The sequence below is a fragment of the Delphinus delphis genome, chromosome 6 (genome assembly GCF_949987515.2).
Source record: "Delphinus delphis chromosome 6, mDelDel1.2, whole genome shotgun sequence".
Classification (NCBI taxonomy): domain Eukaryota; kingdom Metazoa; phylum Chordata; class Mammalia; order Artiodactyla; family Delphinidae; genus Delphinus; species Delphinus delphis.
Genome location: NC_082688.1, coordinates 96,756,902 through 96,828,990, shown reverse-complemented (window position 1 = coordinate 96,828,990; position 72,089 = coordinate 96,756,902). Strand labels below are relative to the sequence as shown.

General features: G+C 39.5%; 1 protein-coding gene and 1 pseudogene across 2 annotated transcripts; one reads left to right on the top strand and one right to left on the bottom strand.

The window, feature by feature from the left end:
* Positions 1–7,020: 7,020 nt before the first annotated feature.
* Positions 7,021–10,036, bottom strand: LOC132427715 (nonsense-mediated mRNA decay factor SMG5 pseudogene; annotated as a pseudogene).
* Positions 10,037–18,329: 8,293 nt separating this feature from the next.
* LOC132427524 (zinc finger protein 25-like) lies at positions 18,330–56,998 on the top strand. Of its 2 annotated transcripts, none has more exons than XR_011246523.1 (5): positions 18,330–18,471; positions 19,687–19,745; positions 21,715–21,841; positions 40,064–40,156; positions 56,696–56,998. XR_011246523.1 is itself a non-coding variant. In XM_060015109.1 (5 exons), the coding sequence occupies exons 3-5, from the start codon at positions 21,694–21,696 to the stop codon at positions 46,092–46,094; spliced, it is 1,329 nt and encodes a 442-aa protein (XP_059871092.1). In that variant the 5' UTR covers positions 18,330–18,471; positions 19,687–19,745; positions 21,690–21,693; the 3' UTR covers positions 46,095–47,583. The 2 variants fall into 2 exon arrangements, 1 of the variants encoding a protein (XP_059871092.1); XM_060015109.1 differs by lacking the exon at positions 56,696–56,998 and adding an exon at positions 45,007–47,583 and having other exon boundaries at positions 21,690–21,841.
* Positions 56,999–72,089: the final 15,091 nt, after the last annotated feature.

Genomic DNA, 72,089 nt, shown 5'->3' with positions numbered 1-72,089 from the left:
ATGCTGTTCTAAAATTTGCACACTAGTAATGTTACATGAAATTTTTTCACACGTGTCTTTAATAGTGATTTAAATGCAGACAATTGGATGGACAATCATTCACTGAAATATTTTTTCAAATTCACATGAAAGTAGTACTGTGAAACATTTATATATATGTGTATTTAAACAGCAATTTATATATGGAGTGAGCTGATGAACACATTTATTCTTTAAAATAATACAGTCCTCATAGGAGCTCATATGAGCTTTGTTAGAAATATTTGTTTAAATATATCTACGGGGCTTCCCTGGTGGTGCAGTGGTTAAGAATCTGTCTGCCAATGCAGGGGACACAGATTCGATCCCTGGTCCAGGAAGATCCCACATACAGTGGAGCAACTAAGCCTGTGCACCACAATTACTGATCCTGAGCTCTAGAGCCCGCGTGCCACAACGACTGAGCCCGCATGCCACAACTACTGAAGCCTGCGTGCCTAGAGCCCGTGCTGCACAATGAGAAGCCCGTGCACAGCAACGAAGACCCAGCGAAGCCAAAGATAAAATAAATAAATAAAATTCTAAAAAAAAGCTATGTCATGTTAAAAGAAATATATATGTATGTATGTATGTATATATATATATATATATATATATATATATATATATATATATATATATACACATAAATCTTCTTTCCAACCCAGGTGTGGCTTCTTCAACGGACCAAGCTGCAACACAGTATTGATTTACAGAGCCTCTGCTTCAATGATGTCTGTCTCACAGTGGCTCCAATAATCTCTATACAGCAAAATAGAGCCAAACTCTGGAAACAAACAAACAAAAAAAACCCCTTCTTTCCATATAGAACAATGTGGTGAACAATTCCTTCACTGAGAAAACATTGTTCACTATTTTTTGCAGATTATTGAGATTTAATTGCCAAATAACATTGTGTACTTTAAGGTGTACAATGTGGAGATTTGATACATGTATATATTGTGAAATGATTACCACAATAAGTTTAGTTAACATATCTATCACCTCATATAGTTATCTCTGTATAGTTATCTCTGTTTTCCATGATGATAACTTGTAACATCTACCCTCTTAGTATATTTCAAGTATATAGTATTGTTAACTATAGTCACATTGCTGTATATTACACCCTAGAACTTATTCATCTAAAAATTGGAAGTTTGTTCCCTTTGACCATCTTAGCCTCTCCCACCCATATTCCTTACCTTTCCCTGCCAAATACCACCTACTCTCTGTTTCTATGACTTAAGGTTTCTTAGATTTCATCATAAGTTAAGTGCTACAATATGCATCTTTCTCTGTCTGACTTATTTCACTTAGCATAATGCCCTCAAGGTACATCAATGTTGTTGCAAATGGCAGACATTTATATGGTTGAAATATATTCCATTATATATATATACATATATATATATATATATACACACACATAATTTTCTTTATTCATTTATTGATCAGTGGACACTTAGGTTATTTTCATAATTTGACTACTGTAAATAATGCTTAAAGAACATGGAGGAGCAGACAGCTCTTTGAGAGAGTGACTTCATTTGTTAAGAATGGACACCCAGAGAGGAACTGCTAGATCATATGGTAATTCTATTTTTAATTTTTAGGGGAAACTTCATACTGTTTTCCAGTGGGTGCACCAATTTACTTTCCGACCAGCAGTGTACAAAAGTTCCCTTTTCTCCACATCGTTGCCAACACTTGTTATCTCCTGTCATTTTTATAATAGCCATTCTAACCAGGTGTGAGGTGATATTTCTTTGAGGTTTTGATTTTCATTTCAGTGATGATTACTGACATTGAGCAACTTTTCATGTATCTGTTGGCCATTTGTATGTCTTCTTTGTGAAAAAAATGTCTATCCAGGTCTTTTATCCATTTTTTAACCAGATTATTTATTTATTATCATTATCACTGTTATTATTTGATATTGAGCTGTATAAGTTTCTTACATATATTAGAATTAACTCCTTATTAGATGTGGCTTGCAAATATTTGCACCCATTCTGTCAGTTGCCTTTCATTTTCTTATTTCCTTTATTGTGTGTAGAAGCTGTGCAGAAGTTTGATGTAGTACCACTTGTTTATTTTGGCTATTGTCTTTGTGCTTTGGTGTTGTACACATAAAATCATGGCCAAGACCAATGTCAAGAAGCTTTTCCCTGTATTTTCTCTGAGGAGTTTTATGGTTTCAGGTCTTACATTTAAGTCTTAATCCATTTGAAGTTAATTTTTGAGTGATTTAAGAAAAGGATCCAGTGTCATTATTTTGCATGCAAATAGCCACTTTTTCAAATACTATGTACTGAAGAGACTATCTTTTCCCCATTATATATTCACAGTTCCCTTCTCAAATATTAGTAAGCCATATACACATGAGATTTTTTCCTGTGCTCTCAATTCTGTTTCATTATCTACATGTGCATTTTTATGCCAGTACCATTCTGTTTTGATTAGTGTTGCATTTTAATAGAGTTTGAAATCAGAAAGTATGAAGCCTCCAGCTTTTTAAAAACTATTTCTCTGGACTACTTTGTCTATTGGGGGTCTGTTGTGGTTCCAGATTAATTTTAGCAATTTTATATTTCTGTGAAAAATGTAATTGACCCTTTGATAGGGGTTGCACTGAATCTATAGATGCCTTTGTATTGTAGGGACAGTATAACAATAACAATTCTTAGGAATGGATAAAGAAGATGGGGCACATATATACAATGGAATATTACTCAGCCATAAAAAGAAATGAAATTGAGTTATTTGTAGTGAGGTGGATGGACCTAGAGTCTGACATACACAGTGAAGTAAGTCAGAAAGAGAAAAACAAATACCGTATGCTAACACATATATATGGAATCTTAAAAAAAAAAAAAAAAGGTTCTGAAGAACCTAGGGGCAATATAGGAATAAAGACGCAGACGTAGAGCATGGACTTGAGGACATTGGGAGGGGGAAGGGTAAGTTGGGACAAAGTGAGAGAGTGACATGGACTTATAAATGCTACCAAATGTAAAATAGATAGCTAGTGGGAAGCAGATGCATAGCGCAGGGAGATCAGCTCAGTGCTTTGTGACCATCTAGAGAGGTGGGATAGGGAGGGTGGGGGGGAGACGCAAGAGGGAGGAGATATGGGGATATATGTATATGTATAGCTGATTCACTTTGTTATAAAGCAGAAACTAACACACCATTGTAAAGCAATTATACTCCAATAAAGATGTTAAAAAACCAATTCTTGCAATACATGAATGTATCTTTCTGTTTATTTATGACTTCTTCAGTTTCTTTCATCAAAGTCTTATAGTTCTCAGTGTACAGATTTTTGCCACCTTGGTTAAGTTTACTCCTAAGTATATTATTATTTTTGATGCTACTGTAATGGGATTATTTTCTTTATTTCTTTTTCAGATAGTTTTTTCCTAGTGTAATGAAATGCAGCTACATTGTTTTCTATATTCTGTATCTTGTTACTTCATTAAATTTGTTTATTAGTTCTAAATGTTTTTTGCATAGGAGTATTTAGGATATTCTACATATATAATAATATGTCATCTGCAAAAGCCAATAATATGTCATCTGCAAAAGCCAATTTTACTTCTTCCCTTCCAGTTTGGATGCCTGTTCCTTCTTTTTCTCTTCTAATTGCTCTGGCCAGAACTACCAATACATTGTTGAGAGGACAGGTGAAAGTGGCATCCTTCTCTTTTCCAGGGGAAAAGATTTCAAACTTTTTCTGTGGAGTAAGATGTTAGCAGTGGGTTTGTCATATATGACCTTTATTATTTTGTGGGATATTCCTTCTATGTCCACTTGTTGAGAGTTTTTACCATGAAATAATTTTTAATTTTGTCCAATTCTTTTTCTGAATTTATTGAGATGATAATATGATTTTTAACTTTCCATTAAAGTGGTGTATCACATTTATTAATTTGTATATTTTGTACCTTCCTTGCATCCAGGGATAAATCCCACTTTATCAGGGTGTGTGTTCCTTTTATTGTGTGACTGATTTGGATTACTAGTATTTTGTTGATGATTTGCATCTATATTCATCAGGAATATTGGTTTGTGATTTTTGTTCTAGCCATGTCCTTATCAGGTTTTGGAAGCAGGGTAATTCTGACCTCAAAAAAAATGAGTTTGGGAATGTTCTCTCCTCTACAATATTTTGGAAGAATTTGGAAAGACTGGCACTACTTCTTCTTTAAATGCTTTGTAGAATGCACCTGGAAAGCCATCTGCTCCTGGGCTTTTCTTGTTGGGAGTTTGTTTTTTTTTTTTTTTTTGCGGTACGTGGGCCTCTCACTGCCGTGGCCTCTCCCGTTGCGGAGCACAGGCTCCGGACGCGCAGGCCCACCGGCCATGGCTCACGGGCCCAGCCGCTCCGCGGCATGTGGGATCTTCCCGGACCGGGGTACGAAACCGTGTCCCCGGCATTGGCAGGCGGACTCCCAACCACCGCGCCACCAGGGAAGCCCGGGAGGTTTTTGAATAGTGAGTCATTCTCATTACTCATTATAGGTCTGGTCAAATTTTCTCTTTCATCCTAATTCAGTCTTGGTAGCTTGTATGTTTCTTGGAATTTATCCATTTCTTCTAGGTAATCCTATTTATTAGCATATAAATGCCTATAGTAGTCTCCTATAATCCTTTGTATTTCTGTGGTGTCAGTTACAAAGTCTGCTCTCATTCCTGGTGTTAGTTTAGCTGAAGTTTTGTTGATTTTCCTTATTGTTTTTAAACTAGCTCTTCATTTGTTGATTTGTCTATTGTTTATCTGATTTTCACTTATTTTTGCTCTGATCTTCGTAATTTTCTTCTGCTAAACTTAGGTTTGAGTGTTTTCTTTTTTCTAATTCCTTGAGGTAAAAAGTTACATTGTTTACTTGAGATCTCTTTTTATCCTTAACGTAGGCATTTTTCACTATAAACTTCTCTGTTAGGAGCACTTTTGCTGAATTTCATTAGTTTTGCCATGTTGTATTTCTATTTTTATGTATGTCAGAGTGTTTTTTACGTCTTTTTATTATTTTTTGATCCATTGGTTATTCAGGAGTATGTGTTTTAAAAATTTATACATATGTGCACATTTCCAGGTTTCCTCCTATTATTGATCTCTAGTTTCATATCATTGTGGTAAAAAAAAAATAGTACTTAACATGATTTAAATATTTTAATTTTGCTAAGACTTGCTTTGTAACCTATTATATGCTTTTTCCTGGAGAACATTTCATGTATCCTTGAGAAAATGTCTATTCTGTCGGTGCTGGAAAGAATGCTCTGTGTATACCTGTTAGGTCCATTTAGTCTAAGTAGAGCATAAGTGTGCTCTTTCTTTATTGATTTTCTGTATGGATCATATATCTGTTGTCGAAAATGTGGTAATGAAATTCATACTATTATTGTATTGCTGTCCAATTTCTCCCTTCAGATCTGTTAGTATTGACTTAATATATTTAGGTGTGCCAATGTCAGTTGTATAAAATTTACAAGTGTTAAATCCCTTGCTGAATTGACCCTTCAATATTATATAATGACTTTCTGTGTCTCATGTTAAATTTTAGGCATAAAGTCTATTTTTTCTGTTATAAGTAGAGCTACCCTTGCTCATTTTTGTTTTTATGGTTTTGTTTTTGTTTTAGGTTTCAGGTGGGGGTGGGTCTTTATTCAGTGATGCTTTAGTCTCAGTCTCTGCCAGGGACTGGAAATGGGGGTGATCACACTGCCCCCAGGTTGTCCCAGACTTACCGTCTCAGAGGAAAGAGGCAGGATGCCTGCTGTCCTCTGAGAACAGCCTGGGAAGCTAGGCTAGCACTGGGGCTGGGGGGAACAGCAGAGCTGAGATCCCCACCTTCAACCCCCAGTCGGAGCTATATGTGCAGCCTGAGGGGGAGGGGCTGAGGCAATCCTGGCCAAAGCCTCCCACACACAGCCCTGCTCTTGCTGTTCCACTCGTGATCTCTGCTCCCACATTCACCTCGACGCTCCAAAAGCTAGACCTGTGCTCAGCTCCTCCAGGCCTTTAGTCCTGGGGAAGGACAAAAGCAGGGAAGCCTATCAGGGCAGAGGGCCCCTGGCCGGGCAGCTTCAAGGGATGTCTCCTTTCTGCTGCCCATCGGAACATAGGCCCCTCCCTAGAGAGTAAGGGAGGTGATGGCCTCAAACATCGCCCCCCCTCCTCTTACTGGCATCCCACTCTGTCCCAGCACAGCAGCCCAGAGCACAAAGCGCAGTGACCATGGGGCTGGTGGGCACAGGAGCCCTCACTGGCATACAGGCCTGACTGCCTGAAGCCATCATGGGCCTGCTCCCTGCACTGGAAGCCAGATGAAGGGAGACAGAAACGAGAAGTGGGGTAGTGGATGTGCAGCCCCTGCAACAAGATGGATCTAAGCTCTGCCCTGCTATTGGTGCAGGCAGCTCCAGGCCCCTCTTTCTTAAGAGTCCCCAAGGCTCCGGAGCTGCCCAGCTTTTGCAAATGGAGATGACAGGGGGATGGGTGGGCCTCGAGGAGAGGAAGGGTCTGCAGAGAACCACCCAGACATCTGGTGTTACCCAACTCTACCCACAAGGCCAGAGGGCCCAAAGTCCTGGCACCAACCACCCTATGCCTTGGGTGAGAAAGAAGGGCCCCTTCTGCTGTCCCTTCCTCCCAGCAGTCCAGGAACTACTCCAATGAAACGAAGATATCCGTGCCTACCACCTGCCCCTGGGGAAAGCAGGGGGGCTGAGGCAGGAAGGCTGGCTAGGGGCCCACAGGCCTCTCCTGCTCCAAGCACTTTCCTTGCTTTCCTGACGTTATCTTGGAAACAGGGGGACCCCCACCCTCCCAGCTGGCTCCTGGGCCCTTCCTGCAGCCTGTGTGCAGCTGGGCTTCCTTCCTGTGTACAATGCGTGAGTCTGCGTGTGGTGGGGTGACTGCAGGTGGTGGTCCTGGCTGCCAGGGAGGGCGGGAGAGATGTGGAGTCAGCCCGCTGCAGGGCCTGGGGGTTGCTCTCAGCCAATCTCCTTCCACTGCTTGTAGAAGTCCAGAACATTCTTAATATCCACACTGGCATGTGCAGTGGCCTGCAAGGCTGCCTGCATAGGGCCTGAGAGCGTGCTAAGGTTGTCCAGTGGAAGGCCTGTGATGATGGTCACCAGGCCACTCGGGTCCTCCTCACCTGCCCTCTGGGCCAGAGTCAGCTGTTTGCAGCTGTCCAGGATCTTATAGAGCACCCAGGCATCTGCATCCTGCCTCTTCAGCTTATGCCACTTGAGCTCTTCCCCACCTCTTTCTGGCAGCCAATGTTCCTGTTCCCTTTTTTAAACTCTGCCTCCAGGTATTGGATTCCATCCTGGGCCCCTGGGTGTTCCTTCTTCAGCAAATCTAGGCCATCGATCACTGTCACTGGGATGATGACAATGAAGAGGCCACTGGTGGCCAGCTGGCGGATGATAGGGTGGTGGTGGCAGAGGGCTTGGGTGTTGGGGATGAGGAAGGGAGACATTGCTGACTGGGCCTTGGGCTGCTGCAGGCTCCCTTCCAGCTGAGAGACCTCAAGCTGAAGTCATAGCTGGGCCATGTCTCTCATTAGCCCATTCCGCTGAGCTTCCTCCTGTGCCATGCAGAACTGGGCCCGGGCCTGCTGCAGCAGGCTCTCTTGCTCAGACTGGGAGATGCTGACAAAGATGCTGACCTCTGGGTTGAACCGTAGGATGCTGCCGTGCAGGCGGGCAATGAAGTGGCCAAAGCTGTGGATGCAGCAGATGTGCACGACTGTCTCCTCTAAGCTGCTGAGCAAGAGCTGATCCGTGTCAAAGTTAAAGCATCTGTGGGCAGCCTGGAGGGGAGGCAGATTGTGAAGTGCCATGTCCTCTGGGAGCAGCAGGCTAGACGGGAGGTCAGGCAGTTCACAACCTTCAAGAAGATCCTGGACCTTGGGACACAGGACCAGGCCAGACTCTTGGAGTTCTCCAGCAGCTGGCAACAGATTCAGCAACACAGACAGGCAGTTCCACAGACTTAGAGAGCTCTGCGCACATACAGTGATGAGGCGGCGGTTGGTCTGCAGCCAGTCCAGGAAGACTTTCACAGCAGGAAGCTGGCCTTTGGCCATGAGGACTTGCAGCTTCTCCTGGATGCTGCGCTCATTCCAACAGGCGCGCCCACTGTTGGACTCACTTCCCTCCGACTCACAGCCCTCTTCAGAGGCTGGCTCTGAGGGCTTGTCCACATGCCCTCTGACACAGGGCCTGGGGCTGGCCAATGTGGGAGCTTCGGTGGTGGGCTGGAGGAGCAGGTTGCTGAAGGTGGGGGCCAGTTGGAAGCAGCGTTTAGTCTGCAACATCTGGGTGGACATCGCTTGTAGATTGCTGGCAATGCTGGCCTTGCTGGGGTCCAGTGGGCCACTGAAGGATTCAGGAGCCTCTGACCTGGCCCAAGGTGGCTCCAGGGCTGGGGACCATGTCCCTTCCTCATCCTCCTTATCTTCCAGGTCTGATCTGGACTCTTGGCTCTTCATTTCTGAATCTGTCTTGGCATCAAAGGCCGTTCCCCCACCTTCAAGACTCCTGTCAGAGCCACTGTCCGAGCCCTTGCTGGCCTGGACTGAGTCATGGCTCAAGTCCTAGTCAAAGCCTTCACTCATGTCACTGTCATCACCAGCTGTGGGTGGGCGGTAGAGGCAGGAGAGGTGGGAGAACTTCTGGTTCTTTCTGGCTTCGCCCTCTTGAGGTGCTGCAGGAAGAGGCTCAAGACCCTCCTTCTCCAAGGGTCCCTTGGACTCTGGTTCATATGTGCCATCGCTCTGGAATGCCGGGACAGGAGTCTCGCCCTCTTCCAGCTCAGCTTGCCGCCCTATGTGGACATGACTGACGAGGTAGGAGAAGAGGGCCAGGGTGAAGGCAATAGCTGCACTCTACTGCTTGGATCTGCTCTCTTCAAGCTGTGCACACACATGAGGCAGATGACGACCATTTGAAAGATGAGAAGGTCTGGGAGGAAATCATATCCACTCTCATCCTCACTGGCCAGGCTGAGGTTGGGTGGGGAGGGCAGGTAGAAGAGACAGAGGCTGAAGTCCTTCAGGACTGACTGGCAAAGTGACATCAGCTTTGAGTCCAGGGAGCTACTTTTGGGCTGCAGGAGGCTTTGCAGACACATAAAGTTCACCAGCAACCTCTTATATCTTTACATCGCTTCTTGTTGGGAGAGCGTTTCCTAGTCTCGCACTTCTTCAGCTGTGGTACATTTTGGCTGCCTTGTCACACAGCCGCTTGAGATTCCCATAGGCCCCCTCAAAGGACACTTCCGACTAGATGCAGCACAGGTAGCAATACATGGCTTCCACATTATAGTACTTGCTGCCTGCAAGGGTGCCCAGCTGGTTGAAGGCATTCCAATCTGGGGAGCCACTGACAGGGCTTGGTAGTAAAATTTCTCAGCTAGCAGCTCAGAGTTTATGCCAGCTAATTCATTCTGATATCATGACAAATCCCCCAGGTACACTAGCCATTGGTGGCATGCCGTCTGTGCTCAATACATCTACTTCTCTGAGGCAGACACTGGCTTCCTGCATCCTATGAGGGGGTTGGTGACATGGGTCCAGTCGACGCAGCATTGCAGTTCTAGCTGGTAGTGGGACTGGATATAGAGAAGGAGATGCTGGTAGAAGCCAATCCCAGCGACCAGGTGTGTCCTGTAGGCACATTCTAAGGTGCTCCGGCTGTGGATATGCTTTTGGTTAGACTTGATGAGCTGGATAACTTCGTAGCATACCTTTCTCCACAGCAGCTCCTTAGCCTTCCTCCCATAGTCCACCGGGTGCTTGACGCAGAGGTCACGCAGCTTGCTCCTCGGGCTAATGTTCTCTGGTTTGAACACTTCTTGATAAGCGGTTTTGTTGCAAAGGATGAGGTCAAGTCGATGCACAGCCTTTACCACAGCCCGGATAAAGCTGCTTAGTGTTGGGGACCTTTGCTTCGCGGGCTCGCTGCTCTCCCGTTTGGCGGGGGGTGAGCCTTGGCTCATGGTGCCTGGGCCCGAGGATGGCTCCCGGCCACAGGCCCCCGCTACACCTACCACTATCTCCACCACTGCCGTCTTTCTGGCCGCGGCAGCAGCCGGCCCTGCTCCGCCGCCATCGAAGGGAGATGGCTGCCCGCGACTGCCTACCCTTGCTCATTTTTGGTTTTCATTTTTATGGAATATATTTTTTTCCATCTCCTCATTTTTATTTGTCATGAAAGCTGAAAAAAAAAATCTCTTTAGGTGGAATACAGTTAGTCTTTTTAAAAATTCGTTCAATCACTCTGTCCTTTAATTGGAAATGTTAATCTATTTACATTTAGGGTATTTATTTATATGTAAGAACTTACTAATGACATCTTGTTAATTTTTTCTGGCTGTTTTGTAGTCTTCCTGTTCCTTTTCTTGTCTCTTGATGTCTTTCTTTGTGAACTGATGATTTCCTGTAGAGGAATGTTTGGTTTTCTTTCCTTTTTCTCTTGTGTATCTACTGTAGGTCTTTGCTTTGTGGCGACTGTGAAGCTGATAAGCCATGAACATCTTATACATGTAACAGTCTATTTTAGGCTGCAACAACCTAACTATTCACATACAAAATTCTACCCTTTTACTCCCTTCCCCCAACAGTTTATGATTTGAGGTCACAGTTTATGTATTTTTATATTGTTTATCTATAGCAAATTAGTGTGTAAGTGTAGTTATTTTTAATGCTTCTGTCCTTTAACATTTGTATGATTAATTAACACACCATCATATTTATGCATTGTTGTAATCCTATTTCACTATATACTTGCCTTACCAATGTGTTTTGTATTTTTTGTTTTAATGTTCTTAGTGTTTTTTCATTTAACCCTGAGGAACTCCCTTTGGCAGTGTAAGCAGTGTAGGTCTGCCAGTTGTGAACTCCATCAGATTTTTCTTGTCTGAGAGTCTTTATCACTCCATTTCTGAAAGACAACTTTTCAGGTAAACTATTTTTGGTTGATCTTTTTTTCTTTCAGCATGTTGAATTTATCATCCCACTCTCTCATACCCTGCAAAGTTTATTTTGAGGTATCTGCTGATAGTTTTATGGGGGGGGGGTGGTTTCCACTGCATGTGATGCTTTTTTTTCCCTTGTTGCTTTTAAAACTTTCTCTTTACCTTTGATTTTAGGCAGTTTTATCACAATGCTTGTTGGAAAAGATCCCTCTGGGTTGGATCTGTTTGGGGACTTACAAGCTTTGTAAACCTGGATGTCCAAATCTCTCTGCAGAGATGGAAAGTTCTCAGCCATTATTTCCTTAAATATACTTTCTACCCCTTTCTTTGTCTCATCCTCTGGGACCACAGTTATGCATAGATTATTACTTGTAATGGTTTCCTATAGTTCACAAAGGCTTTCTTCGCTTTTTGGGGGGGGGTTCTTTTTGTAAGCTAACATATGATGTATCATACAAAATGTTCAATATGCACTTGAAGAAAAGTGTGTGTTCTGGGCTTTCTGGGTGGAGTGTTCTCTATATATCTTTTAGGTCTAATTGTTTTATATTGTTGTTCAAATTTTCTATTTCCTTATTGATCCTTGGGCTGGTTGTTCTACTATTGAATATGGGATATTGAAATCTTGCTCTCTAACTGTGGACGTGTCTATATCTCCCTTCAATTTTGTCGACACTTGCCTTGTATACTTTGGAGCTCTGAGGTTTGTTGTGTACATACCTATAGTTATTATATATTCTCAGTGAAATATTTCTTTTACCGATACATAATGTTCTTATTTTTCTCTTTTACCAGTTTTAGATTTAACATCTATTTTGTCTGATATTAATATATAGCCATGCAGCTCTTTTGGTTACTATTTGCATAGGATATCTTTTCCATCCTTTCACTTTTAACTTATGTGTGTCCTTAGATCTAAAGTGAGTCTGCTGTATATAGTATATCCTTTTTGTAACCATCAGCTGTGCAAAACTATGCCTTGTGCTTCAGAATTTTAATCCACTTATATTTAATTACTGTTAAGAAATAATTCTTTTGTTATTTTTCCATAAATAAAGTAATTATTTGTTTTCTGTAATTCTTATGGCTTTTTGTGGTAACTCATTTTGTCCATGACTACCTTCCCTTGTGTTTAGTTAATTATTTGTAGTCACATGTGTCAGCTGCCTTCTAACTCCTTTTACAGATATTTTCTTTGTGGCTACCATAAGGGTTACATATAACACCCTAAAGTTATAGTTCTCTATTTTGAATTGAAACAATATAAATGTAACTGCACACAAAGCTACCCCTTTATAATTCCATCTCCCTGCACTTTATGTTACTGATGTCATAAGTTACATCTTTATATTTTCTGTACTCATTAGCACAGTTTTATAATGACATTCATGCATTTTTTTTTAAATCCTGTAGAAAATAAAAAGTAAAGTTATAAACAAAATTATAATTTTTAAAAATTTTCTCATGGGTATACCTTTACTGGAGATTGTTATATGTTCATATGGTTTCAAATTACTCCCTAGTGTCCTTTCATTATAATCTGGAGGAGTCCCATCAGCATTTTTTAGGGTAGTGTAGTGATCATGAGTTCCCTCAGCTTTTGTTTAACAGGGAATATGTTAATATCTTACACATTTATAAAGACATTTTTTTCTGGATATAAAACTCTCAATTAGATATAAAATTATCAGTTGATAAGATTTTTTTCCCCTTTCAATACTTTCTATATAGCATCCAATGCCTTCTGGCCTCCAGGATTTCTGCTGAGAAATTGGTTGATAATCTTAATGAGGATGGATACCTTGTTCGTGACAAGTCACTTTTTTCCTACTACTTTCAAGATTCTCTCTTTTTCTTTGTCTTTCAACAGTTTAATTTTAATGTATCTCAGTGTGGGCCTCTTTGGGTTTATCCTCTTGGTAGATGATTGAGTTTCTTGAATTTGTACATACCTCCTTTTCTCTAATTTGGGAGATTTTTGGCCCTCATCCTTCAAGTAATCTCTCTGCTCTTTTCTCTCTTCTTCATCTGGGACTCACATAATGCATACATAGGTACACTTGATGTTTTAAATAACTTGTTTTAAATAACTAATTTTGTAATGAGTCTCACTCTAGCTTCTCCTTGGAGCTATGTAATTTATTATATGGGTCCACCAATAATCTAGTTCTCCAGAGAATGCAAATCTAAGATCTGCAGGTCTTAAAAAATTAACCTTAGTAAAGCAGTTTGGTCACTGAATTCAGCTCTCTTCAGAAAGGATTAATTTCCTCCACGCACCTCCTGCATAATGATCAGGATGAAAAGAATATGGGGTTATATGGACCTATTTTGAAATTTAGGTTCTGCCCTGATAATTCTAGTTTAGGTTACCCCCTTCTTTTCCTTGAAAGCTCCCTGAGGGTGCAACACTCTTATAGTCTTGAGTGGTTGTACAGATATATGGAGGTGACTAAATCCTATGTCAGGTTCTTTCCCTGAAGTTTGTCAGAATACTCAGATAAAATGATTATTTTAATTGTTATTTTTTACAGAGGGATGTCTAATCTGTGATTTGGTTTCACCCTACTTTCTAACTAATAATTTTCAGGAAAAAGGGCCCCTGAGAGTAGCTGTGATTAAATTCAAAAAGCAAATACAAATGAAACACAAATTCTTTAAAAAATAAAATCAAGAGGTATTTTTTTTTAATTTTATTTATTTATTTATGGCTGTGTTGGGTCTTCGTTTCTGTGTGAGGGCTTTCTCTAGTTGTGGCAAGCGGGGGCCACTCTTCATCGCGGTGCGCAGGCCTCTCACTATCACAGCCTCTCTTGTTGAGGAGCACAGGCTCCAGACGCGCAGGCTCAGTAGTTGTGGCTCACGGACCTAGTTGCTCTGCAGCATGTGGGATCCTCCCAGACCAGTGCTCGAACCTGTGTCCCCTGCATTGGCAGGCAGATTCTCAACCACTGCGCCACCAGGGAAGCCCCAAGAGGTATTTTTAAAAAACTTTATTTTTTCATCATTTTGAAAGATTTTGCTGTTCTCCCCAACTGCCAAGTTGACAGGTTTTTTTTTAGTCCCTTCCTTTCTTTCTTTTTTCTTCTTGCTTTGTTTCTGACAAGAAATTTGTCATCTTTATCTTAGCTTCCTTGTACAGATTATTTTTTTCTCCAGCTGCTTTTATTTTTTAAAGCTTTTTTTAAAAATTAATTTATTTTATTTTATTTATTTTTGGCTGCGTTGGGTCTTTGTGGCTGTGCACGGCCTTTCTCTAGCTGTGGCAAGGAGGGGCTACTCTTCATTGCGGTGCACAGGCTTCTCGCTGTGGTGGCTTCTTTTGCTGCAGAGCACAGGCCCTAGGCGCATGGGCTTCAGTAGCTGCAGCACTGTGGGCTCAGTAGTTGTGGCTCACGGGCTCTACAGCGCAGGCTCAGTAGTTGTGGCACACAGGCTTAGTTGCTCCGCGGCATGTGGGATCTTCCTGGACTGGGGATCAAGCCCATGTCCCCTGCATTGGCAGGTGGATTCTTAACCGCTGTGCCACCAGGGGAGCCTCCAGCTGCTTTTAATATTTTATATTTATCACTGGTTTTGAGCAATTTGATTATGATATACTTTGGTGTAGCTTTATGTTTCTTATGCTTGACAGAAACTTCATGGATGTATGGATTTACAGTTTGAAAAGTTTTCAAGCATTATTTCTCTAAATTTTCTCTCCCATATCCCTCACACTCCTACAGGAACTCCAAGTGCATATTTACCTGGTCACTTGAAGTTTTTCTACCATTTGCTGTTTATTGTTAATTTTTTTCTCTTTTTTTTTCTTATGTCTTTTCCCTAGAAATTCATAATGTGCTGTTGATCCCATCAACTGTATTTTTATATCAAGCATTGTAGTTTTCATCTACATCTAGAAGTTCAGTTTGAATCTTTTATCTCCCATGCCTCTACTTAACTTTTTGAATGTACAGAATACAGTGACAATAACTGTTTTAAAACCCTTCTCCTAATTCTAACACCCGTATATGATTAGCAACAATTTTAATTGGTTTATTTTGCTCAGCATGGATCCCATTTTCTTGAATCTTTACAAATCTGATCATTTTTAATTGGATTAGAGACTCGTTGGGTGGTGGATATTTTGTAGTCAAAAAAATATTCTTGAGCTTGGTTCTGAGATGTATTTATGTTATTTGTAAACGGTTTGATCTTTTTGTGTTTTGCCATTAAGGTTTGTTAAGTGAGATGAGAGCAAGGCTCTTCTTTGGACTATCTTGTCCTGAACAAAGGGCCAGCCATGACCAAGCACCTCAACCTAAGGGAGCAGCACCAATTTGGTCAGGACTTTCTCCCAGGTTAGTGCCATACTCTCTTGCTCGCTTGCTGTGACTCCAACTAATAGACTAATCCTGAACAGAAAACCAAGAGCAGAGTAAAGGGATTTTTATTTCTTTTTCCCTACTGTCAACACAGCATCTAGAATAATAGGTGTCACACAGCAGGTTTTATGAATACACAGAAAAGATATTTCATATATAATATATATAATATATATAATATATGAGATGAGATGTATATGTACTTTATCTCCGTTAGTAATCTTTACTTAAATTCAATTATGACTTATTTAATAAAGCTCCACCAGCCTTTTTGTACTTATTACTTTTAATTCATTAGAGAGGTGTATTAGTTTGCTAGGTCTGCCATAACAAAATGGTGCAGACTAAGGACTCAAGCAACAGAAATATATTTTCTTACAGTTAGAGAGTCTAGAAGTTCATAATCAAGGTGTCCTTAATTTTGGTGTCTTCTGTGGAATCTCTCCTTGGCTTGCAGGTGGTTGTCTCCTTTTTTAAATTGAAATATATTTGACATATAACATTATGTAAATTTAAGTTGTAAAACATGTTGATTTGATAGGTTTATGTATTGTAGTATGTTTGCTGTTGTAGGGACAATCAGCACCTTGATCATGTTACATGATTATCTTTTTTTTTTTTTTTTGGTGATTGGAATAATTAAGATCTAGTCTCTTAGCAAGTTTGACGATTACAATACAATATTGTTGTTTGTATTCACTATATTGTGCTTTAGATCTCTGGGACTTTTTTAGTGTTGCCCTCTTATTGTGTCTTCATATGGTCTTTCTTCTGTAGGTATGCATTCCTTGTGTATCCAAAGCTTCTTATAAGAACACCAGTTGGATTGGATTAGAGCTTACCTTAACAGCCTCATTTTAACTTAATTACTTCTCTGAAGGCCCTAACTCTGAATATAGTTACATAGTAGGGTACTCAGGCTTAGGGCTTCAACATATTAATTTGGAAGATGGGTACAATTCAGCCCATAATAGAGGACAAATTATGATAAAATTGAAAATGAGTAACTTGTCATTTTGTGCATGAAAATCCAAGACTATTAATATTAAAATTAGTTAAAAAATAAATTAGAGGATGAAGGAGAAAATATTGTTAATATATCAAAACAAGCATCTCTCCTATGTGCAAATAAATACTAGTTATACCATATGTGAGAGTGTTTTATTTACTGTAATAGGATTCAAATTGAAAGAACTTAATAAATGTTTACCTATATGTAAGTCTATATGAAGAAAAGTATTAACCTGCATAAGAGAGTTAAAGAAGAGAGAGGATATATAGTGGGCAGGATTATATTAGTGGCAGACAGGATAATGTCACTATTTCACTTTTGTAAAGATATCTTTTCTTGCAGGCATGCAGGGTGCAGCCCAGCAATGTAGTTCTAAATAGTTTGACCTGATGATATGATTACATTTTAATTAAGGGTCAAAATAAGCTGTAAATAAGTAGAAAAAAGGAAAGCTTGTATCTGAAAAATGTATTTGTGTGGTGTACTGCACTGAATAAAGTTGAGGCTAATTAACATTGGTTATATTTGGGAAGGAGATGGAGAGTGGGAACTTCCTCCAATTATCCCATCAAGCACTACTCTTTTGATGAAACTGATCTTGTGTTTTTGTATAATTTAAAACAAAATGTTGAAATATATTTATATACATTAAAGAACACAGGAAATACTCCATAAAATGTTGAAAGAATAATGATTTTTCAACAGCCTTTCTCAGGTCAGAATTGGTGGTGTATGAAAAAAATACTTGCAAAGTATATTGAGTATTTTGCTAGGCCTATGTCATGAGGAGGGCCATCTAATTTGCATAAAACAAACATGGTTGGGCTATCAGTGCATTATACTGTCATATTTAGATTTAGTGTTAGAAGGTCAGGCATTTTTACCTAGAAAATCATTGCCAAATGCAAGTTCATGTACCTGATGCACAGTAAGGCCAAACAGACCAAAACATTGATGTTTGGAGCAGGTAAAGATTTACTGCAGTGGTCAAGCAAGGAGAATGAACAGGTGGCTCATGCTCAAAAGACCTGAACTCCTAGATGATTTTGAGGAAAGAGTTTTATAGGCATATTTGGGGTCGGAGCCTGCATGGTATCTACTTTGGTTGGTGATGAGGTGACTGGGTGCTCTTCAGGAATATTGTGCTCAACCTGAAGTTACCATCCTCCTGCAGAGAGGGGGCTTTAGATCCTGCAGCAAAACTCAAAGATATTTTATGTATAATCCCTTGAAGAGGAACCAGGTCCCTGTTTTATAGCTGCAGTATTGTTTCTTGACTGCTTCTCTTTGCTTCTGCACTCCCTCCGTTCCCTGGTTAGTAACTGTTTGAATCTGTCCTTTGGAACTCAGCGATGGTCTAGGAGCTGAAACCTTTTTCCTACAAAGATGCAAGGGACAGGGAAGGGCTTTTGTATCCAGAAGAGCCCTGTAGCGTCCTACTTGGTTTCAAAATTGCAGTAAATGAAAAAGAAGTCTGTCCCATTATGACTAAACCAGTGAACTCACTTTTGAGAAAATACGCTATTTGTCTTTCACAAAGGACGCCCCCTTGATGCCAAGTAGGTTAATTAATGCAGAGACGGAAAATTCTATTCCATTAGGAGGATATTTTCTCGGGACTATCAGGATCTACCAATCTGGAGAATCTGGTATCAGTCATGACCTTTACCTGCTTGCCTTGGTACACCCACATAGGCCAGGTATGGAGATAGTTCAAGAACCACAGTGCGGAGAAACACCCAATCCGGGGTCTCGGAGAACCCAGGACCACGGAACAAGCATTTCCCCCGTATTTCTACTCTGCTGCAATAAATGGATTGCTCTGTTCAAGACACCCCAGGGCGCGGGGAGCGACGGGAAATGTAGTCTTTCTCCCTCCACAGCCCTCCTGGTTTCTGGGGCTTCCTCTGCGCCTGTGCAACATAGGCCCCGCCTCATCTCTTCCGCCCTCGCAGGCCTCGTGGTGTGAAGAGCCTGGAGTTTCGGCCCTCGCAGGTGCGGGATCTGCACGGTGGAGACGGGAACTTCGCGTGGCCCGGAGCTTTGCTGAGAGCGGCGTTCTCGTGGCGGGGGCGGAAGTGGTACGTCTCGGGCCTTCTGGTCCAGGCGGGACTGCAGTGCCCGGGTCTGGCCTGGACGTCGGCCCTGGGAAGGTGGGTGGGGCGATCCCGGTTCGGGCCTTGTGGTCTCGGGGACAGGTGGCGCTGAGACCCGTTAGGAGCGGGGACGGTGCGTGTGGGGATGGAAAGCCCGGCCCCGCCTGCATCTGACGGGGGGACGCCGGGGCGGACAGTGGGAGGGAAGGCGCGGTGGTCACGCTGGCCGTGAGCGGGCCAGAAAGCGCGGGCGGAGAGTGTGCTGGGCAGCCCTGCTCTGGAGCGGGAGAGACCCGGTCAGTTACAGCCGTGTCACCGGTACTGTGGGCGGGAGAAGTAACCTGGGGACGAGTCAGGTCTGCAAAGGAGGCTATGAATAATGCCTGCTTCCTGGCGTTGTTCTTAGAATTCGATGTGGTGTCATTTGGAAAAAGAGGCAAGTGCCAGGTACTAACCGCCGAAAAAGTGACAGTAGATGTTGTTCAGAAGACACTTTGTTCTTTTCCTTGGGTGGTTTACAGAAGCCTCCCAATTATCTCGTGATAGCGGTATGAGCATCTGCATTAAACACACGTTAAGCAAAAAGCAGATCTGAGTCTCAGGGTTGTGAGGTGGTCCTGAGTTTGAGAGCGCCTGTGACTTCTCCAGGCCCACCCGGCATGTGACAGAGCCAGGAGTCGAACAGTCGTTCATACCGTTCAGTCATCAGAAGAAACTTATCAAGAGTCCCTTTTGAGAAAATGCAGCCCACTTCAATAATGTTTTTAAAAATTGTCTTAAAGCTTGCCATCCTTTTTACTGGGCTTCCTGTGGATTTTCTAACTCCAGGGGTAAACAATATTGCTAGGAAAACAAAGTAAGGATGCAGGCAGTGTCTTTTCTTCTACTGTTAATTTTAATGAAACGTGTCGTTCTTTGGTGTATTTTAGTATGTTAGTTTTTTGTTTGTATTGTTTAAATTAGTAAAAAAAATTATTTTTACCAACTGAGAAGTGGTAGGTTTAAGTCCCATGATCATTTCAAACTGGAAGATGGACAAGTGGTGCTTCCACAGGGTACTTCCCTTGCCTTTTCAAGGGCCAAAGTGAGTCCTTAGGGAGGCTGCTTGTCAGCTGGGCTGCTGAGGTGATTGGGAGGTGAATGTAGGAACTATAAGGCAGGCCAGGTGTTCTGACCTTTTCCTCTTTCTGTCCCCCCAAGCTGAATCTTCACCGTCCTCTACACTCTCCCAAGACCTACTGAAAATGAACATATCTGAGGTGAGCCCTTTATTCATCCCCCTGTTAGTGGTATGATAGATTCAACTCTTGATTTCAGATTGCTCTCAGATTCTGTTACACATCTTTTATCAGTGTAAGTTATTTCCCTTTTATAATCAGTTTTACTTGGGTCATGAATGTACCCTGAATTATATCGAATACCTTTTTGTATCTATTGGAGTAAAGCTACAGCTTATTTTTTTTAATCTCCAAATATTAGAGGTAGCAAGTAGCTTAAATGGATTTTAGAATGTTAACTTACTCTTGAATTCTTGTATAGACCCTACTTGATAGTGGGTGTGAGCCTTTTTTGTTTTAAATTTGTAACTGACATCTTTTTGCTATTATCATATTTGAACTTTTATTCTGTATTCACACACTACATTACCCTATAATTTTGTTTTCTTATGTCCCTGACTAACTGTGGTATCTTGGTTATATTAGTCTTTGGGGCTCTTTCTGCTTTTTTCTCCTCTCCTCTCCTTTCCCTTCCCCCTTCCTTCTTTTATCCTTTCTCTCTCTCTCTCTCTCTCTCTCTCTCTCTCTCTCTCTCTCTGTGTCTATTTCATATGAGAAAATCGTCTGTTATAGACTTCCTGAAACTCACCTCTAAAACTGGACTTTGTGAGTACATCTGCTTTTTGTGTGTTGATGTAGATTACTGAGTCACTTTATTTAAACAGTCATGGATCTAGTCTGGTTTTCTATTTTTTTTATTATTTTCAGAGAAAATTGTACATTTTTGTCTGTTTTTGCAATGTATTTTCATGACCTTGTTGATAGTTTTCTCTTATATTTGTTGTTACATCAATAATTTCTGTTTTCATATATTTAAACTTTCTACTTAACACAGGGAATGCTGATCAGAAAACAACCAAACATGTTAACGGGTCGGCCCTGTCATAAATCTAGAATTTCAGAGCCTGCTGTTGGGCTTGGAAATTTGTACTGTTAGTATATTCTAAATACTGAGTTGAGGGAGCATGCACTCAACCGTTTTGCTGGTTCCAACTTCAGTACACCAGCTGTCAATTTCTTTTTTAGATAGGTGATATATTCACATGACTCTAAAATCTAAACAGAAAGCATATTCATTGAGGTCTTGATCAGTTTGAATTAATTATTTTTTGTGGTGCAAAGTATGAATCAAGGTTATTGTTATTATTTTTCTAATGGAGTTTTTTAGTCTAACATGATTTGTGTCAGAATATACTTTCTCCATTGAATTGCCCAGACACCTAAATTAAATAATTGTGTGTGTGCATTATGTTTGTATATATCATTTTTATACTTTTTCTTTTGCTCTCTGTGTTTCATTTTCATTAATATCACATACTTTCTTTGTCTTAAGCTCTATGGTATGTCTTGAAATCAAGTAATACCAGTCCTCTGACTTTGTTCTTTTTCAAAACTGTTTTCATATTCTAGATTGTTTGCTTTCTATGTAAATATTAGAATTAACTTGTGATTCTAAAAATCCTGGTAAGCTTTTGATTATGATTTCATTGAATCTATAGATTTCTTTGTGGAGAACTGACAATCTCCATCATACTGAATCTCCTAATCTATGAATTCAATATTCATCTCTGTTTACTAGGTTGGTTAGAGAATTTTGAGCTGAGAAAAGACATGACCTGACTTATAATTTAATAATAACTCTGAGAGTGGGCCCTAGTGAGATAGTGGTGGAAATAAATGATATAGCAGGACTTTCAGTAATCCTTTCAAGAAATGGTGATGTTAGCAGTTGTACTTTGAAGTGATCAAATTTTGGATGGAATTTAAAGGCAGAGCCAAAACTCTGAAAATGCCTGCTTCCCTAGGACATCACAGATAATGTGTGTACTGTCAGATATTTTTGATTTTTCATAATGTGAAAAAATTTCAGTTTTCATCTTACATTCCAAAGGTATTATCCATGTCACCTAATTTTGAATTCTTCAGATTGATGAGAAATGTGCTTTCACAGACATCAGTGTCATTCAAGGACGTGACTGTGGAGTTTACCCTGGAGGAGTGGCAGTGTATGAGCTCTGCTGAGAGGACCCTGTACAGAGATGTGATGCTGGAGAACTACAGCCACCTTGTCTCATTGGGTGAGCCTACTTTATCATGCGACTGCCTACAGTGTATTTGATTTTCTGTTTCTTCTCCTGTTTTTTTAAAAAATCATCTATATTGAGGTATAATTAACAGAAAATAAAATTCAACAAGCTTCTATGTATAATTCAGTGACTTTTGAAAAATGTGTACGGCTATACCACCAAAATCATACAGGTATTTCTATCATGTGAAAATTTTCCTTATGGCCTTTCTCAGTCAGTCCTCTCTTCCCACCCATTTTATGATAATCACTGATCCTCTTTCTATTTCAATACTTTTGCCTTTTTTGAAAGTTCATATAAATGGAATCACACTTTATATACTGTCTGTATGGCTTCTTTCCCTTAGCATAATTCTTTGGAGATTCATGGATATTATTGTGTGTTGTCTGTATTTATTCTTTATAGTGATGAGTAATGTTTCATTCTTTGGCGTGTATTTTCAGTTGTTGATAAGACATGAGGTCCTCTTTGCTTTGGTGCTATCATAAGCAAAGGTGCTATGAATATTTAAGTCCAAGTCTGTGTGTGGCTATGTTTTCATACCTTTGTGTAAAGACCCTAGTTGTTGTTTCCTGGGTCTTATGTATACCTACAGGAAAACCTGGTTTTATCGTGCTTTACTTTATTAGGCTTCTCAGCTGTTACTTTTTGTTACAAATGGAAAGTTTGTGGCAGCCCCTTGGGTCCAGCCACGTCTATTGCTGCCAGTTTTCAAACAGCGTTTGCTCACTTTGTGTCTCTGTGTCATGTTTTGGTAATTCTCACAACATTTCAAACTCTTTCATTATTATACTTGTTATGGTGATCTGTTGTAATTGTTTTGGGGCACCATGAATTGCACCCGTATGAGATGGCAAACTTGATTGATAAATATGTGTGTGTCTTGACTGCTCCGCTGACTGGCCATTCCCCCATCTCTCTCTTTCTCTTCAGGCCTCCTATTTCCTGAGACATAATAATATTGAAATTAGGCCAATTAATAACCCTGCAATGGCTTGTAAGTGTTCAAATGAAAGGAAGAGTTACATGCCACTTACTTTAAATTAAAAAATAGAAATTATTAGTAAGGAAGGCATGTTGAAAGCCGAGATATTCTGAAAGCTAGGCTGATCGCACCAGTTAGCCAAGTTGTGAATGCAAAAGAAAAGTTCTTGAAGGAAAATTAAAGTGATAACTCGAGTGAACACATGAATGATAAGAAAGTGAAACAGCCTGATTACTGATATGGAAAATATTTTAGTGTCTTGGATAAAAGGTCAAACAACATTCCCTTAAGCCAAAGTGTAATCCAGGGCAAGGTCCTAACTCTCTTCAATTCTGTAAAGGCTGAGAGAGGCAAGCAACCTGCAGAAGAGTTTGAATCTATTATAGGTTGGTTCATGAGGGTTAAGGAAAGAAGCCATCTCTATCAGATGAACGTGCAAGGGGGGAGCAGCAAGTGCTGATGGAAAAGCTGCAGCAAGTTATCCAGAAGATCTAGTTAAGATGATTAATGAAGGTGGCTACATGACACAACAGAGTTTTAATGTAGATGAAATACTCTTCTATTGGAAAAAATGCCATCTAGGACTTTCATACGTAGAGAGGAGAAGTCAATGCCTGGCTTCAAAGCTTCAAGGACTCTCTTGTTGCGAGCTAATGCAGCTGGTGACTTTAATTTAAATCCAGGGCTCATTTACCATTCCAGAAATTCTAGGGGCCTTAGGAATTATGCTGAATTTACTTTGCCTGTGCTCTGGAAATGGAACAACGAAGCCTGGATGACAGCACATATGTTGACAACATGATTCACTGAGTATTTTAAGCCTATTGTTAGACCTACTGCTCAGAAAAAAGATTTCTTTCAAAACATGCTCATTGGTTATGCACCTGGTCATTCAAGAGCTCTGATGGAGATGTACAATGTGATTAGTATATTTATGCTTGCTAACACAACATCCATTCTGCAGCCCATGTGTTGAGTTGTTTTGACTTTCAAGTCTTATTATTTAAAAAATATATTTTGTAAAGCTATGGCTGCCATAGGTAATGATTCCTCTGTGGGTCTGGGCAGAGTCAATTGAGAACCTTCTGGAAAGGATTGACCATTCTAGATGACATTAAGAACATTTGTGATTCATGGGAGGAGTTTACAATATCAGCCTGAACAGGAGTTTGGAAGAAGTTGATTTCAGTCATTATGGATGACTTTGAGGGGTTCCAAACTTGAGTGTAGGAAGTGACTGCAGATGGGTGGAAGAAGCAGAAGAATCAGAATTAGAAGCAGATCCTGAAGATGTGACTGAGCTACTGCAATCCCATGATAAAAATTTAATGGATGAGGAGTTGCTTCTTGAAGGGGCAAAGAAAGTGGTTTCTTGAGATGGAATCTACTGGTGAAGACACTCTGAAGATCCTTCAAAGGACAACAAAGGATTTAGAATATTACACATTTAGTTAATAAAGTAGTAGCAGGGTTTGAGAGGATTGACTAGTTTTGAAAGAAGTTTTACTGTCTGTAAAATGCTGTCAATTCGCTTTGCATATTACGGAGAAATAATTCATGAAAGGAAGAGTCAATTGATGTGACAAACTTCATTGTTGTCTTGTTTTAAGAAACTGCCACAGCCACCCCAGCCTTCAGTAACCACCACCATTAATAGTCAGCAGCATCAACACTGAGGCAAACCCTCCACCAGCAAGATTACCATGCACTGAAGGCTCAGTGATGGTTAGCATTTTTTAGCAATAAAGTGTTATTTTAAATTAAGATATGTACATTGTTTTTTAAGACATAATGCTGTTGCAAACTTACTAGTCTACTCTGTGTGTAAACACAGATTTTCTATGTATTGGGAAACCAAACAATTTGTGCGACTCACTTTATTGTGATATTCACTGTATTGCTGTGATCTGCAACCACACCTGCAGTGTCTCTGACATATGCCTGTATATGAAGAAGAAAACAATAACTGCCAAATGTTTTTAAAGTGCATGTGTCATTTACGTGGGCATTAGTAACTTATAGTAATTCTAGTTGCTCCAAATATTCACCATCATTTTGTGGTGTAAACCCGATGAGTTTTTATCCTTTTAGTGGGGGTCTGTTGTATCTACTTGGGTTTCATTTATCATTTCTCTTTGACTAATGACGATGAACAACTTTTGTATGCTATTTGTTCATTCACATAGCTTTTAAAAAAGTAAGTTCAGATCCTTAGCCCATTTGTTTTGTTGAGTTTTTCAGCTTATAATTCAGTTGAAAGAGTTCTTTATACAATCTTGATAGAAGACTTTTATAAGATACACATGTTGAAAATTTTTTCTCCTAATCTGTGGTTGATCTTTTTAGTTGTGAAACAGTTGGGCAAAAGGTTTTCATGTTGATGAAGTCCAATCTATCATTTCCTTTACTTTCCTATTCTATTCCCCCCACCCCCTGTTTCATAATTTGCCTAACAAAGGTCATTCAGATTTTCTCCTCTGTTTTTTTCTAGAAATATCCTTGGTTTAGATTTTACATTTAAGTCTTTGACTTTTTCCGGTTAATCTGTGTAAATGGTGTGAAATATAGATTGTGATTCATTTTTGCAGCTAAAGGTCTGCTTGGCTCACTGGTTATCCTTTTCCTATTCAGTTGCCTTGGCACCTTTTGAAATAAATTGTACATATATGCATAGGCTTCTCTCAATATCATTCTGGTTTATTGATCTAAATACCTATCTTAATAGGTATGCACTATTTGACTAGTGCACTAGTCATGCACTATTTTGATTAATCTGTCTATGCAGTAAGTTTTTACATCAGAAGGAATAAGTCCTCTTAACTTTTTCTTTTGGCTATTACAGTTTGTTTTTCTTTCCCTATAAATTTTAAAAAATTTTATTTTTTCTGGAAACCCTAGTGGTGTTTTATAAGGATTGTGTTGAATGTTTAGAAGATTTGGGGGAAAATTTACATCTAATAATATTGAATTTTCTGATGTGTGAACAATGTCCTTACTTTTCCTTAGCATTTAATGTTCCTTTGCAGTGTGTTACAGTTTTCACTTATGTGTCTTCAGCCTTTTTTGTGAGATGTATCCTTAAATCTTTTGATGCTATCTGTAATGATACTTTTAAAAACTTCAATTTCCAATTTTTTTTTGGATTTAAGTAGAAATATAATTCATGTTCATTGATGTTGTTTATCTCTGTTTTGCTAACTTCACTTGTTACTTCTACTAGATGTCTTGAAGATTTCTTAGACTATTATATATATTAAATAATATGATTTGTAAATAAAGATATTTTTCTAATCTCTATGCATTTTAATTTCTTTTTTGAACAGGCCAGGATTTAATGTGAAGAATTTATTTATTATTTACAACTAAGTATGATGTTAGTCATCGGCCTTAAATAGTTACTCATTGTCACCTATTTCTTTTCTTTCTATTCCTAGTGCTGTAAAATTAATATCATTTCTTCCTTAAAAGTTCATACTAGAATTCATTACAGAAGCAATCTGGACCTGGAATTTTCTTTGTTGGAATTTTTTCTTTAATAACAACTTGATTGAGGTAGAATTCGTGTACCAAAAGTTCACCCTTTTAATTTACACAATTCAGTATATATATATATATATATATATCTATCGTGTGTGTGTGTGTGTGTGTGTGTGTGTGTGTGTGTGTGTGGGGTACGCAGGCCTCTCACTGTTGTGGCCTCTCCCGTTGCAGAGCACAGGCTCCAGATGCACAGGCTCAGCGGCCATGGCTCACAGGCCTAGCCGCTCCATGGCATGTGGGATCTTCCCAGACTGAGGCAGGAACCCGTGTCCCCTGCATCAGCAGGTGGACTGTCAACCACTGCGCCACCAGGGAAGCCCCACAATTCAGTATTTTTTAATATGTTCACAGAGATATGGAACTATCACCACTATTTAGTTTTAGTATATTTTCATCACCCCTAGAAGAAACCCTAATCTACTAATCTACTCTGTGTCTATAGAGATTTGCCTATTTTGGAGGTTTCATATAAGTAGAATCACAAAATATATAGCTTTTTCTGAGCGGCTTCTTCTACTTAGCATGATCTTTTTTTTTTTTATTTTGCGGTACGCGGGCCTCTCCCTGCTGTGGCCTCTCCCACTGTGGAGCACAGGCTCTGGACGCGCAGGCCCAGCAGCCATGGCTCACAGGCCCAGCCGCTCCACAGCACGTGGGATCCTCCCAGACCGGGGCACGAACCCGTGTCCCCTGCATCGGCAGGCGGACTCTCAACCACTGCGCCACCAGGGAAGCCCAGCATGATCTTTTTAGGTTCATCAGTGTTATAATATGTATCCGTAATCAAATTCAATTTCTGGTTAAGTAATATTTGATTTTATGGATATATCACATTTTTTTTTCCATTGGTGGGCTTTGGGTTGTTTCCATTTTGACTGTTAATGAATAATGCTGCTAGACCAGTTGTGTTTTTGTGTGCACATAGTTTTCCATTCTACTTTGTATATACTTAGCGTAGAATTACTGGGTGATATGGTAACTCTGTTTTAACAATTTTAGGAACTGCCAAAAGAACTTCTCAAAGCAGTGGTACTTCTTTTACCACCCCACCAGCAATGAATGAGGGTTCCTGTTTTTCCACATGTACCTGCATAATTGTTACTGTCTGTTGTTTTTTTTTTAGCCCTCCTAAAAAAGTGGAGTGTGAAGTGGGATTTCATTATAGTTATGAGTTGTATCTCTCTAATTTTGAGCATTTTAATGTGTTAATTGCTTATTAGCTGTTTGTGTATATTCCTTGGAGAAATGTCTGTTCACATCCCATTCTCCATTTATAAGTTGGGTTATTTGTCTTCATTGTTGACTTTCAAGATTTTTTAATATAATCTGGATACAAGTCTCTTTATCAGTTATATGTTTTGTAAATATTTTCTTCCATTCTATGAGTTGTCTTTTCACTTTCTACATGGAGCTCTTTGAATCGCAAAAGTTTTTTATTTTGATAATATCCAGCTGGACTATTTCCTCTTTTCCTCTTTTTTGTCAAATCTCAGAAAACTTTGCCTAACTCAAAGTCAAAAACATTTACTCCTATTTTTTTCTGTATATTTTATAATTTTTTTCTCTACATTCAGGTCTGTTATTCATTTTGAGTTAATTTTTATAGATGGTATGTGTTACAACTTTATTCTTTTGCATGTGAATAGTGAAGTGTTTTCCAACATCATTTGTTGAAAAGACTATATTTTTCTGATATAATTGTAGCCCCCTTGTTGATTCTAAATCCCTTGAGATTTCCTAAATGTAAGAGAGATTGAGGTGTCTTTTGTTATTGGTAACAAGCCCCTTTCAACCGTGCCCTAGTTCATGTTAATGAGGTAGCATTTGGAAACCCCCTGAGGATGTAGGCTTGTTGCCAGGAATACCAATCAAGTGATTTGAGGGTTGGGACATTCAGGCCCACCCCCAGACCTCCAGGGCTTGATGTAATTACTAACAACAGTTATTCCTACATAATGAAATCTCCATAAAAATTTCTGAACTCTAGGGTTCAGAGAGCTTTGTTGTTGGTGAACACTTGTAGGTGGTGGGAGGCTGATGCTCCTGGACAGGGCATGGAAGCTTTGCCCTATGCAGCTTTTTTGTCTGGCTGTTTCTGAGTTGTATGCTTTGTAATAAACCTGGCAATCTATTAATAGTAAGCAAACTGTTTTCCTGAGTTCTGTGAGCCATTCTAGCAAATTAAACCTGAGGACCAGGATGTGGGAACCTCCCATTTATAGCTAGCTGGTCAGAAGCACAGGTAGCAACCTGGACTTGTAATTGACATCTAAAGTGTGAGGAGAGGCAATCTTGCGGGACTGAACCCCTAGCCTGTGGGATCTGGTGCAAACTCCAAGTGGATATGTCAGAACTGAATTGAATGTAGGACACCTTGCTTGTATTGCAGTTGCCTGGTAGTGGGAAAAACCTCTACACATTCAGTGACCAGCAGTGAAGTAGTATTGAGAATACAGAAGTATTTTGTGAGTAGAGACAGTAATATAGATGAGAAACAGGAGTGTTTTCTATAACAGAGTAATTGAAATTGAATAGTGTGAGCCCTCCAAGTTTTTTCTTTATCAAGGTTGTTTTAGCTATTTTGGGTAACTTGCATTTCCATAATTTTAGGATTGGTTTGTCAATTTCTGTAAAAGAGTAGAGCTGAGATTTTGAGAGGGTTCGACTGTAGCTCAACTCCTGGAGTATTGCCATCTTGACAACTTTAATTCTTCTGATCCATGAACATTGAGATTATCTGTCTTTCCATTTATTTAGGCCTTTTAAAATTTATTGCAATGATATTTTGTTGCTTTAAATGGGCAAGGTTTATACTTTTGTTAAAGCTATTCTAAGTATTTTATTCTGTTTGATGCTATTGTAAATGGAATTGTTTTCTTTATTTCATATTTGGATTGCTCATTGCTAGTACATAGAAATACAGCTGAGTTTTGCATATTTATCTTGTATTCTGCAACCTTGATGAACCTGGTTATTAACTTTCAGAAGTTTACTTATTTATTTCTGGATACCTTAGGATTTTCTATACTGATTTGGTTTACCTTGCCCTTCCTTTCTTTGCTGTTTTATGATAAAATTTAAGCTCATGAATTGAGACTTGGTTTTGCTTTGTTATTTTTATTTATTTATTTTTAATTAATTATTTTTGGCTGCGTTGGGTCTTCGTTGCCACATGCAGCCTTTCTCTAGTTGCAGTAAGCGGGGCCTACTCTTCGTTGTGTTGTGTGGGCTTCTCGTTGTCGTGCGCGGGCTTCTCATTGCGGTGGCTTCTCTTGTTGCGGAGCACGGGCTCTAGGCGCACAGGCTTCAGTAGTTGCGGCGTGTGGGCCCAGTAGTTGTGGATCGCAGGCTCAGTAGTTGTGGCACATGGGCTTAGTTGCTCTGCAGTGTGTGGGATCTGCCTGGATCAGGGCTCGAACCCGTGTCCCCTGCATTGACAGGCGAATTCTTAACCACTGCGCCCCCCGGTTTTGCTTTTTTAATGTAAGCATAAGGCACTATATTTTCCTTTGAAAACTGCTTTAGCTGCATCACACAAGTTTTGATGTTGTGTTTTTATTTTCATTTAATCCAAGATATTTTTTAAAATGTCCAGTGATTTCTTGTTTGATCCATTGGTTTTGTAGAATTCGTTTACTTTCCAACTATTTGTTTCATAATTTCTTATTGTTATAATTTTTATATCCTTTGTTTGTGTGTCACTCTGGATAATATTTCATGCATGGTTCAGTCTTACTGAATGTATTGAAATTTGTCTTAGGCCTAGCATATGATCCTGGGGAATGTTCCATATGTGACTGAAAAGAGTACTTTTTCTTGATGGGGATTAGTTCCAGTGGGCTGATCATATTGCTGAAGGCTTCTATATCCTTTTAATATCTTATCTACTTGTTTTATTAAATATTGAGAAAGGAATGTGAGTATCTAAGTATAATTTGTGTGTTATCTTTCTTAACAAGATTTGCTTCAGGCATTTTGAAGCTCTGTTTTTAAGTGGCAAAGCACTTAGGATTGTTACATCCTCCTGATGAATTTTCCCTTTTAGCATTTTCCATTGTTTATTTTTATTCCTGGTAGTATTTCTTTTCCTGAATTTTGTTTGGTACTGTATAGTCAGTCAGACTATCATTTGCTTATTGTGTGCTTCGTGTGATATATAGTTTTTCTGTCCTTTTATTTCTAACTTGTGTCTTTACATTCACAGTCAGTTTCTAAGAGAGTATGTTTGTTTTACTTTTTATTAGCTCTGACAATTTTTGTGTTTTAGCAAAATGTTCATATCACTTATATTTAATACTATCTTTGTGGTTGAATTTGAAACCTTCTTGCTGTTTACCTTCTAGTTTTTTGTCTTTTTTCCCCCCTCTTTCCTACCTTCTCTGTGATTAACTCGTTCCCCCCCACCCCCACCTTTTTTTTTTTTCTTTGGCTGCACTGTGTGGCATGCAGGATCTCAGTTCCCTGACCAGGGATTGAACCTGGGCCCTCAGCAGTGAAAGCACAAGTCCTAAGCACTGGACCACCAGGGAATTCCCTTAACTACTTATTTTTAATGAATCTCCTTTAACCACTTTTGGCTTCTGAGATATACTTGTTTGTATTTTTAGTGGTTTCTAAATATACATCTCTGAAGTGTCAGTCTGCCTTCAAATATCTTGTTACTTCAACTTTGTTATTACAGAATATTTTCCTTTTCTGTCTTTCATCCTTTGTGTTCTTGTTGTCATTTATTTTACTTCTACATATCTTATAATCCACATAATACCTTGTTTTCTTCTTATAAAATGTTATTTGCACTTTAATATATTTTTAAAACAAGAACAATGTGTTTTATTTATATATTATCCATTTACTTTTCTCTTTATTTCTTTTGTGTAGATTCATATTTACGCTTGGTATAATTTTTTAAAATCCAGATGACTTAACTTTTCTTTTAGATCTGGTCAGCTGGCAATGGGTTTTATTTATTCATTTGTCTAAAAGTGTCATTTATATTTTTGGATAAGTACTAGCACTTTGAGTTTGCTCAGGATTCCAGACGCTGGTTTGGGGAGACAAGAGGAACCTAAATTGATTGATTGAGGCAGGTGAAAGTTAATACTTAATTTTAGGTCCTTTATTTAGCAGAGAAAGTTAGTAAGAATAATGTACTGAATTTGTAAGATAAGCATGAACAGTTTGAAAATCTCATGTTTGGACATACTGACTTTTTTTTAAAAGCTGCCATTTAGAATAAGTCACAGGGGAACAGAAATGTTTGCCATTCTAATATTAATATTAGACTTTAATATTAGACTTTTGAATCATCTGGGAAAATTTGTTAGAAATGCAGATTCTCATATGTCACCCCAGAACATTAGACATTCTAATATTAATATTAGACTCTAATATTAGACTTTTGAATCATCTGGGAAAATTTGTTAGAAATGCAGATTCTCATATGTCACCCCAGAATCACAACTTAAGAACCACTAGAGTAATAGAATGCTCAGTTGGCCGGGTGCCCTTTGAAATTAATGAGGAATTCCTGAAGGCACTGAATATGGCAGGTCTATTAGGACCATATGGCCCTTTGACTTGGGAGTCCCAGTGACCTTCTCAGAGTGCCTTTGAGGTCAAAAGCTGCCATAACGACACTAAGGTATTAGCCTTTTGCACCATTCACAAGCAAACAATGCAGTTTCCAAATAAGTATATGATTGGAACATAACAAAATGAGTGCAAAAGCACATGAGAACCTACATGTCTTATTAAAGAGATCTATGTCAGTTTTTATATCTGATGTAAATATTGGTAATCCTTTTACCAAAACCCTTTGGAGTCTTTTAGTGTTTTTCTCCCCTCCAGGGAGTATATTGTCCTGCCTTGAAGTTCAGTTCTGGACTTTTGTTTTAACACTGTTTTCTCAACATGTTCATGTTTTTCTCTATCTTCTTTAACCTATGGAGTGTATTAGAATAGCAGCTTTGAGGTCCTTGGAAGCAAATTTAATCTCAGATGACATTTTTTCTTCTGTCCCATTGATTGACTTGTTTCCTGGTCATGAATCATGTTTTCCTTCTTTTCATACTTGGTCATTTTTTTAAAATTTAATTTTAATTTTATACTGGGGTATAGTTGATTTATAATGTTGTAGTAGTTTCAAGGTACAGCAGAGTGGTTTAGTTTTAAATATTCATATAAGCATTCTTTTTCAGATTCTTTTTCCATATAGATTATTATAGAATATTGAGTAGAGTTCCCTGTACTATAAAGTATATCCTTGTTTATTTGATATATAGTAGTGTGTATATGTTAATCCCAAACTCCTAACTAGTCCCTCCCCCGCCTTTCCCCTTTGGTAACCATAAATTTGTTTTCAAATTTATGAGTCTGTTTCTGTTTTGTAAATAAGTTCACTTACATCATTTTTTTAGATTCCACATGTAAGGATATCATGTAATATTTATCTTTCTCTGTCTGACTTCACTTAGTGTGATAATCTCTAGGTCCATCTGCAAATGGCATTATTTTATTCTTTTTGCTACAAATGTTACAAATGGCATTAGTTTATTCTTTTTTATGGCTGAGTAATATTCCACGGTAGATATGCACTGCATCTTTATCCATTCCTCTGTTGATGGACACTTAGGTTGCTTCCTTGTCTTGGCTATTGTAAATAGTGCTGCAGTGAACATTGGGATGCATGTATCTTTTTAAATTATGGTTTTCTCCGGTTATGTGCCCAAGAGTGGGATTGCTGGGTCATATGGTAGTTGTATTTTTAGGTTTTCAAGAAACCTCCACACTGTTCTCCACAGTGCTTGTACCAAATTACATTACCACTGACAATGGAGGAGGGTTCCCTTTTCTCCACACCCTCTCCAGCATTTATTGTTCATAGACTTTTTGATGATGGCCAGTCTGACTGGTGTGAGGTGATACATCATTGTAGTTTTGATTTGCATTTCTCTAATAATTAGAGATGTTGAGCATCTTTTCCTGTGCTTTTTGGCCATCTGTATGTCTTCTTTGGAGAAATGTCTATTTACATCTTTTGCCCATTTATTGATTGTTCTGTTTTGTCGGGTTTTTTGATATTGAGCTGCATGAGCTGTTTGTATATTTTGGAGATTAATCCTTTGTCAGTTGCTTTCTTTGCAAATATTTTATCTCATTCTGTAGGTTGTCTTTTTGTTTTGTTTATGGTTTCCTGTGCTGTGCAAAAGGTTTTAAGTTTAATTAGGTCCCATTTGTTTATATCTGTTTTTATTTTTATTACTCTAGGAGGTGGATCTAAATAGATGTTGCTGCAATTTATGCCAAAGAGTGTCTGCCTGTGTTTTCCTCTCAGAGTTTTATAGTATCTGGCCTTACATTTAGGTCTTTAATCCGTTTTGAGTTTATTTTTGTCTGTGGTGTTAAAGAATGTTCTAGTGTCATTCTTTTTACATGTTGCTGTCCAGTTTTCCCAGCACCATTTATTGACGAGGTTGTCTTTTGTCCATTGTATGTTCTGGCCTCCATTGTTGTAGATTAATTGACCATAGTTGTGTGGGTTTATTTCTGGGCTTTCTGTCCTGTTCCATTTATCTATATTTCTGTTTTTGTGCCAGTACCATACTGTTTTGATGACTGTAGCTTTGTAGGATAGTCTGAAGTCAGGGAGCCTGATTCCTCCAGCTCTGTTTTTCTTTCTCAGAATTGCTTTGGCTATTCAGGGTCTTTTTTGTCTCCACACAAATTTTCAATTTTTTTCTTCTAGTTCTGTGAAAAATGCCATTGATAATTTGATACGGATTGCATTGGATCTGTAGATTGCATTGGGTAGAATAGTCATTTTGATAATATTGTTTCTTCCAATCCAACAGCATGGTATATATTTCCATCTGTGTCATCTTCACTTTCTTTCATCAGCGTCTTACAGTTTTCAGAGTACAGGTCTTTTGCTTCCTTAGGTAGGTTTATTCCTAGGTATTGCATTCTTTTTGATGTGATGGTAAATGGGATTGTTTCCTTAACTTCTCTTTCTGATCTTTCATTGTTAGTGTATAGGAATGCAAGAGATTGCTGTGCATCAATTTTGTATCCTGCAACCTTTCCAAATTCACTGATTAGCTCTGGTAGTTTTCTTTTAGCATCTTTAGGATTTTCTATGTATAATATAGTGTCATTTGTGAACAGTGACAGTTTTACTTCTTCTTTTCCAATTTGGATTCCTTTTGTTTCTTTTTCTTCTCTGATTGCAATGGCTAGGACTTCCAAAACTGTAAAAGTGAATAAAAGTGGCAAGACTGGAGATCCTTGTCTTGTTCATGATCTTAGAGGAAATGCTTTCAACTTTTCATGGTTGAGAATGATGTTAGCTGTGGGCTTGTCATATATGGCCTTTATTATGTTGAGGTAGGTTTCCTCTATGCCCACATTTGGAGAATTTTTATAATAAATGGGTGCTGAATTTTGTCGAAAGCTTTTTCTGTTCTGTTGAGATGATGATACAGTTTTTATTCTTACATTTGTTAATGTGGTGTGTCATACTGATTGATTTGTGCATATTGAAGAATTCTTGCATCCCTGGGATAAATCCCACTTGGTCATTGTGTATGATCCTTTTAATGTATTGTTGAATTCGTTTTTTTAGTATTTTGTTGAGTATTTTTGCATCTATGTTCATCAGTGATATTGGCCTGTAATTTTCTTTTTTTGTGGTGTCTTTGTCTCATTTTGGTATCGGGGTGATGGTGGCCTCATAGAACAAGTTCGGGAGTATTCCCTCGTCTGCAATTTTTGGAAGAGTTCCGGAAGGATAGGTGTTATCTCTTCTCTAAATGTTGATGGAATTCGCCTGTGAAGCCATCTGGTCCTGGACTTTTGTTTCTTGGAAATTTTTTAACCACAGTTTCAATTTCAGTACTTGTGATTGGTCTGTTTATATTTTCTATTTCTTCCTGGTTCAGTCTTGGGAGATTGTACCTTTCTAAGAATTTGTCCATTACTTCTAGGTTGTCCATTTTATTGGCATATAGTTGCTTGTAGTAGTCTCTTATAGATCCTTTGTGTTTCTATGGTGTGAGTTGTAACTCCTTTTTCTTTTCTAATTTTATTGATTTGAGCCCTCTCCCTTTTTTTCTTGATGAGTCTGGCTAAAGGTTTACCAATTTTTTATCTTTTCAGAGAACCAGCTTTTAGTTTCATTGACCTTTTCTATTGTTTTCTCAATCTCTCTTTCATTTATTTCTGCTCTAATCTTTATTATTTCTTTCCTTATGCTACCTTTGGAATTTGTTTGTTCTTTCTCTAGTTGCTTTTGGTGTAATATTAGATTGTTAATATTTGAGATTTTCCTTTCCTGTGGTAAGGTTGTATTGCTATGAACTTCCCCCTTAGAACTGCTTTTGCTGCCTCCCACGTTTCAGATCGTCATGTTTTCATTTTCATTTGTGTCAAAGTATTTTTTTATTTCCTCTTTGATTTCTTCAGTGATCCATTGGTTGTTTAGTAATATATTGTTTATCCTCCATGTGTTTGTGTTTTTTACAGTTTTTTTCCTTGTAGTGGATTTCTAATCTCATAGCACTGTGGTTGGAGGAGATGCTTGCTATGATGTAAATCTTCTTAAATTTTCAGAGGCTTGATTTGTGACCCAAGATGTGATCTATCCTGGAGATTGTTCTGTGTGCCCTTGAGAAGAATGTGTATTCTGCTGTGAGATGGAAATGTCTTATAAATATCAATGAAGTCATTTAAGACTTGTGTTTCCTTAGTGATTTTCTGTGTGGTTGATCTGTCCTTTGAAGGTGGGGTTTAATAATAGTGGCATTGAAATCTCCCACTATTATGTGTTACTGTTGATTTCTCCTTTTATGGCTGTTAGTATTTGCCTTATATATCAAGTTGCTCCTATGTTAGGGCATATATATTTATAATTTTTATATCTTCTTTTTGGATTAATCCGTTGATCATTATTCAGTGTCCTTATTTGTCTTTTTGTAACAGTCTTTATTTTAAAGACTATTTTGTCTGATAAGAAGATTGGTACTCCAGCTTTCTTTTGATTTCCATTTGCTTGGAATATCTTTTTCCATTCCTTCACTTTCAGTCTGTATGTGTCCCTAGGTCTGAAGTGGGTTTTTTGTAGACAGCATATATATGGGTCTTGTTTTTGTATCCATTCAGCCAGCCTATAAGTCTTTCGGGTGGAGCATATCTATATGTATGTTCTTATTGCCATTTTGTTAATTGTTTTGAATTTGTGTTTGTGGGGCTTTTTTCTTCCCTTCCTCTTTTCTCTTTGGTGATTTGATGACTATCTTTAGAGTTGTGTTTGCCTTGCTTTGTCTTCTTTTGTGTGTGTGTCTCTATTGTAGATTTTCAGTTTATGGTTACCATGAGGTTTTGATATAGAAGTCTGTATATAAACAAGATTGTTTTAAGCTGCTGGTCTTTTAATTTCAAATGCATTTCCAATATCCTACATTTGTACCATCCTCTTCTCACAGTTGCTGGCTTTGATATCATTTCTGTGTGGATGATTTCCTACCTTTACTGTTTGCCTTTACCAGTGAACTTTTCCATTAATAATTTTCTTGTTTCTTGTTTCTAGTTGTGACTTTTTCTTTCCATCTGGAGAAGTTCCTTTCGCATTTGTTGTAAAGGTAGTTTGGCGGTGCTGATTCTCTCAGGTTTTGCTTGTCTGTAAAGCTTTTGATTTCTCCATTGAATCTGAACGAGAGCCTTGCTGGGTAGAGGATTCTTGGTTGTAGATTCTTCCCTTTCATCGCTTTCAGTATATCATACCACTCCCTTCTGGCCTGCAGAGTTTCTGCTGAAAAATCAGCTCATAACTTTATGGGAATTTTGTTGTATGTTATTTGTTGCTTATCCTTGTTGCTGTTAATACTTTCTCATTGTCTTTAATTTTTGTCAATTTGATTAATGTGTGTCTCAGTGTGTTCCTCCTTGGGTTTTTCCTGACTGGGCCTCTGCAGTTCCTGGACTTGGGTGACTGTTTCCTTTCCCATGTTAGGGAAATCTTCAGTTATTATCTCTTCAAATATTTTCTCAGGCCCTTGCTCTCTCTCTTCTTCTGGAACCCCTATAATGCGAATATTGGTGCATATAATGTTGTCCCAGAGGTCTCTTAGACTGTTCTCATTTCTTTGCATTCTTTTTTCTTTATCTGTTCTGCAGCAGTGATTTCCAACAATCTGTCTTCCAGCTCACTTATTTGTTAGTCTGCCTCATTTTTCCTGCTATTGATTCCTTCTCATGTATTTATATTTCAGTTATTGTATTGTTCAACTCCCTTCTCAAAGCTTCTAGTGCATAATTAAACATTTCTTCTATCTTCTTCATCTGTGCCTCATTCTTTTCCCAAGATCTTGGATCATCTTTATTATCATTACTCTGTATTCTTTTTCAGTTACGTTGGCTATCTCTATTTCACTTAGTTGTTATTCTGTGGTTTTATCTTGTTCCTTCGTCTGGGCCATACTTCTCTGCTGTCTTATTTTATCTAACTTTCTGTGTTTGTGGTCTCCATTCCTCAGTTTGCAGGACTGTAGTTCCTTTTGCTTCTGGTGTCTGCCCCCTGGTCGGTGAGGTTGGTCCAGAGACTTGTGTAGGCTTCCTGGTTGGAGAGACTGGTGCCTGCCCACTGGTGGGTGGAGCTGGGTCTTGTCCCTCTGGTGGTCAGGGCCTTGTCAGGGGGTTTGTTTAGAGGCAGCTGTGGGGTTAGGAAGACTGTAGGCAGCCTGTCTGCTGGTGGGTGAGGCTGTGTTCCCACCTTGTTGGTTGGTTGGCCCGAGGCATCCCTGCACTGGAGCCTGTAGGCTGTTGGTTGGGGCCAGCTGTCGGTGCCAAGATGACGATCTCCCGAAGAGCTCATGGTGATGATTATTTCTTGAGGCCTCCGCCAGCAGTGTACTTGCCCCCACAGACAGCCACGGCCAACCCCCGCTTCTCCAAGAAACCCCCCAAGACCCACAGCTATGTCTGGCACAGGCTCCTATGGAGTCACTGCTTTGCCCTGGTTCCTAGTGCACGTGAAACCTTGTGTGTGTCCTCCAAGAATGGAATCTCTGTTTCCTCCAGTCCTTTGGAGCTCCTGCACTCAAGCCCCACTAGTGTTCAAAGCCAAATGCTCTGGCAGCGCCTCCTCCTGATGCCAGACCCACAGACTTGGGAGCCTGATGTGGGGCTCAGAATTCTCACTCCTGTGGGAAAACCTCTGCGATATAATTATTTTCCAGTTTGTAGGCCACCTACCCAGTGAGCATGGGATTTGATTATATCACAGAAGCTCCCCTCCAACCGTCTCGTTTTGGCTTCTTCTTTGTCTTTGGGTGTAGAATATCTTGTTTGGTAGGTTCAAGTCTTTTTTGTCAATGGTTGATTGCAGTTGTGATTTTGATGTTTTCATGAGAGGAGGTGAGCTCAAGTTCTTCTACTCCGCCATCTTGTCTCCTGCTCCCCGCCCCATACTTAGTCATTTTTGATAGTGTGCTACATATTGTGACTTTTGCATTGTTGACTGCTAGATTTTGTGATATTTGTTTAAATTCTTTGGGGCATTTTTTGGGGGAGTAGTAAATTAGTTGAGAATAATTTTAATCCTTTCAGTGCTTGCTTCTAATGTAATTTTTTTTTTTTTTTTTTTTTTTTGCGGTACGCGGGCCTCTCACTGTTGTGGCCTCTCCCGTTGCGGAGCACAGGCTCCAGAGGCGCAGACTCAGCGGCCATGGCTCACAGGCCTAGCCGTTCCGCGGCATGTGGGATCTTCCCGGACCGGGGCACGAACCCGTGTTCCCTGCGTCGGCAGGTGGACTCTCAACCACTGCGCCACCAGGGAAACCCCTAATGTAATTTAATTCAAGTAAATCATTTAAATTAACTGAGTATTTGCTTGTTATTCCAGGTCTAGAGCATTCTTTAAGACTAACTTGGTCACAGTAGTAGGACAATAATACTCTTGGATACAGAGCATCTAATACCTCACATAGTAGAAGATCTTTCCACTCTTTCCAAACATCCTGTCTCTGTGTATGCTTGGGAATTTTTCCACCTATTGTGTTTGGGTTCTTTTTCCTGCATTGTTGGAAGCTTTCTTATATGAATGTACAAATTTTACTCAAGGTGACCTTTCTGTTAGAGCTTCCTGCCTCTCTCTCAGCATACCTCTTTCCTCTGAAATATTTTACTCCAGAAATTCTAATTGTTTTGGCTTTCCTGAACTCTGAACTTTGCATTCTGTAGTTCAGCAGGCTGTGATTTGGTGTCTTCTTTCTGTACCATAACCTAGAAATTCTGTTTCTTTCCCTTCTCTCAGAGGTCCTTGTTTTCCAGTGCCATTGTCTCATGTGTAATCCCTAAAGGTCATTATTTTATTGATTTTGTATGGTTTCCAGTTGATTGGCTTGTACCATTATTCCTCTTACACCATGATGGTCATGATTGGAAGTTCCTGTGCAGAGCCTCATTTAAACCTCTGTACATGTAGACTCAATGTTATGTATCCTTATGATTCAGGGCTTTAATGAGATCAATTCCTTTTTAGATTCAGAAAAAAACTATATTGTAGTTTCCTCTCCAAAGGAAAGGTCAAATGAGCACCATAACTTTGCTACTCCTATAACTATTCCTTCCTTCACATTCATGTGCATTAAAGCCAGTTCAGCTGATCTAAATGCCATATTATTTCCCATTTACAGGGTATTATTTTACAAAACCGGATGTAATCATCAAGTTGGAGCAAGATGATCCATTGTTATTAGAGGAAGAATTTCTAAACAAGAGCCATGCAGGTGAGTTGAGTACTTTAGACACAACTCCAGGGGAAGTTAGATCCAAAATGGTCAGTTAGAGGTGGACACTGTGAAATAGTTTAAACACTTTTCTTTGTGAGGACTTATATCTTGAAGTGTGTAAAGAGTATACCAAATATGATGTAAATGAGTGTGTAAGAAAAGGGATGGAATATTAGCACATTGATTTTCTCATCTTACAAATAGTAAGCTTCAAGATACAGTACAAACCCAAATACATAGATGATTGTTCTAAATATAAATGATATAAACATTTCCATTCAAACATGCAATTTAGCAGTCATTCACATGGGGAATTTTCTTCAGTTTTATGCATTGTTACTTTAGAAGTCAAGAGTCAGTAAATCATGTATTTGGTCCTGGTTTCTCTGTTGTTTCTGTGGCCTCTTTAATATCTCTACACTAGACCATTTCATATTGATTACAGTACCTTTATGACATGTTTTAATAATGAGCTGATCAAATTTCAAAAAATACTCATGAGATTTTTTTTGGCATGATATTAAACCTTGAATTTAACTTTGAAAAATTGAATTCAGCCTTGACTGAGATTAGTGAATCCTGAATTATTTTTATATGTTTTCTTAATTTACCACTTTATATTTCTGATTTTCCAAATTAATTTTAGGTATGTCTCAAATACAGTCTAATAGCATTTTCTTTTAATAGTTTACATTAGCCCATTCATATTGATCGGCAGTTACTTCTAAATGCTGTTTCTGTGTATAATGTTACAGAAGCTCTTCAGTAATAGCCCTGCTTTCTTTTCTTTTTAGAATAAGTGTGTTTTTCTCCTAATAACGTAGTTAGGTTGTACTTTGGCTTAAGGTGTGACCATAAAAATTTATAATCTCATGCAATTGCTTAATGATCCATTTATTTAGACAATGTCTAGTAATCACCTGATGTGTAAACAGTTATGAAATTAAAATGCTTACTTTCTCTTCCTTCCCATATTTTAACACCAACTTTAGTTTCTTTTATAATCTCTTATTATAATCTCTTATTATATAATCTCTTAGTTTCTTTTATAAATCTCTCTTAGTTTTTACCTCTTCAATATCATTGTGACCGTTACTTGATTTGTCAGCTGTAAGTTATGTATTTGGCTTCCTAGCTTTTCAAGATGTGAAAAACATCAGGATTACATCTCATTACTTTTGTTACATCTTACTTTTCCGATATTGAATATATTTTTTCTAAACGTCCAAATTCTTAAGGCCTCTAAAAGAGAGTTGTAAAACAGCACAGAAATGAGAGTAATTAATTACTATAAATTTTATGAGTGATGTGACGTGTAATGATGCAGAAACTTGTGCTTAAGAAAGACCTGATGTTTTTCTGATCCAGTCACATTCTGTTTCTTTATGAGAATGATAATTCCATGGGTGGTCACTCTGTACTATTTCTTATCATGGACAGAATAGTTGTATGTATATTTATGCTAAGTTTCATATTTTTATAACCATGAGGAGACAAATCAAACAGTGGGAAATGATATTTGTTACAAATATACCTCAGAAAGAATTTATTTCTATAATACAATAAGGAATTCAGCTCTTAAGACAGATATCTCCTTAGTATGGCCTTCCATGACTATTGTATTTTAAATGTCACTCCTGTGTCAAATAGTCTTATTTCCTCCTTTTTTCTGTTTCATTTTTCTCCCAACCACTCAACACCTAATATACTATTGTGAAGTATGAATTTTTCCCTCTGTCTCTTTCCACTGGAATATAAGCTCTCTGAGAGCAAATATTTAAAATATTTTATTTTCTGATTCAGTACCTGAGACAAAAACTTGGGACTCAAATGTATGTTAAATATTAAACTACTAAAATTGTTAGTAAAAAGGTAAGTAACCCATTTAAAAAAGAGTCAAAGTCCATAAGGAGGCATTTCTCAAAGAAGGGGATGAATGGCATAGATGGAAAAAAAAATGCTTACTCTGGGAAGCACAAATTCAGATCAGATCACACTGTAGTATGATGTTCTTCTCACTCAATTTTCAAACATGGAGAAGTTTTATGATTCCAAGAGTATGATGATATGCAGGGAATCATCAGCAAGGCAGGAGCGGTATTAATTGGTATTTGGGAAAACAGATTAGCATTTTCTTTAAATTTTAACATACCTTTTCTCCATGACTCAGTAGTTTCACTCCCAGGTTTATCTTCTAGAGTTTCCTGTACATTTTCACTGGGAAACAAAATAAGATACTTTTCATACAACATTTGTAAAAAGGCCAATTTTGGAAGGCACCTCAATACTAATTTACATGTGAACTTAAAGTTAAATCATGATATAATAATACAATGGAATATTACACACTGCAGGACAACCATGGTCTGTGAAGCTAAAATGAAAATTATGCATATGAAATCAAGCAGCAAAAGTCTATTGGTAGAAAAATGCCATATAAATAATGGTCAGAAACAAAAAACTAAATAGTATCTTGTTATTTGGAACAGAATGTTAAAACATACACACATACAAAAATTAAGATGTACTTAAAATGAATGTGTGTGGGTAAATTACTTGGTGTATTATAATGCACCAGAAAAGAATATTCCCTACTTTATTCCTGCCTCTTCTGGGACATTATATATAATTAATATTGTGTAGTTACATTGGATTGACCATAAGGTTGGAGAGAGGTATTTCATACTTATTGGTGCAGCAGTCAAATTTCTTTGACTAAGCCAGTGTAACTGAGAGTGGTCTGGGTAGCTCTGAAACATACTGCATTTAAAAAAAATATATATATATATATTTATATATTTATATATAAATATATATATTATAAAATATAAATATATATATATTTATATATTTATATATATATATATTTTTTTTTTTGGCTGCGTTGGGTCTTTGTTGCTGTGCACAGGCTTTCCCTAGTTGCAGTGGGCGGGGGCTACACTTCATTGTGGTGCATGGGCTTCTCTTGTTGCGGAGCACAGGCTCTAGGCACATGGGCTTCAGTAGTTGTGGCTCATGGGCTCTAGAGGGCAGGCTCAGTAGTTGTGGCGCACAGGCTTAGTTGCTCTGCAGCATGTGGGATCTTCCTGGACCAGGGCTCAAACCCTTTTCCCCTGCATTGGCAGGCAGATTCTTAACCACTTCACCACCAGCGAAGTTCCATACTGCATTTTTAAGGACTACTAATTTATATCATATCACAGAGGAGTGCAAAAATAATCAGAGAATGAGAGTTCTGTTTCAGATTTAGGAGCACAAAGCTGCATGAAATATATTTTATAGGCTCTAAGAAGGTATCAGTTGAAAGAGGAACCATTAATTTAGGGGTAGCTAAAAAACTGTCAGCATGCCATTAATTTTAAGATGAATCCTGATTTAAGTGATAATAATTTGCTTAAAAATGTGTGTGCCTCAATGTGCACATGTGCTCTCCATCTATTCATTGTTAAGATGAATGGTATAGGCAGTACTTATTGTGAGAGTGTAAATTAGTGTTGGGGAGCTCTAAGAAGGTATTTTCTTGGTCAAGTTTAGAGAATAGTATTGCCTCAAAAGATATCTAGATTAATCTTTAATCCTTAAATTGGGATATAGAGTTACTTAGAGAAAGGATTGTGAGTAGAAGATAAATGTTGAAACTGAAAAATATTATTGTAGATAAGGAACCACTGATAGGAGACAAATAGCCTGGCCAGACTAGATTGGAAAATATGGAGTTGTGAAATGGTAGCTAGAATATCTAATGTGCCTGGAGTTGTTAAAAAAAAAAGTTGTTTTCCAGAATGATGCCACTTAACTCCTGTTTTCTGTTGTATTTAGAGTAGTGTGTTCAGTGCCACCTTAGGTTTTAGCATAGGGCTGACATTTTACATCAAAGATTAAAATAGCCTAGGTAAGATGAGTCACACATATGAAAGAAACTTTTATGTGAAATGAATAAAAAGGGTATTTCTAAATAGGCTTTTGGAAACAGGTTGAAACATGCTATTTAAGGATCTCAGCTAATAGAAACTAAGTATGTTGAGAAGTAGGTGGAGTGCTTATATAGAGATTAGTCATGGTTAAGACTAGTTTCAAGAGAGTGAGTAATCATAGTGAAAGTGGAAACTTATGATTTGATGTTCAAGAGAGGTTTGTTGTTGAACAACCCTGGTGTAGTAAACTAAGGCATTAGAGCCAGCATATAGAAGTGAATTCGTTCTAGGTCAAATTATGGTTTTACCTCTCATCACTTTTACACTTCTTGTACATTTGTATTTCTGTGAATAACTCCAGGAGGATTTCAGCTTGAGCTATAGAATTGTTCCTATAATCAGGAGAAAATTAGTGCAATTATAAATTTATTTTAGTGTTGATGTGTTTAGAATAGAAAAGGGGGGACTCCAGCCGGAAGCTTGTAGACTTCCCACTGTAATCTCTAGTTGGAAGTATAAGGACCTGGACATTGTTATTCTTCCTCAGTCCAATCCCTTCTTTGATCTATCATTTGAAAACCCTTGTTAACTGATTTTTCTTACAATTCTACCTACTGCTCATAATCAGTCATCCCAGTCTCTCATTTTCAGATTTCCTGAGTGAACCACTTTTGAGAGTCCTATTATCTATTTACCATTCATTTCCTTATTTTTAAAATGCCAACTATATAGTAATAATCATCATAATTTTGTTGTCCTTTTTTCTCAAGGAGTATAGGAATAGTATAAACATTTGGAATGTTTATTTCAGGGAGACTTGGTGCCTAGAAAGCAAATAATTAAATACAATATAGCACATATATATAAAGGCTGCATCCTATAAGAAATGTGTTTAATGTTCATAAGACATTTTAATTTTCTTTATTTTATAAGACAGCAAACTTGATAACCTCTTAGAGAAAAGTCTGGCAAATCAAGGAAAATACTTGCAGGAAGACTTTTTTGCTCAACTTCAGAATAAAGACACAGTTGAGAAAACTTTCCGCCAGGAGTTACACTGCAGAGAACATCAAAGCACTCACTCAGAAATAAAGACCTTTGAAATTGGAGGAAACTTAAGCCCTGATGCAGCCCTTACCTTTCCCCAGAAATGTGACACAAAAGGGAGTTTCCATCATGATACCATATTTTGGCAAACCTCGCCCGCTCAGTCTACCTTTAGTGTACATCAGAGAACTCAAATAAGGGTGAAACCCTATGGATGTAAAGAATGTGGAAAATCCTTCTCTAGGAAGTATTACCTTATTGGACATCAGAGAACTCATACTGGGGAGAGACCTTATGCATGTAATGAATGTGAGAAAACTTTTACCCACACGTCACACCTCAGAGATCATCAGAGAACTCATACAGGGGAGAAACCGTATGAATGTAGTGAGTGCGGGAAAGCTTTTAGCCATAAGTCAACCATAAAAAGACATCAGAGAAGTCACACAGGTGAGAAACCCTATGAGTGTAATAAATGTGGAAAAGTCTTCTATACAAAGTTTCACCTCACTGAGCATCAGAGTAGTCACACAGGGGCAAAACGCTATGAATGTAGTGAGTGTGGAAAATCTATCTGTAGGAAGTCATACCTCGTTGTGCATCAGAGAATTCACACAGGGGAGAAACCCTATGAATGTAATGAGTGTGGAATACTTTTCTATAGGAAGTCATACCTCACTGGACATCAGAGAACTCATAGTGGGGAGAGACCTTATGCATGTAATGAATGTGAGAAAACTTTTACCCACATGTCAAACCTCAGAGAACATCAGAGAACTCATACAGGGGAGAAACCTTATGAATGTAGTGAGTGTGGGAAAGCTTTTAGCCATAAGTCAACCCTAAAAAGACATCAGAGAAATCACACAGGGGAGAAACCCTATGAGTGTAATAAATGTGGAAAATGTCTCTCTAGGAAGTCTCACCTCACTCGGCATCAGAATTCACACAGAACAGAAACCTTAACAGTGTAGTAAGTGTGGAAAACCCTTCTGTGAAAATTCTCATCTACCTCTGCATCAGCGAATTCACGGAGGAGAAACCCAATGAATGGGTTGAATGTGAGAAAGCTTTAACTAGATGCCAGTCCTAAAGATTTCAGAGAACTCACACTGGGGAGAAATCCTATTAGTAATGAACGTGAGAAAGTTTTCCCCTATAAACTGAACCTCAGAGTACATCAGACAGTCCCCACGTGGGAGAAACCTTATCAACGTAGTAAACTTTAGAAAACTTAAAGCAGCAACCCAGACCTAAGAACACATCAGAGAAGTCACACAGGGAAATCCCATTCATGATGAATATGGGAAAGCTTTTAGCCAGAAGTCAGGTCTTAGGACACATCAGACTGAGAAACTCTATGAATGTAATGGATATGGGGAAACTTTGACTGGAAGTGCAGCATCAGAGAACTCAGGGGAAGATCAATGAGTATAATAAACCTGGAAATTTTCTCTTCGACAAATCAACCATCAATCAACAAAACTCCCAGAGAAATCCCTCATGTGCATTGTGTATGGATAGTGTTTCAACCAGATTTCAGCCCTCATTGGACATTAGAGGACTCACACAAGAGGTAAATCCTTGAAATTAATCACTTATGAACAGTCTTTCCACCAGACTACTCAGTTGGTGTTCGAAATTTACACAGGAAAAACATCCTGTGAAGGTAATGGATGAGGAAAACTTTTCTCCCCAAAGACAACCTTCAATTTAATTGTATTGGAATCCAACATGAGGGTAGTGGGAATTATGCACTTTTTATGTAAAAACTATCATTACGTAAACATGTTAGAGGATACATTTGGATAGTTAAAATACCTCATGTTCCTATTTTCTCTTACTGTCTTCTGGCCAGTGTATAAAAGATATACAATTGTTAGTGAATTGCCTCTTCAGGAAAGAAGCCAAACAATGTTTTCTGCAAGACTTTTATTGTCTCAGGGTCACCAGTGCATTTAGTGTGAACATTATATTCATTATGCAAAAGTCATATGCACAGTCGTTGGGAGAACAAATCTGATTCAATTGAGTTGCTGTGAACAGTGGTACTCACTATTTACCCTGTAAACAGAAAAAGAAGTTGTATTTCCATTCTCTTTTAGTTCAAAATATTTTAAAATTATCTGGGACTCTTTTGATGTAAATGTTATTTAGAAGTGTGTTGTTCAGTCTGCAAATGTTTTGATATTTCTGGCTGTTTTTTTAATTAATTCTAGCTTCATTGTCTTTTGAATTGTGCATTGTGACCCACAATGTTGTCTATCTCAATCAAAGTGCCATCCTGAGCTTAAAAATGTGTATTCTGCTGTTGTAGAATAAAGTATTCTATAAACGTTGATTAGATCCCATTGACTGATGGTGCTGCTCAGTTCAACTGTGTCCTTGTTTCGACTGATGAATCCATTAAGTACAAATGGAAGTTTGTTGAAATCTCAAACTATAATTGTTTTCAGTTCTTTTTTAAAAGCTGTGGCTTCTCTTGTTGTGAAGCAGGCTTAGTAGTTGTGGCGCATGGGCTTAGTCACTCTGCGGCATGTGGGATCTTCCTGGACCAGGGCTCAAACCCATGTCCTCTGCACTGGCAGGCAGATTCTTAACCACTGTGCCACCAGGGAAGTCCCAGTTCTTGCCTCCTATTTTGATATGTTTTTAAACACATACTCTTAAGGCTTGTTCTATCTTCTGCTGAATCTACCCCTTTACCATTATGTAATGCTCCTCTTTATTCCTGATAATTTTCCTTTTGTTAATTCAGCTTTGTCTGAAAGTAATAAAGCTACTGTAGTTTACTTTTGTTTTGTTTTTTTTTTAATGGCTTTTAAAATTTTATTTATTTATTTGGCTTAGTTGCGGCATGCCAGACCCTTCGTTGTGGTGCGTGTTCTCTTCGTTGCGGCTCGCAGGCTTCTCTCTATTTGTGGCACACAGGCTCCAGAGTATGCGGGCTCAGTAGTTGCGGTGCACAGGCTTAGTTGCCCTGTGGCATGTGAGATCGTAGTTCCCCAACCAGGGATCGAACCCATGTGCCCTGCATTGGAAGGTGGAATTTTAACCACTGGACCACCAGGAATTCCCTTCATCCCTTTACTTTTGATATATCTTTCTACATTCAAAGGGGTTTTGTATAGATAGCATATATTTGGGTCTTTTTTTAATCCACTCTGAGATTGTTTTTTCATTGGTATATTTAGATAATTCACATATATCTGCCGTTTTAAAATATTTATTCATTGTACTTTTTCATTCTTCTCTTTTCCTGCCTTGTGTAAATTTTTTTTTTTTTTTTTGCGGTACGTGGGCCTCTCACTGTTGTGGCCTCTCCCATTGCAGAGCACAGGCTCCGGACGCGCAGGCTCAGCAGCCATGGTTCACAGGCCCAGCCGCTACGCGGCATGTGGCATCTTCCTGGACCAGGGCATGAACCAGTGTCCCCTGCATCGGCAGGCGGACTCTCAACCACTGCGCCACCAGGGAAGCCCTGCCTTGTGTAATTTTAACTGTGCATTTTATGTGATTGCATTTTCTTTCCTCTTGATATACCAGTTATCATTTTTAAAGCTTTAGTGGTTGCCCCAGAGTACACTATACACTTAAAGGTAATTCAGGTACTTTCAAATAATACTCTATATGCTGGAAGTTTGAACAGCATATTCCTAGATAGTTTTATTTATATATGGCTTGGTGTCCGATGGCTTCCTGGATCTGTGGTGGGAGTCTGTCTCTAATTTTGAAAAACTCAGCCATTATTATTTAAAATATTTCATTTGTTTTTGCCTTCTCCTTCTGGTATCCTCATTATACATATGTTGCTTCCTTTGTAATTGTCCACACATCCCTTGGGTGTTCTGTTTTTTTTTCCTTTTATTCCTCTTGCATTTCAATTTGCTGTTTCCATCTTGAAGTTCATTGATAGTTCCTCTGCTGTGTCCAGGCTACTTGGGAGCCCGTCAAAGGTATTTTCATTTCTGCTGTAGTGTTCTTTTTTTTTTTTATAAATTTACTTTTTATTTATTTATTTTTGGCTGCATTGGGTCTTTGTTGCCGCGCATGGGCTTTCTCTAGTTGCGGTGAGCAGGGGCTACTCCTTGTTGCAGTGTTGGGCTTCTCATCGCGGTGGCTTCTCTTGTTGCAGAGCACGGGCTCTAGGCATGTGGGCTTCAGTAGTTGTGGCTCGTGGACTCTAGAGTGCAGACTCAGTAGTTGTGGCACACTGGCTTAGTTGCTCTGCGGCATGTAGGATCTTCCTGGACCAGGGATTGAGCCTGTGTCCCTTGCTTTGGCAGGCGGATTCCCAACCACTGAGCCACCCGGGAAATCCCTGCTGTAGTGTTTTTAACTACTAACTTTTCCTTTAGGATCTTTCCTAGAGGTTTTTTAATATATATATTTTTATTTTTATTTATTTATTTATTTATTTTTGGCTGCATCGGGTCTCAGTTGCGGCACGTGGGATCTTTCATTTCAGCGCATGGGCTCTTTGTTGTGGTGTGCGGGCTTCTCTCTAGTTGTGGCATGTGGGTTTTCTCTTCTCTAGTTGTGGAGCATAGGCTCCAGGGCGCATGGGCTCTGTAGTTGTGGCGCGGGGGTTCCATAACGCGTGGGCGCTCTAGTTTTCGGCATGTGGGCTCTAGTTGAGGTGCATGAGCTCAGTAGTTGTGGCACACAGGCTTAGTTGCCCTGCGGCATGTGGGATCTTAGTTCCCTGACCAAGGATCGAACCCTCGTCCTCTGGTTGGAAGGAGGATTCTTTACCACTGGACCACCAGGGAAGTCCCTTTCCTACAGTTTTAATCTCTGTTCTCCTAATGTCCATTTGTATTTGCGTGTCATCCTTTTTTTTGCAATAGAGCCTTTAGCCTATTAATCATATTTTAAAATTCCAGTCTGATAATTACAAAATCTGTCAAATTTAAGTCTGGTTCTCTTGCTTGCTTTGTCTCTACATACTGTATTTTTTCTTGTCTTGTAATACATTGTAATTTTTGGCTGAAAGCCAGACATAATTTATTGGGACTTCAGTGAGAGGGTTATGTTTATCTTGCTAGGACTTATGCTAGCATGTTCACTGCATGTTCACTGTTTGCTATACCTGTAGGTGTCTAAATCAATTTCCTCTAATATGCTTGTTTTTCTGTTCTTGATTGTCTTTGAGTTTCCCTAGAATTTCCTCCTCAGAGTCTAAATCTTGCAGTTCTTTCAGCTGTAATCCTCTTTTATGCAAGAATCCTGTTAATGAGTTAATAGGTGTGGGGGGAGGGGAAGCAGTCTATGATTACATATCAGTCTTTTACTTGACCTGTGCCCCTGGGATGTATCCTTCTCAAGTGCTTCTCAGCTTTTTGTTTCCTGTAGGTGTGAGAAACAGGGAGGCTTGGAGTTGAGTGTTTTCCTTCCCCTACATGAGTTAGATTAACTCAGAGTAATTTCTCTTAAGAACAGGCACAGAACAGTATGCTCTGGATATATTAAAAATGGCTCCTTTTCCCCCTCCCTGCTGGAAACACGAGGGGATTTTTCTCTGACCGTCATCAGGAGAACTTGGTGGGGCTCCTTGAGGTAAAACTCATGAACGTCTGGCACTTCCCCTAAGAATAGGCTCACGGGAGTTTCTAAATCTCAAGCTAGTCCATACTCAAGCTCCAGCAGTTTGATTATATTTACCTACCAGTTTCTGGCTCTAGCAGCTTCTTCTCTTGGCAAGCTGTGTTTCTCTGTATTCACCTCTTCTGGGGCAATTGTTTTCCCAGTGACCTTGTTGCAGCAAGGGGGACCCCTTCTAGGGCCTGAGAGCGGGCTCTCGTCTAGCACTCGGAAATGAATTGTCCGAGGAGACGCACATGCTGAGAAAGCAAGAGACTTTATTGGGAAGGGGCACCTGGGTGAAGCGCAGGAGGGTAAGGGAACCCAGGTGAACTGCTCTGCCATGTGGCTCGCAGTCTCGGGTTTTATGGCGATAGGATTATTTTCCGGGTTGTCTCTGGCCAAACATTCTGACTCAGGGCCCTTCCTGGTGACGTGTGCATCGCTTAGCCCAGATGGATTCCAGTGAGGCGGATTCTGGGAGGTTGGTAGGACATAATGGACTGGAGTCTCCTCTCTCCTTTTGACCTTTCCCTAATTCTTCTGGTTGGTGGTAGCTTGTTAGCTCCATGTTCCTTACCAGGATCTCCTGTCATAAAATAACTCATGCAAATGGTTACTGTGGTGCCTGGCTAGGGTGGGCAGTTTTAATCACTGTCTCCCCTAACAACCTCAGTTGTCTGATAGATCCAAGAAGTGTAGCTGTTCACTTTATTTGTTAGATTTTCTTCATTGTTGTGAAGATGGGACTGACAGTTTCAAGGCTCTTCACATGTTGGAGTGGAAACATGAACGTATCGTCTCCACGGTTTTTGATAATGCTGCTAGGCTTGAATTATCCCTGCTCTGATGCACTTCCTCAAGGCAAAACTGGGGAGCTGTTCCAACTGCCTCTCCTTCCCAGGTAAAATCTCTGCATCGCTGCTCTGGAACTGGGTTCAGGCAGTATCCTGCTTCTCCTGGAATGACATGCATGCTCTGCAAACATGCTGGATAGGGGCTGTAATGGCTAGTCTTCTTGGATTGCCCTTCCCTGTGTGGAGACTCCACCCCGTGAGCGACTGTGAGGTTTATCAGGACTTAAATAATTTTGACTTACTGTACCTGGAGTAGAGCTTCCATCCCATGTGTACCGTCTGGGTGGGGATATTCACTGCCGTGTCTGCAAGAAAGAGCTTCTGCAGCCCCGGGCGGGCAGAAATGAGAAATTCCATGTCCTGCCCCTCCTGAGGTAAAAATGCAAAATTCTGAAATGGGGGAATGGAACCCATTTGCTGGTTTGAATCTGCTCAGATTAGCATGCCCACAGCAAAGATCTGTGGGGTGGGAGAAGGGGAAAGTAATGCATTCATATTTCAGACTCTGGCTGTTCTTAGTAAAATTTAGATTTTCTCAAAATTGTGTTTTTCCCTTTACAATATGCACTACAGACAATATCCAGAAACTTTTAATAATATTTTAAAGACAATTTTCTCCAGTTAACTCGGCTTTTTTGCTGTTGTTGTTGGGTTTTTCTGTTTGTTTTTTATGTGAGTAGATGATCCACCACACCTCAGTGCTTAGCCTCAGAAAACCCTCTGGCTGCTTTAAAATTTTTCTTCTCATGTTTAGGTTTTGAAGTTTTTCTGTTGTGTACCTACATATTTTCTTCACATTTATGTTGCTTTGATTTTGAGATTCTTGGATACAAAAAGTAATTTTGTCACCAAATTTTGGAAATTTTCAGTAATTATTTCTTCAGATATTTTACCATTTTTCTCTATATCTTAACCACACACATTCGATCACTAGTATTTTCTCACAGGTCATTGATACAGTGTTCACTTGTTTCTCAGCCTATTTGTCTTTCTGATCTTTAGTTTAGATAATTTCTATGGATCAAGAATGTGCCCCCGTAACAAAAAGCAATTGCCTGGTTGTGCATGACTGAAAATACTGGCGTGACATATTTTGTTCATTATTACTTGTCTTTGACTGAATTAGTACCAGTTGCGTACTAAGTACTCTGTCACTAGCAGCCCAGAAGTCTAAAGACATTGCATTTTTTTTTTTTTTTTTTGCGGTACGCAGGCCTCTCACTGTTGTGGCCTCTCCCGTTGCGGAGCAACAGGCTCCGGATGCGCAGGCTCAGCGGCCATGGCTCATGGGCCCAGCTGCTCCACGGCATGTGGGATCTTCCCAGACCGGGGCACGAACCCGTATCCCCTGCATCGGCAGGCAGACTCTCAACCACTGCTCCACCAGGGAAGCCCAAGACATTGCATATTTTAAAAGATCATTGTGGCTGTTTTGCAGAAAATGTATTAAAGATGCTAACATTAGAGGCAAGTGGACCATTTGGAGGTGGCTGGAATAAACTCAGGAGAGAAACTGTGATGCCCACAGGTTTGATGTGTATCCTCAGGTTAATCCAGCTAATAGGCCTTAACTCTGTATCTTCTGGGGCAGATGTTTGTCTGCCCCCAAAGAATAAGCAGGGATTGGGTCCTGGACAGCCAATGAACTGAATCTGTTAAAACTTCCTATTTTATCTTCCATGTAAATTTGATGATAGTAACACCACCACCACCTAACACTTGTAAAACACTTGCAATGGCACATTGCCACTCCTTTTATATAGATTAACGTCTTCACACTTCATAATAGCCCCATGAGGCTGTCAATATATTACACACATTTTTCAGATGAACATACAATGATTTAAGTGAGGTTAAGTGTCCTACCCAATATCCCATAGGAGACCTGAGACTTGAGCCCATGGAGTCTGGAAACAAGTCCATGCCCTCAAAGGTGTGTCGTGTACCAACACTGGATAAGTCAGAGCATGCTATTTGGGACTCCATCATACAAATTACAAAGGCAGACAATATATGGATTATAGAATTAAGATTTGTACAGTCAGTTCTAGATAGGTATTTCACTGAAACACATTGGAAGTACAAAAAAAAACACCCCACGAAGTTTCCCTTTAGAAAGTTTTGGGTAACCTAGATGACTCTCCATTTGACCCTGCTTCTCCCCTTCTGCACCCTAATTCCTGCTCTTATACTTTAAATTTGCAAAGAAAGGGCTTCCCTGGTGGTGCAGTGGTTGAGAGTCCACCTGCCGATGCAGGGGACACGGGTTTGTGCCCCGGTCCAGGAAGATCCCACATGCCATGGAGCGGCTGGGCCCATGAGCCGTGGCCACTGAGGTTGTGCGTCTGGAGCCTGTGCTCCGCAACAAGAGAGGCCACAGCAGTGAGAGGCCTGCATACCACAAAAAAAAAAAAAAATTTTGCCAAGAAAGAGTGAACTCACAGAACCATAGACACACCCCCACCCCCAGACCCTAATAAAGACAGAACCCCAGGTCCGTGCTCCATGCCTATATATCTAACTCACTGTGTGACCCTCAGGTATGCCCTGTACACTCCAGGACCTGTTGTTCTTCAGAGCTCTCCAACGATTTCTTGCTCAGGTGCGTTCTATGATTAGGATAACCACAGGCTGGCCCAGCCACAACATTGGCTCTGGTAGGAGGTGTCTGTGGTTTCTCACCACCAGTAGTACATCCTAGGTGAGTGCCTCAGGGATTCCTACTCAATAACCTCACTATTAATAGAATGAGACCAGTACATCCTGCTGGCTACGCCAGCAGGATTGCATGATTGTACTTGCAGTTAACCAAGGGGAGTTCCCTTTATCAGTGACTGGCTAACGCAGCTGGGTAACACCCTTTGAGAAGGCAGCAACCACTTACTGGAGGTCCATGACACTGCTTTGTGTTTTTGCGTATTCTTCTGCCATGTGTTGTCAGCAGTACCCATCCCCAAGTGTCACAACTGCCGTAATAATTGAACAGTTTTCCCAGAGCTGCATGGTCAAGGCCATATGATCTAATAAAATGATTAGACCACTAATTATAAAGGTCTTAATTAACTGTTAATATAATCAACTATCTTCCACACCTCACGCCAAGGAGCGCTAAGGAGGGGGGATTGAATCATAAGGCTATTATCACTGCCCAAGGTGGAGCTCTGGTCAAAGGCACAAGGAAAGGGTATTCCCATAGGTAAGGTGGAGGGAAGCTTACCCCTGAAACCACTGAGGCAGTAGCATGCCAGGACTATTGTGTCCTAACCTAGATGAGGGAAATATCCTTGCAACAGAAACTCATGGCACCAAGAAAGGGGAAATTCAACCAAGACTTGCTTTCTCTAAGTGGCTGCCTCACTTGCTGCTGTAACTCTTTGTCCCCCAACCTAACGGGATACTGTGGGTGTTGGGATGTGATTTCTTTTGTGTCATGATTCATCTTGTGTGAAATCATAGGACTTACGTATATTAATTAATTTTAAATGGAGTCATAGTGGCAAATGTGAACCTACATATTGGTTGTTTTGAAATGTTCGGTATATGACTGTGGATGTCTTAGTGTGATGAATTAAGAGTGTTACTTTAAGCATAAAGACAGACATATGGATCAGTGGAACAGAAAAGAGAGCTTAGAAATAAACCCACACACATATGGTCAATTAATCTTCAGCAAAGGAGGCAAGAATATACAGTGGAGGAAAGAGTCTCTTTAGCAAGTCGTGCTGCGAAAGCTGGCCAGCTGCATGTAAATCAGTGAAGTTAGAACACACTCTTACACCATACACAAAAATAAACTCAAGATGGCTTAAAGACTTAACTATAAGACATGACACCACAAAACTCCTGGAACAGAACATAGACAAAACATTCTCTGACATAAATTGTGACAATGTTTTCCTAGGTCACTCTACCAAGGCAATAGAAATAAAAGAAAAAATAAACAAATGGGGCCTAATCAAACTTACAAGCTTTTGCACAGCAAAGGAAACCATAAACAGAACAAAAAGACAACCTATGGACTGGGAGGAAATATTTGCAAATGATGCAACTGACAGGGGCTTAATTTCCAAAATATACAAACAGCTCATACAACTCAATAACAAAAACACAAACAACCCAGTCAAAAAGTGGGCAGAAGACCTAAATAGAAATTTCTCCAAAGAAGACATACAGATGGCCAATAGCACACAAAAAGATGCTCATCATCCCTAATTATCAGAGAAATGCAAATCGAAAGTAAAATGAGGTACCACCTCACACTGGTCAGAATGGCCATCATTAAAAGTTTGCAAATAACAAATGTTGGAGGGAGTATGGAGAAAACGTAACCCTCCTACACTGTTGGTGGACATGTACGTTAGTGTAGCCACTATGGAAGACAGTATGGAGGTTCCTCAAAAAGCTAAAAATGGAATTGCTGTATCATCTAGCAATCCTACTCCTGGGCATATACCCAGACAAAACACTAATTCTACAAGATACATGCACCCCTATGTTCATAGCAGCACTATTTACAATAGCCAAGACATGGAAAAAACCTATATAAATGTCCATCTATAGATGAATAGATAAAGAAGATGTTGTATATATATACAACAAATACTACCCAGCCATAAAAAAAGAATGAAATAATGCCATTTGCAACCACATGGATGGACCTGGAGATTATCATACTAAGTGAAGTAAGTCAAAAAGAGAAAGACAAATACCATATGATATTACTTACATATGGAATGTCAAATATGACATATATGCAAAAGAAGCAGACTCATAGATAAAGAGAACAGACACGGTTGCCAAGGGTAGGGACGGATTGGGAGTTTGGGATTAGCAGATGCAAACTATTATCTATAGAATAGATAAACAACAAGGACCTACTGTATAGCACAGGGAACTATATTCATTATCCTATAATGAACCATAATGGAAAGGAATATGTGTATATATGTACAACTGAATCACTCTGATGTACACCAGAAACTAACAAAACACTGTAAGTCAATTATACTTGAATTAAAAAAAAAAGTGTAGGTAAGGTATTCGATGACATCCAAGGACATACTTCACCAGAACAGAAGGAGCAACTAATGAGAGAGGAGTCCCCCTGGGGTGTAACCACTATACCCTACCAGCAGGCTCCTTCAAATGAGACCACTGAACTCAGCAACTTGAAGGCACTTTGCTGGAGGACCGACTCCACCCTGCTGAGAGCTGTTCCCTACTGATGCTGCTGGAGCCTCTGTGGGAGCAGAAGGCAACTTCCCACTCTTGCTTGTCTCAAGACCTGTTGCTGGACCAGAGAGATTGCTGCTGGTGCTGACACATTTCTTTCTTAGACTTCTCCTTGGTGTGGTTCGTTATCCCCTTTGAACGTTAACTATTTTGACTAATCAGTGATGTGTGCTAATTTTGTGCAATAAACCAAGTGACTTGTTGAATATTGGCTAGTTTCATGTATCTTAATCTTGTGATTATTACCTGGCCTTACTGCTGGGCCCTGTAACAAAACAGTGGGTCCAATCCCTAACACAGTGTTGAAAAAAAAAATAATTAATGGACAACTGTTAAGTGTTCTGAGCATCTTGTGCCAGTGCCTTCTGAAACTCTGGAAGAGATTCAGTAACTCCTCCATAAATGTAAAATCCCTATAGGAACTTCCTGGGCGTGGCTTGGGAGCACAGCAGGCCAGGGCTTTGTTATTACTCTCCAGAGGCCTCGGGGCTTTTTCCGAAGACCCTGTGTGTAAGACACTAGTGGAGGCAGACCCTAATTCTTGGGTGCTTCACTGGGACACCCAGGAAGGGGAGTCAGCCACTTACTAAGAGGGCTTACAAGAAGTCCTCCACGAAATTTCCAATACCAACACATAAGGTTCAGGTAACAGGAGAAAAACTCAAAGTCAAACTGAGATCTGAAATTATATCTTCAATTGAAAACTTAAAACTTTGGTGCAGCAGAGGGGAGAGAAGGGAGCTGATTGACTGTTGCGGGTTTTTGGAATGGGCCCTGGAGTGTTACTCTCAGCTGCTGAAATGTACCAACTAGCCAGTACCTCTTAAAGACCTTAAAGATCCACCTGGGCTGTGTGCTCATTTCCTCTGAGATACCACAACCTAAGCCCTCTTGGCTTTCCCCGAATGAGGGCAGAGCCAAAACACACACCTCATGAGATACCCCTGCCACGAAGGAAAAAGCTGATAAGGTTATTAAGGCCTCTAGTGATGGGGAGGAGGAGGACAAGAGAAGACAAGAACCACTGATACTCGCACCAGCCCTCCTTCTCCTCACCTGGGTGTTTATTGCCTGGCACCATGCCCACCTTTCATCATGGTGATTACTGCTAAGTTCAGTGAATAGAAAACATTAGATGAGGCCCATCTTGTGCTGCACAAAATTGGCATGATCCAATGGGTGTACCATTTCTATGACTATAGTGACTCAAATGAACGCCTCTCTGTTTCTAACCCTAAAGAGGGCCCATTTAACTCTTTAGTCCAGAGGAATTTTACAAGGCGCTCCCCCTAAATACACAGTGGCACTATTCCATTTTATTGAGACTTTTGAAACCATTCAAAAGGCACCGAAGGACATGAACCCGGTCGTTAGACGTGGAGGAGAGATTTGCACCCAGACACCCAAATACTTGAGGCTTATGCCCCTCTGCCCCACTGCCCTAGAGAGACGGCCCTAAAGCAAATTTCCCTCAATTGAAAAGGCTCCCCATTTCCTCCCCAATGAATTCCCATCCTAATTTTGCTCCTCAAGGGAATACATAGCAGACCTCTGCTGGGAGTCATGGCCACTTGATCTCTGAACAGCCAGTCTCAAAATTTCAGTCTATAGAACTAGCATTCTCACACTGCAGCCCCTTTCTACCATCCATCCTCTTGCCACAAAACCCCCTCAGTCCTTAATGCTCCCTCTGTGTTCTTCCCTAACCTCCAGGACTTCCAGCCACCTAAGCCCCTATCCTGGATAATTGGTGGCTCCTGAGGGCTTTTCCCATCCGCTGGGGACAGTCGCTCCTGTTACCATTCTGGTGGACAGTTGGGACAGTAAAAATATGCAGGGTTTTTTTGGCCCTATTGGAAACAATGTCACTATTATTCCAGGTAGTCCCTCTAAATTCCCAGTGTGGGAGCCCTACTACTTGCAGGGAATTGCTGGTAAAACCGTCAGATCCATTCGGATGTAACTGTTGGGACCACTCACATCAAATGGCTTCCTCTTATGGTGGCCCCCTTGGTTCTTTATTTATTGGCATGGATGCACTTACATGAATCTATGCCACATGGAGGAAGCCCAGTTTGCTGGCCTTCCTGCTGGGAGTGGCCAGCTGGCTGCCAATGACTCTTCTTCCTCAGGTCAACATGGTGAGCACCCCCAATACTGACTTAAACAGGGCCCTGAAGTCCTGTGCCCTGTTATTACAGAAATGGGAGTCATTAAGCCCCCAGCCTCCCCTTTCAATAGCAGTGTTTATCTGGTACTTAAGCTAGCCACTGATGAGTGGTGCCTCACCATGGACTAGCTGAACCTCAGTTCTCAGGTTTTCCCAATTAAGACACCAGTTTCTAGTATTATAGAAAGATTGGGGAGATACAAGCGGCCCAAGGAGTGTCCTTTGCCGTCATTGACCTAGTTAATATATCTGTTCCCATCTCAAAGGAATCCCAGATCCAATTTGCTTTCACTTTTCAATGGGTTAAACGCATTGCTATGGCTCCCAATGGCATATTTAAACAATACTGCAATTGCACGGACCTCTGCTCCTGGGATTTAGATAAATTGCAATTGGAAAATTGCATCTTTTTTTTTTTTTTTTTTTTTTGCGGTGCCCGGGCCTCTCACTACTGTGGCCTCTCCCGTTGAGGAGCACAGGCTCCGGACGCGCAGGCTCGGCGGCCATGGCTCACGAGCCCAGCCGCTCCACGGCATGTGGGATCCTCCCGGACAGAACCCATGTCGCCTACATCGGCAGGCGTACCCCCAACCACTGCGCCACCAGGGAAGCCCGGAAAATTGCATTTTTGAGGCATTATTTTGATGGCATTATGCTGAGTTGTCCGTCTGAGGAAATGATATGGGCAGAGTTGCACACCCTTACACACCACCTACACCAGTGTGACTGGGAAAATGCCCCTCAGGACATCTAATGCCCAGTGTTACCTTTACGTTCCTGAGCATCACCTGGGACTTGAAGGGCTGAGAAGTTCCCCCAACTGCCAAATATCCATTGCTCACTGTTGAATTACCCACTACGCTCAGACAGGCACAACACATTCAGGCTTCAGGCCTTTTCAGGTTCTGGAGGCAACACATTCCTTATCTCTCACTGGTTATTTGCCCTATCTATGCCACCACATGCAAATTTGCCACCTTCCATTAGGGTGAGGCCCAGCAGTGTGCTTTGGAAACTGCCCAACAGAAAGTCCAACAAGCCTTACCTTCAGCGCCACCTACTCCACATTCTGAGTATAGTCTGTGGCCACGCCTGACTATGCTTCCTGGGGTCTCTGCACCAAACCTGAGTCTATTGAGTTTCTTTTGGGTTTTGGGCATACAGGAAGGGCTAAACTTGACATCAAAAGCCTTTCCATATTGCAGGAGAATGTACCTTTCCCACACTGCAAGAGGTATCCCATGGCTTTCTTGTCAAAAGCAACTGCAGTCAGCTGTTAATCGATATTCAAGCAGCTCATCCAGAAGGAATCCCATCGAAGCCCATCAGATATTGGTGCTCTGTATGGCTGTAGCCATTCTTACTGCATTATGCAGTCTGGATAATTGAGTTACTGGTAGATCCCGTGGGGCCTAACCATCACTCAGGGACAATATTAGAATAATACTTCTCCTGTCCACAACTGCACCACAGGGTGGATAAATGGGGAATGTTGGAGAGCTGTGTTGGAAGGGTTTAGGCTAGCATGACACCACATCTGAGCAGCAGAGGGATTGAATCCCTTCACAGGAAATGGGTTCTCTGGAGGTGATGTCTAAATGATACTCACCCACCAATTCTTTATATCAAATATTGTTACAAACTAATTGGCCCTGTGAGTGACCATACACAAAACCCATCTGGTTACAGGGACTGTGCTCCCATGATTTGTCCATCACCCTCATGAGTCAGTCCCAAGAACGCCTAAATAGTATCCAGAAGATCTTCTTTAGCCTGGGTTGTAAATGTGCTCAGAATCTTTGTGTGCCTTGGATGCACTGCACATGGAATGAAAGGGCAGCCACCTGTTCCTTTGGGGAATGTGTCCCTGATGACGCCAGGGAGGTGTTAATAATTTGTTCCAGTAGCTGGAGGCACCAAATATGAAAGTCAGTCTTCAGGAAAGCTTCCAAGCTGTATCAGGCTAGTCTGTCCCAGCCCATGACCGATATCCCAACCGGATAGCCCCATTGGAGGGTCACTTGCCCCCTGGGTGGCACCATTCTAGAGGACCTTACCCCTGAGTGAGGTGAACTCAGAATTGGAGAGGACATCATCTCAGATGATTTGTCCCAGCCCAAGAGGTCACTGCTGGAGATGACTATGCCCCATACAGTAGAGAGGACACACCAGGGGCATATCACTGTGTCAGAGACCTTGACACTTGCCCAGATTGCTCTGCTCCCCAGTTTACTGTGACGTCTCTGAAATACTGCAACAGGGTCTAAGCGTTTGTGAGAAGAGTGGTTTAAATATATTGCCTTAATAGAATCAGGGGACACACTGGAATATTATTTTCCTGAATTTGCCTGGTGTTTGCCTGCTGACCCTTCCTAATACCAACAGGCTTGTCAGACAGTGAGTACATCCTCTGTCAAGTGCAGGGCAGCCTTGCCTCCTATCTTCCCTATCGTGGCAGTTAAAACTATGCATTCAGCATCACATAGCTTCCCTGCCTAGAAACATTACTCATATAGACTCTTTGCCCTACCTGCTCTCCTTGATCTTCCAATTTTCTGTGCTTACATAGGAATTCCCAGCCATGACTTCTGTGGGCCGCCACCATCCCCTACCAGGACTACCCCTGACACTTTCATAACCACGTCCACTACACTTCCTCCTATATTGGCAAGATGCTTCACAAACACCAGCAATTTTTTTGGCCAATATGCTGAGAGGGCTGCCCATACTTTGAAGTCAGAAATTGCTAGGCCTATCGTGTGGCCTCCAATCACTTGTACTCTACCTTAAATGCTTACCCTGCTGACATATTCAATTTCAGTCGACTCCACTTAACAATAATGTCTTTGCCCTGGGCTTCCCTTCAATTAGATGCCTCATCCGTTTTCTACTCCAACAGCTCCTCCAAGGGTCATTTTGAGGTAGCCTTCAAGCCACCTTGGTGATTTTGTGCCCAGAAGCAAACAAATCTTGGTCCATGTACCCTGTGAATCACACCACTCCTATAGCACAGATAACCATCAATGGGCTCAAATTCCTGCTTTTCTCACTGACAAGCCCAATGAATATTTTACAGTAAAAATGGCCAACTTTGGATTCTACTCTATGCGACAGTGTAAGATACTCACCCAGTACGTTACTCTCTTTCCCAGCCCTCCTCTGATTGACTTTCCCTGGGCTACACACTAAGTGCATCATTGTTTCTCTCGTCCTGCCTGTGGAGGTATAAACCACGGGACACAAAAATCACTGAGTTTCTTACTCTGCTTGGCTTCTACTGACAAAAAGCCATTTTCATTGCTTTAGTCCTGGGCATTTCAGTTCTACTAGGACTTAGTAGCCTGGGCACCAGTGCACTGGCCCTTGCCACACAAAATTGGGTATTTAGTGCCAAGAAATAATTATTGGCAATCTTAACCCAACATATACAAAGCCTCCATGACCCCCTGTCCCTTGTGTAACAGTCATGAGTCACTTGCTCGAGTGGTTTCAGAAAACCACCTGGCCTTAGTTTATCGTCTTGCCAAGGAAAGAGCAGTTTATGCGCTCCCTGGGACCACTTGCTGCATGTTCATCACTAACTCAGGACAAATTAAAACCTACTGATACAAGACGGCCCAAGATGTTAAAATATTCAGTAATACTGTCCAAATCTTTGAACATATTCCCTGGGCCTCCAAGATCACTGATGTATTTTCATGGCTGGACATTTCAAGTTTGGGACAAAGGCTACTGACTGAATATCCAACCATTGTTTGTATAATTATTATAGGATTTGTTATAACTGAAATCAGATGCATATTTTCTTGGTACCTACCCCTGACTTTTAACGTATCTGCTACCCTGGCTGTTAGTGTCCTCACCATTAAATCTGATGCCTAGGTATACTAGGGTGGATTGTAGTGTAAGTGCCTGACATTAAGCTTTTGATTGCCCTGGCATCAATTTCAAAGGCATATATCTCAAATAAAGGTATTGCCAACTGTGTGACACAGCTGTTAGCAAAAGAACTAAAGAAGGAACCAGACTGCCTCACTCATAAAATTTCCCTTCTAGAAAGTTCTGGGTAACCTTATAACCGACCCCTTGGGTCACTTCTTCTTTCCCATACCCTAATTCTCACAGCCTATGCTTTAAATTCACCCAAAAATTGTGAACCCATGAAACCATAGACACCCCACCCATCTAATCCTAATAAACGGAGAGCCCCAGGTGTGTACTCTCTCCCTCTGTCCCTCCCTCCCTCTCTCCCCACAACTTCACTGAGTGGCCCCATGTATGCCATGTACTCTCAAGGACCTGTGAGTAATAAATCTTATTCTTCAAATTTCCCTGATGGTTTCTTGCTGAGCTGCATCCTGTAATCATGAGAATCACAAGGGCTGGCCTAGTCAACATTTTCCCTAGTGGTGATGGTGGGAAATGTCTGTGGGGTTCACTTTGAGTCAATATAGTAAATGTACTTGCCCAGGCATTCCTGGCAGAGAACAAAGGTATCAATAGGCTGAGTCAATACAACCTATTACAACAGAGATTATTTTTTAATGTAAGAAAGCTTCTGGAGAGAATGTAAAGACATATTACACATTTGAAACAACCTTGTGAATGACATCCTTCTCATCAGAAAAAGGTAACCCAGTATTCTATATCAAGGGAATTGTATTTCAAAACTGAGGTTGACATAAAGACATTTTCAGAAAAATGACAACTGAGATGTTTTGTTACAGCGGATATGCCCTGGAAGAAATGATAAATTGTTCAGGCTGTAGTAAATTCATATCAGATGCAAACTTGTATCCATGGGAAGAAATTGAAGAGCACCAGAAAAGGTAAGTTTACCATTATGTATAAAATACTGCTCCCTCTTTTCCTTCTCTCAGTCTGTTGTTTTTTTTTCTTCTTTGAAACATAATGGCATGAAATATGTCAGATAACAGGGGTTCAATTGCTAAAGAAGATTCACAATGAATATACTTAGAAATCTACAGTTTAGTGAACGAAAAGTATACAACATAGTTACACATCTAAGTAATGATATGAACCACATTGAAAACTGTGTCATAGCAAGGGGTCTATAGAGGCCAAATCTGGGCTCTAATTATCTTACTTCTGTAAGTGCTGTGACAGAATATACTTTGTATTAGATCAGAAGCCACCAACATATGCAATGACCCCTTGAAATCAGGGAGCCTCAAATGGAATGTTGGTTGAGATGTATTATTTTAAAATTTTGCTAATCATTGAGGCATATTACTGCTACATATTGAGCCTCAATGGTAGAGGCTTTCAGGAGTCTCTCCAATACCATGTGCAATTATCTATGCTCCTGTTTTCAATACACAGTGTTTATGGTTGGTACAATACACTCTTAAATTCTATAGACCCAAAGCAAAACTCTTAATTAGTATGTTTCCCTTCTTGTTCAGAGTTCACTCTCATGCAAATATATTAGCAAAGCAACTCAGGCTCATTCCAGGCCTGGTAGAGTTGAATCTCTCTTGAGCTTGAGCGGCCCATTCTCCTTGCTTGGCTCCACATTGGGTGTGATAAACAGTGTACTTTCCTTCACTACACTCTCAGTGTTAGTAGATTGGTTTTACAGTGCATTGTGCAAGTGGACCCAAGTTTGTTTTGGTAACAATACCAAGTGACTTTTTTTTTAATACAGTGGTATAAAATTAGAAATCAACAACTTGAGGAAAGCTGGAAAATTGTAAAAATTAAACACCACACTCCTGAATAACCAGTGTGTCAAATAAAATATCAAATGAAAAACCAAAGGATATTTGAAATAAAAAATAGAACACAACTTACCAAACCCCTGAGAGTTGCTATAGCAGTTCTGAGAGGGAAGCTTATAGCAATAAATGCATATACTAAGAAGTTAGAAAGATTGCAAATAAACAACCAAAGTTGCATGTTTAGAAAAGAAAATCAAGTTAAACCAAAGTAGCAGACGGAAGGACATAAGATCAGAGCAGAAATAAATAAAATAGAGTTCAGAATAACAATAGAAAAGATAATGAAACTAAGAGCTGATTTTTCTGAGATAACAAAATTGAAAAACCTTTAGCTAGACTAAGAAAAAATGTGAGAAAACTCAAAGAAGAGAAATAATAACTGACACTACAGAATTACATAGGATGGTAGAAGATTATTATGAATAATTATACAGCAACAAGTTTAATAACCTAAAAGAAATGGTTAACTTCCTAGAATCATACAACCTACCAAACTGAACCGGGGAGAAACAGCAAGTCTGAACAGACAAAGAAAAAGTAATGAGATTAAATCAGTAATCAAAATTCTCCCAACAGAAAATCCCAGATCAATGGAATATACTGTATAAAGGCACATGTATAAAAGAAGTTAGAGTGCCTGTGGTATATGTAAATAAAGAACCATCTTCTTTCAGTGAAATAATTAGTTCATCACACTGTGGCACATAGAAAAAAAACTTGCTAAGACACATGTATAAAAGAAGATTACAAACAAGGCAGTTGTACTTGTAAAAATGACAGTTACTCTAGTGCAAGACTGAGTTCAACATTCTGTGGAGCATGAAAACACATTATGAATTTACATGTATAGAGTTTTTCCTAATAAAGCTAGCTGTATATTTGAAATAATGACAGTGTTATTAGAGTGAAAAAATGTGGTCACCATACTGGGGAGTGTAGTATAATGTATGTAAAAACCTGTGCATAAAACATATCTTAGAGGGACTTCCTTGGTGGCACAGTGGTTAAGAATGCCCCTGCCAAAGCAGGGGGCACAGATCTGATCCCTGGTCTGGGAAGATCCCACATGCTGCAGAGCAACTAAGTCCGTGTGCCACAACTACTGAGCCTGCACTCCAGAGCCCACGAGCCACACCTACTGAAGCCCGCACACCTAGAGCCCATGCTCCACACCAAGAGAAGCCACCACAATGAGAAGACCACGCACCGCAATGAAGAGTAGCCCCCTCTCACCACAGCTAGAGAAAGCCCATGTGCAGCAACGAAGACCCAACACAGCCAAAAATAAATAAATAAATAATTTATTTTAAAAAACGTATCTTAGAATGCTTGTTGTATATGTGAATAAGATCTGTGTATTTTAGTGAGAGAATATGATTACAGTACTGTGGTGCATTGAATACACTATGAAAAGTCACATGTATAGAAAATCTTTCAAGAAAGCTAGTTGTATATGTAAATAAAGGACAGCGTTATTTCAATGAAAAAATGTGTTCACCAAATACAATATGTGTTATATATTCTAAACGAACATGTATAAAAGATGGTCCTAAGAGAATTTTGTTGCATTTCTGTAGTGTTCTTTCAATGAAAGAATGTGTTCAGTAAACTGTGGTACATTAAATTCACTATAATGAAAGATATACAGACACGTTTTACAGAATGGTAATTGTATGTGTGAATAAGGATAGTGTTATTTTACTGAATGAATAATTCACCACAAAGTGGTACATGGAAAACATTATGTGAAAGCAGGTTTGGAAACCATGTTTCTTTGAATGCTAATGTTTATGCATATGAAGGGGGTGTAAATTCAGTGATAGAATGTGTTCACCACTATTAATAATGTAGTACATTATGGTAAAACTCATGTATAAAATTGTTTCAAAGAATGCTAATTTTCTAAATGAATATGATAAAGTTATTTCAGTGAAGGAAAGAATGACTACAATGTGGTCTTAAGGTTACTCTAATTAAGATACATATATAAAGGATGCTTCCAGTTACTGTGGTTGTACTTCTGAATATGTCCGTGTTAAGTGGAAGAATGTGATCACTGGAAGAATGGTCATGGAATATATTGTGAAAATCACATGTATAAATGATTACCCTAAAATGCTAGTTTTATATGTGAATATATAAAATGATAGCATTTTTTTTCTCAGTGAAAAAATATGTTCAGCATACTGTTGTTGGAATATGCTATGTAACAATACCTGTATAAAATAAGTTTCAAAAAATTCTAGTTGTATATATGAATGAGAGTATTAGTGTGTTGAAAACATCTCACTAAAGATGTTTTCAACACACTGTGATATTTGCTATACACTATGTAAACACACATGTATAGGAGATGTTTCAAAGAAAGTTATTTATATATATGAAAGAGCAGAGTGACATTCCACTGACATAATGTATTCACCAAACTGTAGTGCATGGAATCCATTATTTAAAGAAACGTTTAAATAAAAGATGTTCCTCATAAAGCTAGTTGTTTAATGGAAAAAGAACAGTGTATTACCACGAAAATTAGTTCAAAGTAATGATATATTAGAAACACTAAGGGTCATATAAAAACACTAAGAAGAAATAATATGCCAACAAATTAGGCAATATAGAAAAAATAGATAAATATTTAGAAACATATAGCTTAACAATTATGAATCATGAAAAATAAAAATATGAACTACTAGATCAAGTACAGTAAGGAGATTGAATCACTGTGGTGCACATAATATACTATATAAAGTCACATGTATAAGAGATGTTTCTAAGAATGCTAAGTATATGTGTGACTAATTAAAGCAATGTTTTGATGAAAAACATGTACAGCAAAGTATGGTGCATGATATGAATATAATGCTCAAACATATTATAAAAGATGTTTCTAAGTGTGCTAGTGTTTAGTAGCATCTAAGTAGTGTTATTTTAATGAAACAATGTGTTCAGCACAGTGCTGCATATTATATACACTATCGACACATATAAAAGATGTGTGAGAATGCTAGTTGTATATGTGAACAAGTACCCTGTTATTTAGTGAAAATGTAATTAACACATTACATTAAAGGAGTACACTATGTAAAGACACGTGTATAAAAAATGTTTATAATGAAGAAAATTATACATGTGAATAAGCATTGTGTTATTTCAATGAAAGATAATTTCACCACAATGTGGTGAATGAAATACACTTAAAGAACCATGTAAATGAGATGTTTCTAAGATTCATACACTTATTTTTTTCATCCAGGTATTGTTACTTCCTGGAAATTATGTTGTCACCACACCACACTGTTCTGCATGAAATATACTATGTAAAGACACATGTACAAAAGACGTTTCAAAGAATACTAGTTTTATATGTGAATAATAAGTGTTATAAGGAAAAGCTTTGTTGACCACACTGTGGTTCAAGTATAATATTATTTAAAGTCATGCATAAAAGATGTTTCAAAGAATGGCAGTTGTTTATGTGAATAAGAATGGTGCTGTTTTATTGAAACGATGTATTCCCCAAGTTGTTGTGTATGTAGTACTATATAAAGACACGTGTATAAAAGATGTTTCTAGGGCTCCCCTGGTGGCGCAGTGGTTGAGAATCTGACTGCCAATGCAGGGGACACGGGTTCGAGCCCTGGTCTGGGAAGATCCCACATGCCACGGAGCAACTAGCCCCGTGAGCCACAACTACTGAGCCTGCGCGTCTGCAGCCTGTGCTTTGCAACAAGAGAGGCCGCGATAGTGAGAGGCCCGCGCACCACGATGAAGAGTGGCCCCCGCTTGCCGCAACTAGAGAAAGCTCTCGCACAGAAAAGAAGACCCAACACAGCCAAAAATAAATAAATAAAAAATACTGAATACATAACTACTTAAAAAAAAAAGATGTTTCTAGAAATGCTATCTATCTTTATCTTATTACAGTGAAAGAATGTGTTTACCAAACACTGGTGTATATATTCTCTGTTAAAGCACACATATAAAAATTGTTTCCATGTGCTAAATTTGATGCATCCAGGTAGTGTTATATGTTTTAAAGAATGTGTTTACCACATGGTGGTACACAGAATACACTGTAAGATCACATGTATAAATATTTTTCAAAGAATGCTTATTGTATATGGGAATACCATTGTGTATTATTACTTTAGATTCAAATATCTTTCATTCCATTTCAGAAACCTTTTCATTTCCCTCCTTTCAGAAGATATAATCACAAAAGGGAAAGGGAGAAGTTCCTGTGTACCTTTAGAAATCTTCATATAAAACTATACTTAATTTTGGGTCAAGAGTGGGCTGAGGGAGGTAAAAACATAATTAAAAAAAATAATTAAAAACATAATTAAAATTGAGAATGGAAAAAGATCTTGGCTTTATTTTTTTTTAATTCTTTTTAAAAAGTAGATAGTTTAGATGCTTGGAAAATCTGAATTAGTGTTTTCTTCAAAAGAAACGTATAGGAATAACTCTTAAAATTGAAATTAATTGTAATTGTTTTGAGAAGTTCGATTTATAAATTACAAGTTTTTGTATTTTGTTTTTTTGTTTTTTTAAAATCTACAACAGTGATTTCTCACCCTTGGTGCTATTGACATTTTAGTCTGGATAATTTTTGTTGTGGAGGCTGTCTTGTCCCTTTGTAGTATATTTAGCAGCATCCTGGCCTCTATCCACTAGATGTCATTAGCAAGTCCCTCCTTTCACATCCAGTGTGACAACCACAGAGAACAAATTCCTCCCGGATGCCCTGCATTATAGGATTGCTATAATGTAGTAGTACTGTAGTTACTATAGGTGTAACTTATATTGCTCTTTTCTTCTATTGTGAATGTCAGATTTGACTAAAAATTTAATATTCAACCTTTTTTTTTTTTCATGTACTTCATCACTCCTTTGCCTCTTGCAATCACCTATCTGTTCTCTGTAACTATAGGTTTGGGTTTTTTTAATTTTAGATTCCATGTATAACTGAGATGATACAATGTTTATCTTTCTCTAACTTGCTTTGGCATAATGCCCTATAGTTTATCCATGTTTTTTCAATGGCAGGATTTCCTTCTTTTTTATAGGTATATATGTATATATATCAATAATAGACAGCTGGTCTATCCAGTAGCCTGATGCTGGAGGCTAAGTCAGAGATGCCCAAGATGAACAGCTAGTCAATCCAGCAGCCCAGTACAAATTCAGAACACTCTGGGATGGACAACTGGTAGATCCAGCAGCCAAACTCAGAAGGCAAAGTCTGGACTCCCCAGACAAAACAGCTGGTTTACTTGGCAGCACAGCACATGAGGCCAAATCCAGGATGCTCAAGATAGATAGCTAGTCAGCTGGGCAGCCCAGCACCAAAGGCCAAGTCTGGGATGTCTACAATAGACAGCTGGTCAACCTGGCAGCCTGGTGCCAGAGGCCAAATCCTGGGTACCCCTGAAGGACATCTGGTTGACCTGGAAGCCCAGCACCTAAGGCAAAGTCCAAGGTGCCTAGGACACCTTGGATGGTCAGCTAGTCGACTAGGAAGCCTGACACCAAGGCCAATTCTAGGACACTCAGGATGCACAGGAGGGATGGCTGGTTGACCTGGCAGCCTGTCTTTGAGGCAAAGTATGGGAGGTCACAGTTGAGCAGCTGGTTGACTCTGCAACCTGGTGCTGAAAGCCAAGTATGGGACACCCAGGGTAGATAGCTTGTTACCCTGAGAGCCCAGTGCCCAAGGCCAAGTTCTGCTTGGCCAGCTATTGTAAGTAATGCTGCAATGAACATAGGAGTTCATATATCTTTTCAAATTAGTGTTTTCATTTTCTTCAGATAAATATGCAGAAATGGAATTGCTAGATACTATGGTAGTTCTATTTTAAAATTTTTGAGGAATCTACATAATGTATTCCATAGTGGCTGCACCAATTCATATTCTCACCAACAGTGCATGAGGTTTCACTTTTCTCAACATCCTTGTCAACACATGTTATTTGTTGTTTTTTGGATGATAGCCATTCTGACAGTTATAAGGTGATATCTCATTGTGGTTTTGATTTTCATTTCCCTGATGTTTAGTGGTGTTGAGCATCTTTTCATGGGCCTATTGACCATCTGTGTGTTTTCTTTGGAAAAATGTCTATTCAGATCCTCTGCTTATTTTTTTTAGTTAATTAATTTATTTATTATTTTTGGCTGTGTTGGGTCTTCATTTCTGTGCGAGGGCTTTCTCCAGTTGTGGCGAGCAGGGGCCACTCTTCAGCGCGGTGCATGGGCCTCTTCACTGTCGCGGCCTCTCTTGTCGTGGAGCACAAGCTCCAGATGCGCAGGCTCAGTAGTTGTGGCTCACGGGCCTAGTTGCTCCGCGGCATGTGGGATCTTCCCAGACCAGGGCTTGAACCCGTGTCCCCTGCATTGGCAGGCAGATTCTCAACCACTGCACCACCAGGGAAGCCCATTTTTTTCATAAGTTTGTTTTTTGGTTTTTTTGAAGGTGTATCATATGAGCTCTTTGTATATTTTGCATGTTAACTTACCAGATGTACCAAAGGCAAATATCTTCTTCCATTCAGTAGACAGCCTTTTATTTTATTTGTTTTCTTCTCTGGGCCAAAGCTTTTTATTTGTATATAGTCCCATTTGTTTATTTTTGCTTTTGTTCCCCTTGCCTGAGGAGACATATTCAAAACAATATTGCTAAGACCAATGTCAAAGAGCATACTGTCTATGTTTTCTTTGAGAAGTTTTATGGTTGCAGGTCTTATATTTAAGTTTTTAATCCATTTTGAGTTTAATTTTATATGTGATGTGAGAAAGTAGTCCAGTTTGATCCTTTTGCATGTAGCTGTCCACATCTTTTTTAGATGTGTCTTTAACGGTGCTTTAAACAGACAGCTGCGTGGTTAACACATACATTCCTTGAAATAACACTTTTTGAAAATTGCATGCAAAGAGTACTCACAAACATTTTTTACATGTGTCTTTAAACACTGATTTACATTTAATAAAGTGTGGGTAACACCCATTATTTTCAATTACACGTCTCAAATTCACATTCAAGTAGTTCTCTTAGGAACAGCTATTATACATTTTATTTATTTATTTATTTATTTTTGGCTGTGTTGGGTCTTCATTTCTGTGCGAGGGCTTTCTCCAGTTGCAGTGAGTGGGGGCCACTCTTCATCGCGGTACGTGGGCCTCTCACTGTCGTGCCCTCTCCCGTTGCGGAGCACAGGCTCCAGACGCGCAGGCTCAGTAGTTGTGGCTCACGGGCCTTGTTGCTCCGCGGCATGTGGGATCTTGCCAGACCAGGTCTCGAACCCGTGTCCCCTGCATTGGCAGGCAGATTCCCAACCACTGCACCACCAGGAAAGCCCTATACAATTATCTTTAATACTATTTTACAAG

Bases quoted from the DNA above. Each gene is read 5' to 3' on its own strand.
- LOC132427524 (XM_060015109.1), top strand. From the start codon at position 21,694: ATGAGAAATGTGCTTTCACAGACATCAGTGTCATTCAAGGACGTGACT. The intron at 21,842-40,063 runs GTGAGCCTACTT...TCCCATTTACAG, and splicing joins CAGCCACCTTGTCTCATTGG to GGTATTATTTTACAAAACCG. The intron at 40,157-45,006 runs GTGAGTTGAGTA...TTATTTTATAAG, and splicing joins TCTAAACAAGAGCCATGCAG to ACAGCAAACTTGATAACCTC.